The 72089-nt window shown below is 36.8% G+C and overlaps 1 protein-coding gene and 1 long non-coding RNA gene across 2 annotated transcripts in view; both read right to left on the bottom strand.

Moving 5' to 3' along the window:
* The window catches only part of LOC145168868 (uncharacterized), a 2624-nt gene extending 2533 nt beyond the window's left edge, over positions 1–91 (bottom strand). The window contains exon 1 of the long non-coding RNA XR_013742139.1: positions 1–91. This exon is cut by the window's left edge and continues 212 nt beyond it. This is a non-coding gene — a long non-coding RNA (uncharacterized LOC145168868).
* A 39227-nt stretch (positions 92–39318) lies between these two features.
* LOC145105974 (uncharacterized) lies at positions 39319–40083 on the bottom strand. The gene has a single exon (XM_079043033.1). The coding sequence runs from the start codon at positions 40081–40083 to the stop codon at positions 39319–39321; it is 765 nt and encodes a 254-aa protein (XP_078899159.1).
* Positions 40084–72089: the final 32006 nt, after the last annotated feature.

Genomic DNA, 72089 nt, shown 5'->3' on the forward strand with positions numbered 1-72089 from the left:
AATCGACAACCTCCTCCTAAAAGCGGGATTATGTGATACAAATTTTCATTTTCCCGCAAAGTAGGGACGACGAGGCGGTAATGAAAATGTTTTCAAGTTTTACATTTTGGGTTATTTGATAAAGTGTTTTATTTTTCCTATTATATAAAATAAAATGTTTTAGTGGCATTTTAACTTTTTATGTCACTAATAGGCATGGAAAATAGTGTCATAAGATATAAAGTGCCACTATATCTTAAAAGTTATGGTGGCATAAACAAAAGTGGCAATAAGGTAGGTTATAATTGCACAAAAGCAAAATGCCACTAAAACTTTGTGCCACTAAAAGTCATTTTATTTGTAGTGCATGTCTCTGTTTTAAGAATATAAGATATTATCGTCTCACTAATCACCCGTGATAAAATCCATGAAGTGATTCAAGTGAGCGTGGGTTTAATCCAATGCTCAAATTTTAATTCATAAGCACTCATGAACGTTATAGCAAACTTTTGCTATGTCCAATACACTTTAGACAGTCTACAAACCACTTCACGACAGTCTAGCTTCAATACCTACTTCCAAAGTATTTATCGACTGTGGATGGTTTGAATAATCTTATTATTCGGGAAGTCAAAACATGCAAAGTGAAACACAAGAATAATCGAATCCAATATGGCCTCAAACTTGTGAGTATAAATAAAACACATTTTATTTAGTCACCATATTGATTACACATTATTCATTGTATAATGTTTCGGATAATCAACTTATTACTTGAATTATAACAATAGTTGTCACATGCTCTAAACATGCACACTATGTTTACCTATGGTCCTTTCTTTGTGAAATAGATCAATTGAAAATATTTCCAATGATGCTCATTTCAGAATTCCTAATCCTTATCACTAGTGTAAGAATACCAAATTCTTGCCACTATTAGAATATGTTAGATTCTAGCATTTTATGCAACGATCCTTTGGTAATGTCACAGCACCAAAGCTACCAAGACTTTGCCAATGATATTACAAAGTACTCTATTGGAGATTGTTTCAAGGCAATTCCATAGATATGAAGTCTCACATTCAAAGTACATTCCTTTGAACATCCTTCTTGCATAAAAGTTTCTAATCTAGACATAGATTCTTAACGTCCAACTTCCAATATGGAAACATTTCCATATTTTCCATATGACAACTCATTATTAATAGAATCCTATATAATCATAATAATGTCATTATGGTCCATTCTTTACTATACTTCCAACTGCCCACAAGTGACCAATCCTTGGCGAACCTTAGCTTGTCCTTGACAGTTGTTTAATCATTTTTAGTCATATCCGGTTCTGGTCCTTTTTCCCTCTTAATGCCCTAGACATTTGTAAAATTAGAACGGTCGAATATTATAGCATATGCAATCGATCCTATACCCGAAACGTATGGGACAAAATTCATAATGTGTTACATAAAGACGTGATACTTTACCAGTCTCCTGCTATAATATTTATATTTGCCATGTTCTCATAATTTTGATTATGAAGAGGGATGCCGTAATCATAACCAAATTTTGAGAACGCAATTATCCTTTCCATATATAGAATTTCCTTATGTTGAATCTTTTCAACATAACATCCATATATGTCCTTTGACTAAATTTGATTAAAATTTCTCGATTCAAGCTTTTAGATTTGAAATGAAGTATAATATTCTCTCCCTTAATTATAGAAAAACAATTTTTCAACCCCTGCAACTTTGCAAAGTGAAACCTTTTGTTTTCTATAATTAATATTGCTAATTTGCAACAAAAATAATAATCATGCTCCCACTAACATGATGATTATATCCATACCAGCATAACATTTATGCTCCCACTAGCTTTGACACGTATTTAGAAAACAGTTGGACTTCTAGAAATCAATACTTATTGACTTCCAAAGTTCATATTTCTAATACGATAAGATTCGATAAGCCTTTATCTAAGCTTCTCAAACTCATACACCTTTCTTTAGATATCTTATATGTATGTCTAAACCATTTTATAACTTATAGGAATAAGTCTTATATGTTCAAACTAATTGCCAAATCTCACAATTCGAACTATGAAGAGGGATGCCGTAATCATAATCGAATTTGAGAATGCAATTTACACAATCGCTATCTCCTTAAAATCTTCCTAGTGAAAGCGTTTCCTCACAATCATTTTTATGAAGGAGAGAAACCTTATGACACATAGATTTTATGGTGTATGTGCTCCTATCCATGTGAATCTATCATAACCATATTCATAAGACAATGTTTTTGACAAATCCATACTCATATGGACTGAACTAGATCATCCTTAATTTCTTGCCATCAAGGGTCCCACCATTGCTTCCAAGTTTTTTTTGAGCGGATCAACCCTACCTATCAATGTACTTTCCATTGATCAGGGTGCCTTGCCTCTATGCAATCAATTGAGAACTCATATAACTCATATGCATAGTTGACTTAAACTTGAATGGCACAGAAAAAAAAGGGCAACACGATAGGTTACGAACCTCAAGTCGTGTGCTAGTGTCTAATAGGTTTACTCTTGATTAGTTCCTGAACATTTTCAAGATCATTTAGACTCCCACTAACCTCCTGACATATAAGATTCTCTTTTCAAGAAACATTTCTTGGCAAACAAATATTCAAGAGTTAGTGAGGATTCTTATCAAGACAAACACTACACACATTGGTCTTAGTTGGTCTTTGTCTTATCCAAGACATCACAACTTACCAATCTCAAACGTGCAAGAGTAAGAAAAACATTTTTCTACTCCACATATGATGAGTGTGTTAAAACTTCTTAAGATGTGTCACTCAAGTCACAATCTTGGAGTACGACTCTGAGACTTGATTTTGGAACGAAGTATGATTCATCTTTTGATTTAACCATTTCAACAATTTCCGATTCCTCTTCTTATCCATACTAGTGCATTAAGGTGTCCTTAGAGGATCAATAGTGATATGGTTTCATAATCAACAAGATGATCATAAAACATGATACTAAGGTACTCTCCCATCTTTTCAGATTGGAGAAACTTTTACCTTTCTGCCCAATTGATTCTTCTTATTCGTTCTGCCATTCATTGAAACTTTTCAATGATTCATAATTACACTTAATCTTGTAAGCATAACCAAATTTACTAGACATTTAGTAAATCATGATGACTAATCTTATCGTTCTTTGTGGTGGACCTGGCTTAGTGCACAACAATGCGTACTAGATCTCCTAGTCCTTCACTTGACTCATATACTTATGTGAACAAGGAATTAGTCTTAATTTCCCAAATACGAAGGTTCTTATTCATCATACAATAGAAGTTGCATGATTCCAAGTTTTTGTCCAATTGAAACTTGGGCGACGAGAATCATTCCTTAGTTGGTAAATTACCACAAATAACTAAGAATCATATCCATTTCAATATTGCTAACAATAGAAACAAATAAACATCAATTTCCAATAATAACATTGCAAGGATAAACAAATAAGATAAAAATCAAAATCTCATTTATTTATAAACGCGGAAAAAAACTTGTCCTTACAACGCAATTCAAATGAAAACTATGCTTATTACATATTCCTAAGCAATCTATCATAACTGTTGAACAACAGCTCAAAAATCCGATCTTCGAATTATGCGATCGAAATCCATTTCTTCGTGATCAGACTCAGCTCACTCTTCCTTTAAGCTTCCTTTCTTTTCTTTGATCCTACAAAACATCAAAATGTAATCATATCACATCATGTATTAAGAATCTACAAATAGGAACTTAATAGAGTTAGATAGTGGATTTTACCTGAAGCAGAGTCATACATCTTGACTCTCCCATCTCTTAGATCTCTCAGGTAGTCAGGGCAGCTTCGCAACCAATGCCCCTTCTCTTGCAGTAGAAACACACAGATTCTTTGGGAATGGCACAAGGGACTATCTGAGACTTAGCCTTTCTCTTGCGTAGAGAAAACGTTTTTGGACTTCCAATGTTGCCATTGTCCATAGAAGGTTGGGACATTGATTTACCAGACAAATTTTCTTGACCAGTCCGCCAAATCATTTATAATTCAGCAGCAACAAGCAAATAAGTCAAATCAATGAGGGTCACGTCTCGGTCCATCATATAGTACTCTCTAATGAACTCACTATATGAGTCAGGAAGTGATTGAAGAACCAAGTCAACATCCAGCTTCCTAGAGACTTCGACACCCAACATTCCCAATCTTTCAATATGCAACTTCATATCCAAGCCATGAGCACATACAGACTTTCCATCTTCATGTTTGTTTGCCAATAGGGCTTGAGTGACCTTGAACTTTTCAAGTCTTTGAACATGTGGGTCAGGGAGAATTATTGGAGGAGATGGAGGAAGTGAAGCATGATTTCCATTTCCACAATCCAATCGTGGAACATCATCTTCATGTGGAAAACATTTTCCAAAGAATTCAGGAAGACCATAGTTGTTAGATTTTGACATCTACAAAACGGGAGAAATTCAAGTTAGTTGATGAAATCCTCAATATATCACCCAAATGAAATATTGAGTCTAGGATCCAACACAATATTCTACAATTTGGAAGAGGGATGCCGTAATCCAAATCACAAAACATTTGAAGGTAGGTAAATGACGATTTACCAATTTCCACCATGAAAAACGAAAATTAAAAATTAGGTTTTAAATGAATTAAAACTCCTAGATCTTTTGAGATTCATTGAACTTTTCAATGGCATGTTTAATCTCGATTATGCCCTTCATGTTTGTGATTGGGATGCCGAGGATCACAAACAACGTGTGGATAACCATGCAAATATACTTGGTGCCCCCAATGTTACAATCACCTAATCAATGTCCCGGTTAGCCACATACGCTCCATTGATCTATGACAAACATCGAGCCACCCTTTGCCCCCTTCGCTAGACTCAAATTAGTGTGCCGGTTAACCACACACGCTCCACTAACGTCTTGGCAAAGGTACAAAGTGTAATTTCATGGAATAGCATCAATTCCACATTTTTCCTAAAGTAACTAAGATTTGGGAATTTATAAAAGTGTTTAGTTACTTCGTATTTCATTATACTTATAATGGAAGGTTGTGTCCTATCCTACCCGTTCGGCTAACGACCCTCCACTAGTCAAGAGTGTGATGGGTAAGAGTGGATACCCATTCAATCGCCATTTTACAGGCAATTTCCTTAAACACCCCTTAGAGACCAAATTCGTGAATGAGACATACTAACGGTAAGACTGACTCTTTACTTATACATATATAATATGTTAAACTTTTAAATGTTATATAATACAAGGGTGTATTTTACACTTTTAAAATACTAGGTGGTTTAAACTTATTAATAAATTAGACCTTTAATTTGATTAATCTTAAACCATATAATTATGATTTATTAATTATCTCTTTTAATTAAACTCTTAATTTAATTAATAAACCATAAGGGTGTAAATTGAACTTTTCAAAACTTTAGGGTTTTAGAATTTAATATTTCAAAATTAATACTTTTTAATTAAAATTAAATTCCAAAACTTGAGGATAAGTTTTGAAACCTTTCAAAACATCAGAGTTTAACTATTTAAATTTCAACAACTAAAACTTTTAAGTTCAAATTTAAACTATAAAACCTATAGGGTGCAATTTGAAACTTTTACAAATTACTAGGTTAAATATTTGACTAATAATAATCCTATATTATCCATATTTAACCAAATCCATCAATTTTCATGAGGATAACCATTCCAAACTTAAAAAATCGAATTTTGGCAAGAAAAACGAGTTTTGGCAATTATCCTCAACAAAATCTGGCAAGAAAATCGAAAAACTCGGCGCCAGGGCCATGGACTCGTCGACTCCATAATGGAACTCGTCGAGTAGGACCTACTTGTCGAGTCCATTTATGGACTCGGCGAGTCTGCCACTCAGAAACCCAAAAAATCGATTTTCAAGATCTTTGGTGGTTCACTTTTGCATCTATTCACTAGAAAAACGACCTAGGCTCTGATACCACTGTTGGGTTATGAGCATAACATCATTCCTATGGTGTTCATGCAACCCTAATTGCTTTGATCTAGGTTTTTCTAAGTAAACATACAACATTTAATACCAAAGCAATAAACCCTAATTGACTAGCATACAAATCTGAAATTGACATATGATTAGGGTTAGAATTATGACCTTGATTGCTATGTAGCAATAACAATCATAAACCTCCTTGATCTTGACTTCTGAAAGCTTAGTGCCTCAAGTGTTGCACCTCTAATGGAGTCACAAACACCATAAGCAACAAGATGAACAATGAGAGAGGCAGGAGGCACCAAAAACGTCCTAGGGTTTCTCTTAGAAGGTTGGACACGTTTTTGGGAGCCTTAGGGGTCCTTATATAGTTGTGAGGGCTGCTAGGGTTTCAGGTGAAACCTTAATTCTCTGCTTAGGCCTTAAGCAACCCATGGAGTCCCTCTAGAAAGCCCTTGGACGAAAATCATATTGGCTTCCCACAGATTTCGTCCAATTCCCTTTCCATTAGGAATCCATAGCCCAATTTGCAACTATCATATAATTGCAATATCAGTCCCCTTTATTTAATTAATCTCTTTTAGCCACAAAATTAATTCTTGACTAATATTAATTAAACAATATGATTTCTCTTTTAATATATTATTCATATAATACATTAATAAATCATAATTAATCCTCTTTCTCCTTAGTTCATCCTATCAGTTGCTATGGTGAAGGCAACCCAAAAGGACCATGCTCATAATCTGGTCAAGTACATACCAAAATAGTTATGGGCTTAGACACCTAATCCAACAAATATTTCACTACATCTAACCATCTCCTCTGCCGCATATTCAGATTCGACTGATCCATCAAATATTTCAAACTCTTGTGATCGGTGAAAATGGTGCATCGGACCCCATATAAGTAATGCCTCCAAATCTTAAGGGAAAATACCACCGACCCCAATTCCAAGTCATGAGTGGGGTAATTCGCCTCATGAAGCTTCAGCTGCCTCGAGGCGTAAGCAATCACATGTCCCTTCTGCATCGGGACAACTCCCAAACCCGAAATAGAAGCGTCACAATACACCACAAAATCATCCAATCCCTCGGGTAGCGCCATAATCAGGGCCTCACATAATTTCTGTCTCAATGTCTCGAATGCCATTTGCTGATCCGGACTCCACCGAAAGGCCACACTCTTCTTGGTCAAGCGGGTCAAAGGTACTGCAATCTTGGAGAAATCCTGGATAAATCTCCGATAGTACCCCGCCAGACCCAAAAAACTCCGGATCTTGGATGCGTTCTTCGGAACCTCCCAACGCATCACCGCCTCAATCTTGTTCGGATCCACCAAGATACCCTCTTGGTTGATAATGTGCCCCAGAAATTGCACCTCACGCAACCAAAACTTGCATTTGGAGAATTTGGCATTAAGCCTCTCCCTCCTCAGGGTCTCCAACACCTCCCTCAAATGTTGCTCGTGCTGCTCCTTGGTCTTAGAGTAAACCAAGATATCATCAGTGAAAACAATCACAGACCGATCCAGCATCGGCCTACAAACCTGGTTCATGAGATCCATGAACGCTGCTGGGGCATTGGTGAGCCGGAATGGCATCACCACAAACTCGTAATGACCATAACGAGTTCTGAAGGCCGTCTTCGGTATATCCTCATCCCTGATCCTCATCTGATGATACCCCGACCGAAGATCAATCTTGAAAAACCAAGATGCACCCTGAAGCTGATCAAATAAGTCATCGATCCTCGGAAGCGGGTAACGATTCTTCACCATTAGCTTGTTTAACTCCCGATAATCAATACACATCCTGTGCGACCCATCCTTCTTTTTCACGAACAGGATCGGTGCTCTCCACGGGGAACTGCTCGGACGAATAAATCCCCTGTCTAGCAACTCTTACAGCTGCGTAGACAACTCCTGCATCTCAGGCGGAGCTAGTCGATACGGTGCCTTGGCTATCAGAGCCGCACCAGACATCAAATCAATTTGGAACTCAACCTGCCTCTCGGGAGGCACTCCTGGCAACTCATCCGGAAAAATATTGGGGAAATCTCGCACAATAGGTACCCTGCTCAACTCTGCCATGGTCTCCGTTAGGGGTGAGCAAAAACCGCACTAACCATAAAACCGCATAAATCGCAACCGATAAACCGCAACTGCAATAAAAACCGATGGTGAAGTTTTTTGTTTTACAAAAACCGCAAATTTGCGGTGCGGTGCGGTTATTAGTTTTCAAAAACCGCAAAAAAAAAACCGCACCGCACCGCATATATTATATACATTTTTTTATTAAATATTGAAAATAAGACAAGTTTCATGGATGAAAGAAAGATGAAATTCTAGAAGACAAATGTGTTGGTTTTTTTTTTTGTTTAACTTTGAAAAATGGTGAAATTTCACAATTTTAAGATATTTATTGTTAACTACTAGTGATTTCATGTTTTTAAGATATTAGTAGTTTGTGATTTAAGTTAATTGTCTTATACCTTATTCTTTTTATTATTATTACAAGTAATATGTTTGAAATCTAAACTGTGGTTAAAAAGCACCCAAAATAACCGTACCAAATCCATGCGGTTAATAACCGAACACAATACAAAAAAAAAACAAAACAAAACCGCACCGCAAAAAATAACCTCCTAACCGCACCGCAAAAATAACCGCACCAAGCGGTTTTGAAAATGGATTAACCGCATTTGCGGTTAGTGGTGACGATTTGGCCAATAACCGCACCGAACCGCACCACGCTCACCCCTAGTCTCCGCCCTTGAGTCCAAGACATAAGCCAGAAACCCAGAACATCCCTGCTGAAGAAGTCTCCTAGCCCTCGCAGTCGAATAGAGAGTTGGGCCATGCGAGGCTCTCTCACCATGAATAACCAGTTCTCCCCCACTTAGGGTTTGAACTCTCACCAGCTGTCACTCACAATCAATTACGGCCCCATTGGGCCCCAACCAATCCATCCCGATGAGTACTTTCAATCCCCGCAAAGCAATCGGTACCAAATCGATGAGGAAATCTCTCGCCGAACATATTTATAATACTCCTCCGGAATACCCTCGTAGTGCTCACGGTACGGTCATCCGTAATCTCTACCTCGAGAGGGGAATCCAAAGTCCCCGGAGCATCTCAGAACTTCTTGCTGAGTGCAAGAGATACAAAGGATCGGGTAGCGCCCGAATAAAAAAACATAATCCAACAATCCATTGACCAGAAAAGTACCTATAAAAATCATAAAAACTTAAGCATACAATAAAATAAATAAGATCGAGATAAGTCACATACTAGTCACGACGTCCATCACTACTCGGGCCTCCTCTGTGGTCAGCTAAAATGCGCGGCTCTTCACCGCAGGAGCCTTCGTATTGACCGGGAGGCCATCAGTAAGCCTCATAGTGGTGGGCGTAGGCCCCACCACTGCTCCTCTAGACAATCTCGGATAGTCGGCCTTTTTATGACCGATCTGGTTGCAGTGAAAACAAATCAAATCCTTCTTCGGATAATCCCTGCTCAAGTGGCCCGGCTGGCCACAATCATAACGTGTCGAGCCTGCTACCCGAAAGGCTCCACTGTGCGGCTTTCCGCACTTGGCACAGCGACCCCGACCCTGCTGGCCCCTACTGGGAGGATCGGAGGTCTTAGGCTTCTTAGCCTAACCCACTATTTCCTGAACCTGCTCAGGCTTTCGCTTCGTCCGGAGCTCCAACTCAATTTCCCGTTCTCGGGCGTTCTCTACCATGTTATTCATGGTTTTGCACCCTGAAAAGCTCACACACTCACGATATCATCCCTCAACATGGAGTGATACCTCGTCTTCTTCATCTCCTCATTCTCAACGTACTTCGGAACCAACAGTGCCCTCTCTCTGAACTTGGCGGTGATCTCCGTCACAGTCTCTGTCATCTGATGAAGGTCCTGAAACTCCCTCACCAAAAGTGGTACCTCGATGGCCGGTGCAAACTCCCGATCAAACCTCCACACAAACTCCTCCCAAGACATCTCAGCCACAACCGTCGTTCCCACCTCGCGGGTAACCTCCTCCCACCAATCTCACGCCCGATCCCTCAGCATACATGACGCGAACCCCACTTTTGCCACCTCGGGGCAAAAGCTTGTGCGTTGGGCATTCTCCATGTCTGCAACCCAGCGACAAATAGTGATGGGGTCCCTAACCCCAAAGAAATCAGGCGCACCACATGCCTTCAACTCTTGGAATGAGGGAGCTCGAGTCCCAATCTGACCCGCAACAATCTCGACTCGGAAAGACCTGAGCCGCTCCTCCATAATCTCCATGATCCCCTCCTTGACGATACCAAATATCACTGGGGTAGCGTCAAGGATGCCACGAATAACCTCAGCCGCGATAAGCCCGTTCAGAGTCTCATCAATTGGCTCTGCACCAGAGCCTGAACCTGATCTTGATCCCGAACTCGAACCTCCTCGCGTAATCATCACCATCCTCAACTGAAAATAAAACATAAAGAGCAATTGATAAGGGAGTTTGAAGGGATTCCTCCTCACCGGACTCCTTAGAGTCTCCAAGTCTGCCCTTGATTCGGGTACAGGTCATGTGCTTCCAATAGTACAGGCCCAATACTACCTTCCACACCTACCTGTACCTTCCCCAAGTCATGCCTGATACCTCTAATTCACCCAACCACAGATAAACATGACCCACGGAACACATCACAAACTCAGATCCTAGACTATTCTAGGATTTCTCAATCCTCATTGAACAAAAAACCAAAATCAATCATAACAAGTTGCCCTATTCATGCAAGTTATACACAAATAGAATCACATAGACTGTCAAATAAAGCTTCTTCCCTAAACCACAACCAAACAAGGAACAAGAATAAGGCAGAATCCATCATTCTAGGGATACGCAATCCTATACATATACAACTTTGAAAGCATACACTTAGCAAATAACCAATTCAACATCGATTTCCAAGAATATATCTCTAGCATGGCTAATACATTGGGAACACTTACTTGATCTCGACCGATTACACGCTTTGTACTCTCCCCCTTTTACTTTAAGAAAATTGTTTTCAGGAAAAATTTAAATTTTGTTTCTTTTGGAAAAGGGTTTAGCATTTCCTCAATTTGAGTTCTGACACACCTGAGAGTGTGCCTGAATCCCTCAAACCAAGGATCTGATACCAACTTGTAACATCCCAAAAATTCAGATAAAATTTTTCGTTTAATAATTAGAAATTTCAACCATATTTGTTTTTCCAAAATTCCATTACATAAACTCATTTCCAAAAGATCAGAGTATCAAAAATGACAAGTGTGGAAATACTGGAGAGTGCATGCTGCACCATCAAGCCGGGCCCTTGCCCTTAGAACCCGAAGTACCTGAAACACCCAACAAAACTGTAAGCACACACTTAGTGATTTCCCAAAATACACAAAACACATAACCACATAATGCCATGCACACACACACATACACACACACACACACACACATATATATATATATATATATATATATATATATATATATATATATATATATATATATATATAGGTTTTCCATGGACTCCCTCCATGATCTTCGTATGGAATGCCATGGGCTACCCCCATGGTCTTACATGCAAGGGCCATGGGCTCCCCCATGGTATTTACATAAGTCAATACATACCAAATAACAAAACCATTGGATATTAAACTATTGAAATCTCACATCAAGTAATGTGCCGACATTGTGCCTTCGACCCATTGGTATAGTGAGAAGACTCACCTCAGTCTGCTGAAAACAATAGCTGCTCGACTACCAGTCCAAAATATCACAATGAACAATATACAAATAACCCTAATTAGGATTATAACGCAACCTAGTCAAAGAGCCCAAAATCCTAAGTATAAGTCACTCAATGATGGCCCATAAGTATTTCTTTCACTAATGGGCCTAGCATCAAAGTCCAATTCTATATTGGGCCACAAGGCCCAATAGACCCAATCATACCAACATTGGCCAAAATGAGAAATTTACGCCTATATCACCAGCAAGTCCAGGCCCAAAACTATTAGGGCCTAAAGGTTCGAAGTCCGCAGGAGGCCCAAAGCTCTCTGTGAGTGTACGCCTACCGTACCTCTTTAGAATGATATTAAGACAACCATAGGATGCTTTAGAGATAACCTTTGAAGCCTTTGAACCCACTTTATTTTGGGGTGTTGATGAAAATAGAAAAATCAAAGAGTATGATTTTCTCTACAAGTATCCACCATCAAGATTAAGGCACTTGGAATGCTAGTTCCTTCTTGTATAAAGTACTTCTTAAGCTTTTAAGTGCTTAAATAAAATAAGCACTAAAATAGAAGCACTTTAAGCCACCAAAAGACTTGAATAATCTTCAAAAGAATGAGAGCTCCAAGCCCTTTCATGCCCACGGTTTTAAGAGAGAAAAAGAGAAGAAGAAGAAGTGCTAGTTTCCCATACATAAGACACTCTTTATATACTCCATGCAAGGTAAGGGCTTTATATTAAAATACTCTAAAGTATTTATAGCCTTTAGAAGCATAGGAGACAAACCATGGAGGTTGAAAAGCAACCTTCATCTTTGTTTAATATTTTTGGCCATACCTTTAATTATAAGAAAGATTTATCAATTTTTATAAAATCAAAGTTTATAAAATATAAAGTATGTTTTTAGGTAAAAGACAAAAGAATCCAACTAGTCCAAAAGGTTGTGCCCGACTTATTAATTCATACCATATGAGACAATAAGTAGTTATACTCTTTTATAATTATTATTTTCACAAAACAAAAATTATTCCCTAATTAAATACAAGAATTAATATTATTTATTATTAATCATATTAATAATAAATATACAAAATGTGTCAATTTGATAAAGGTGTGACCCTGTAAGATCATATATTATTATCCACATCACTCCATAATTATTCTTGGGCATATAGATTCAACAATCTCCCATTTTCACAAGATTTATTATAGACTAACATAGACAGTAGCTGACGTCTAGCAACGGGCTACTGCCCCTAACAACATATGAAGGGTTCCATCTCATCAACAACTAATTCCAGGAGCTTTACGCTACAATTGTTACTAAAGGTGTGGTATCAATAATTCCTTTTTCTCAGACATCATGTCGAACATGAGATATGGATCACGATCAATCTCATTTAGTGTTCAACTTTGATTAAGGCCTTAGATGTCTAACTCTCAACGAATAACAGGGACAAATCCCATATCGACTACATACGCCCATCAATGTAGTTCATGTCCTACCCAACGATGGCCCTTGTGACTCCTTTTTACGGAACAACGTTAAACCATGTCAAAGCACAACAATCCATACACGTCAAGTCCCAAATATGTATCTCAGTTCTAAGATTACAAAGATACAAACTTGATCAAAATATCACTCATGACTATGATCCATAAAGCGATTTTGATGCGGGTCAGGTCCAATACTTGTTCTCCTAATCAAGTACCTATGAAGTTGGTAACAGCTCTTGCTATTTTCATCTCCATGAAAATCAACCAATCCACTCATATTAGTCTTACCTCATAGATGCTCCCACAACTATTAATGACTATCGGCATTTAGAATAACCTAGTTCTTCAAGGATTTAAACATGCTAAACTAAAACACAACAATTATTTAATGAAAGACTCATATCCTATATATCATTCATTACAATATATGTTGCTTGTATTGTTCCAATATCCAAATACTAAATTTCAACCAAATATATCTACTTATACCAACAAGCTAGCCCTATAGCACCAACTTGACTTTCATGATTTAGCTAATGAAAGAGCTTTGTTAAGTAGATTTGACAAACTCGATTCGTATAAATTTTGCGAATACTAAAATTTTAAGTTATATATATATATATATATATATATATATATATATATATATATATATATATATATATATAAAGAAAAACTATTGAGAATGTATTAGATGCTTAAATATGACTTAGATACCAATACTTGCGTAATTGAATTACTCTTAGTCATAATGAACTATACATTAAGCATCTTTGTATGTGGTTCTCGAAAACCATGATGTACTCTAATTCTGATGTGTAACTGTAATTAAAACTTTCATGGAAACACTATCCATGTAACTTTCTCTTCATTCATAATGAGGACACGCCCGATTGTGACTCAGAGTCGTCTCAATCTATTTGAAAATTTAGCACATGTGCAACAGCTTTAAACATAGCTTTCTTTCAAATACTTTGTAGATTAAGAATATTTCTCTAGTTCTCACAAGTACTTTAGAATGTTCCTATAAGTCACACAATGACTTGTTCTCAGATCATACTGGTATCATTCGACATGCTCTAAGCATACAACTTATTTGGCCTTTATGCGTAATCATGACATATATGATTAATCCAATTGCAGCAACATATGGAATACAATCATGTTATCTAGTTCAAAAACATTTTCACTAGGATTTTGCTCAAATTCATGTCATGTGGTTTTTGACAAGATGATTCTCTCAGAGTCATTTATCTTAAGCTCTTTAAGATCCTTGACAATTAATGCAATTTTACTTAACCCTTTAAGTCGCCATGATCTATTGTAACGCCCATGTTTCTAGTCTAGGCATTAACGATGATGTAATAGTCTAGGTTAACTTTTGTAACTCGTTTTGAAATAATAAAGATGTATTATTTGAGTATTATGTGTTTTGTGCTTAATTGTGTGACTAAAATAAATTAAGGATAGAAATAAGCGTCAAAATGAAATGTTAGATAAACCCGATATTGATACATGAAGGCGTAGTGGTCGTGACGAGGTTTACGAATATATAAATAATGCTGAAATCCGAGTTATAACGAAGAAGTTATGACCTGTTGAAGTTTCGCGACAGAACCGACACGACACCGAATGACGTAAAATATGAATTTAAGATAGAGAGATATTTGGTGAAATGCTTTGATAAATCTTATTTTATCATATTTTGTTTTGGGAACAAATTCAGCAACTCTTTTAATCAAAGGATTACTCTGATTTTATTTAAAAGCATAAATTAAATCGATCTTTTCTGGTCGTGATTTTGGGGATGTCACAGTTGGTATCAGAGCATTAGTTTAAGCGAACTAGGAATTTGTAGGATTTCTAGACTTAAACTTAGAATGCTAAGTGAAGATTGTGGGATGAGTGTCGGTTATATTTTAGACACGAGCACTAGTTTATTTTATGAAAGTTTCCTAAAATGCTTTTATGTGCTAAATGTTATATGTCTGCCATATATGATATTATTTGTTCGGATCTACGGTTTGTGCCAACCGAATCTGGAAACTTTATGTGTTTAGGATTCTAAGCGTATGACAACGGTATTAGAACTAGCATGTAAACGTTTCGGAGTGATAAGGACGATTTAATTATCTATCATGGATGAGGATCTAAATTCACCTTATTCAGTGTATAGATCAACGATGGCAAGAACAAGGAGCGGAGTTGGAAACGCGAACGAAAACAGGAATCAACCACCTGTAATCGACCAAATACCTGTTGTAGCAGCAGCACCTGAGCCGATGACAATGGTTGGTGTATAATTGATGATTCAAACGATGTTGGATCGTCAGATGGAAGAAACTAGACGCCTGCTTCAACAAAATCGTGAAGAACCTTCGATGCCGATTGTTCAGCCCGAATTAAGTGAAGGGCAGTCGGAAGGAGGAAACTTCAGTGGGATTATTGGTCAAGCCAACCCACAGGTGGTTAGACACAACAACCAGAATGGAGGAAATGATGGGCGTGGATGTAAATACAAGGATTTTATGGCATCCAAGCCACCGTGTCTATCTGGAAGCCCGACACTGGTGCAAGTTATGGACTGGATCTCCGAAATGGAGACAATGTTTGAAAGTTGCGAATGCAGCAACAGGTAGAAGACCGCTCTTGCGATCCCTTTGTTAAAATCTGGAGTGTTGAGTTGGTGGAAGCTACTAGCCGATTCGATGCCCAAGGGAGAAGCTAGCAAGATGTCTTGGGAAGACTTTGTGGTGCAATTGAAACTACAATACTGCTCCGAGCAGAACCTTCTGGAAATCAATAATGAGTTTCAGAATTTGAAGAAGGGAAAAATGAGCGTTACTGAATACGCTGCAAGTTTTACAGAAAAGATGAAGCTTATCCCATACCTAGTTCCAACAGAACTCTCAAAGGTCAACAAGTTTGCCCTCGGATTACCAGCGGACTTTGGTCCAATGGTTAAGCAAGCAACCACATTGAAAGTCGCCATCTGGGCTGCTAGTAATGTTGAGACCCAGATTAGGGAGAAGGGTCTGGAGAGGTCAGAGGTTGGTGAGAAGAGGAAGTTCGACGGACCCTCAGGGTCCAGCAAAAAGGGTAAATTCTTGAAGTCTAGTTCGAGAGGAGGTGGAGGAGGCGAAGCGAAATGGTGCGACAAATGCAAGAAGAAGCGTCTTGGGAAATGTGGCGGGGAAGCCACATGCTTCAAATGTGGAAAGTCAGGGCACTATGCCAACGAATGCACCCTTACCAAGAAAGTCTGCTATGGGTGTGGTGAGGAGGGGCACATCTCGAGGGATTGTCCGAAAAAGAAGGAGGCAGCAAAACCCAACATTCCACCAAAGCCGAAGGCGAGAGCCTTTCAGATGACACTGGAAGATGCTAAAGAAGAAGCTGATGTCGCTTCAGGTACTTTTCTCGTAAACGAATTGCCTACCCAAATTTTATTTGATTCAGGAGCCAACTACTCCTTTATTTCACATGAATTTGGTAGAAAACTAGCTTTGCCTGTTGATAGACTAGATAATGCTTTATTAGTCGAAGTTGCTAGTGGCAAGTTTGTACCTGTTAGCCATCGTATGAAAAACATATTAATTGATTTGAATGGGAATAAGTTCCACAAGGAATTATTGCCTATTGAGTTAAATGGTTTCGACATCGTGCTGGGAATGGATTGGCTTAGCGCCAATGATGCCGAAATATTGTGCAGAAAGAAAATAGTAAAAGTAAACCCGCCAGGGAGAGAGTCATTTATGGTGTATGGGGACAAACACAGAGTGAATTATGGGATCATTTCTCTAATGAAAGCCAGAACGTGTTTGGCCAAAGGATGTACATCATATTTGGCATTCGTGATCGATGCTAAGAAGGAGAAAAAGGAGATGCAGAGCATTCCTGTCGTGTGTGATTATCCGGAAGTATTTCCCGAAGATCTTCCCGGATTACCGCCTGATCGACAAGTAGAATTCCGTATTGACTTGTTACCAGGAACGACGCCAATAGCAAAAGCACCTTATCGATTAGCACCAACGGAGATGAAGGAGCTGATGATGCAACTTCAGGAGTTATTGGACAAAGGTTTCATAAGACCTAGTTCATCACCCTAGGGAGCTCCGGTGTTATTCGTGAAAAAGAAAGACGGGAGTATGAGAATGTGCATTGACTACAAAGAGCTGAATAAGGCAACGATAAAGAATAGATATATGTTGCCGAGGATTGATGACATGTTCGATCAGCTTCAAGGTGCGAGCTATTTCTCGAAGATCGATCTTAGGTCAGGATATCATCAGCTGAAGGTGAGAGAGCAAGATATCGAGAAGACTGCATTCAGAACACGATATGGACACTACGAGTTCTTGGTTATGTCGTTTGGACTAACCAATGCTCCCGCAACATTCATGGATTTAATGAACAGGGTTTGTAATCCGTTCCTTGATAAATCTGTGATAGTGTTCATAGATGACATTCTGATTTACTCAAAAAGCCAAGAGGAGCATGGTAGACACTTGCGCGAAGTGTTAGAAGTCTTGAAGAAGGAGAAGTTGTATGCTAAGTTCTCCAAATGTGATTTTTGGATTCGAGAAGTCCAATTCTTGGGTCACGTGGTCAACCAAGAAGGAATAATGGTTGATCTAGCAAAGATTGAAGTTGTGATGAAGTGGGAACAACCAAAAAGTCCCACAGAGATCCGAAGCTTTTTGGGATTAGCTGGATATTACCGAAGGTTTATCCAAGGCTTTTCTTCGATTGCTACTCCATTAACATCTTTGACTCACAAAGGAGCTACTTATGCTTGGAGTGATAAGCACAAAGAAGCATTCGAGTTGCTAAAGAAGAAGCTATGTGAAGCACCGATTCTTTCTCTACCCGATGGAGTTGAAGACTTCGCTGTGTATAGCGATGCGTCTGGTGTTGGGTTGGGTTGTGTTTTGACCCAATGAGAAAAGGTGATAGCATATGCGTCTCGACAGCTGAAAGAGCATGAAAAGAACTACCCCACTCACGATCTGGAGTTGGCTGCGGTAGTTTTTGCTCTGAAAATATGGAGGCATTACCTCTATGGCTCGAAGTGCAAACTTTTCACTGATCATAAGAGTCTCCAATATCTCTTTAATCAGAAAGAATTGAATATGAGGCTACGACGCTGGCTAGAGTTACTTAAGGACTACGATTGTGAGATACTTTACCACCCTGGTAAAGCAAATGTTGTCGCTGATGCTCTCAGTCGGAAAGTCAATCTTGAAAGAAAAAGGCCAAGAGCGTTGAGAATAGAAGTTGTCTCAACCATTGTGGAAAGTATAAAGAAAGCTCAAGAAGAAGCTTCTGAAAAGAATGACCGGAAGGAGGAACGTTTGGGCAAAACGTTAGTGTTTGGTACAAACGATCATGGACTGAAGGTATTCCAAGATCGTATTTGGGTACCTAAGTCAGGAGGAATAAGAGATCTTCTGATGGAAGAAGCTCACAAAACCATGTACTCAATTCATCCTGGAAGCGCTGAAATGTATAGGGACCTGAAACCCTATTACTGGTGGCCGACGATGAAGCTTGATATTGCAAAGTACGTGGTGAAGTGTGCGACATATGCGCGGGTCAACGCACAACATCAGAAACCATACGGGAGTTTAGAACCTTTACCGGTGCTTATGGGTAAATGGGAAGACATTGCTATGGATTTTGTCACTAAACTGCCCAGAACAAAGAATGATCACGACATGATTTGGGTGGTCATTGATCGCTTCACTAAGAGTGCGCAGTTCATAGCAGCCAATGAGAAATGGTCTATGGATAAGCTTGCGAATTCTTACGTGAAGGAAATAGTGAGGCTTCACGGTGTTCCGTTAACGATTGTATCGGATCGTGACAGTCGTTTCACCTCAAGATTTTGGAAAAGTCTACAAGAGGAATTGGGTACCAAGTTGTGTTTAAGTACAGCTTACCATCCACAGACTGATGGTCAGAGCGAACGAACGATACAAACACTTGAAGATATGCTGAGAGCATGTACCCTGGAATTCCAAGGTAACTGGGACGAACACTTACCTTTGGTAGAATTTTCCTACAATAATAGTTTCCACTCGAGCATAAAGATGGCACCTTATCAAGCTTTGTACGGACAGAAGTGTCGTACGCCGTCTTGTTGGCTTGAGGCTGGGGAAAAGCAGTTTATGGGACCGGAGATAGTCCATCAAACTGCTGAAAAGCTGAAAATAATCAGGGAAAGAATGTTAGCAGCTCAGGATCGTCAAAAGAGCTATGCTGACAATAAAAGACGACCGATGACTTTTGAAGTTGGAGATTCGGTTTTGCTTAGAGTCTCGCCGTGGAAGGGACTTATAAGGTTTGGCAAATGGGGAAAGTCAAGTCCAAGGTTTATTGGACCGTTTAAAGTTCATCAGAAGATTGGGAACCAAGCTTACAAGCTCGAATTACCCGAAGAACTGAATGGAATTCATAACACTTTCCATGTGTGTTATTTGAGGAAGTTCACGGGAGAAGTTCCCGACATGATTCCAATATCGGAATTAAGGATTGATGAAAACAAGAGGTTAATTGAAGAACCTGAGGCAATCGTTGACCGAAAGACTAAGAAGTTGCGACGCAAGATGGTCGAATTAGTGCTTGTCCGTTGGAAACATACGAATAGGTCAAATCTCACCTGGGAAACAGAGAGTGACATGATGAGTCGCTATCCACATTTGTTTGTTGATGTGTGATTCTGGGGACGAAATCATCCTAAGGTGGAGAGAATTGTAACGCCCGTGTTTCTAGGCTAGGAATTAACGATGATGTAATAGTCTAGGTTAACCTTTGTAACTCGTTTTGAAATAATAAAGATGTATTATTTGAGTATTATGTGTTTTGTGCTTAATTGTGTGACTAAAATGAATTAAGGATAGAAATAAGCGTCAAAATGAAATGTTAGATAAACCCGATATTGATACATGAAGGCGTAGTGGTCGTGACGAGGTTTACGAATATATAAATAATGCTGAAATCCGAGTTATAACGAAGAAGTTATGACCTGTTGAAGTTTCGCGACAGAACCGACGCGACGCTGAATGACGTAAAATATGAATTTAAGATAGAGCGATATTTAGCCTTAGTGATCTAAACGAAAGTCGTAGAATAAGTTAAACCGAGAGCGTGCATAAGAAGAACGTCTAAATCTGACTTCGTATGAGGAAGTTATGATTTTTCGAAGTTTTGACTTAGCGGTATGCAGCCCAAAGTTCGAATATGAGATCGAGTGATTTCTAGCTAAAACGATCTAAACAAGAATCGAAGATCTCGTTGATAGTAGTCCAACGGTGAAAAGACAGAGGAAAACGGACGTCAGATGAAGAAGATATGATTTTCTAACGGAGTTTTCCTGTCTCGGCCTACTAAAAATAATATAATAAAAATAAATTCAAAATTAGCCAATGGAGTCTAAACGAGAGTTGTAGAGAATGATCTCACCTACGCGTGGATATAAAGAACGTCGAAAACGAAGCTCGTATGCAAAAGATATGAATTTCTGAATTTCGGAACACAAAATTCGAGGCTGTGTCAGAGCTCACGAGGTGAGCACAGTGCTCACGACGTGAGCACAGACTGGACACCCTCCAGAGCAAGTGGATGAATGACGAACGTAGTGACCTACTGTTCTCACGATGTGAGCACTTAAATCTCACGATGTGAGTGCAGAAATGGCCCTATAAATAGAAGTTGAAGGCCAGCCGAGTTTTGTTGCTCAATTCCTTTCCTCCCTCCCGTATTACATTGTTTTACGTGCAATTTATACCCCCGAAGCCCCGGTATCATTCCCGAGACCCGAAGCAAGTCCCGAAGCCCTGAGGACCCCGAGTAGTAAAGTTTCCGAGCCGAAACTCTGCCCGCGAGAAGCCCAGTTTTCAAGAAAGCATCCCGGTTTCACCGAAGAATACTACTCTTAGAGCCGTAGTGCTGTCCGATCATCTTCTGATCAAGTGAGTGTATATTCGTTTCTTCCAACACATAGATATGAAGTATTCTTTATAAAATACGTGCTATGTGTTTATATATTATTTGTTTATTTGAACTAGTTGTTGAATGGATGTTTTGTACAGGTTTTAAGCTGTATATAAATGTATATATTTTATCTACTAATATGTTGGGTAGAACATGGGTAGACAGTTGGTGTGTGATGAAATAAAATGATGAGAGGCCTCGATGTTTTTGTTGATCTAGTCATCTAGCAGAGTATGGATGACGACCACGAACTCTTTCTAGACAGTCCAGTGGAACGCTAGCAGGCTCATAACTTGTAGGTGTTGCGAATGATGTGTTCACCGGTGTACTCTATCCCCCTCATGGTTTCCTTTAGGACATCTATTGTCAAGGAAACCCCTTTGTAGTAATGTCCACCCCGATGAAAAATCCTAGATTAGGTCCCTTGTGATAGTTGTTGTTTTAGGGACGTAAAGTGAGGATAACGGGAATGGGTAATCAGATTATTATTGGTTGGTGAAATTAAATATAATTATTTATTGTGGGTTGAAAACCCTATATGCTCACCAGGCTCCCAAGCCTGACCCACTCAGTTTTATTTGCATTACAGGTAGTGGCGTGAGGGCATAAGATGGATGAATCATCAAGTCATTTTGTTTATAGGCCTGTAGTTGTATATAACTGTTGTAAGGCTTATAATGTGTCGTTTATGCTTTTGTGTCTGTATCGGAACATGACATCCCGAGTTTTGTTATATAATTAAAATACATTTCTTGATGAAATGCTTTGATACATCTTATTTGATCATATTTTGTTTTGGGAACAAATTCAACAACTCTTTTAATCAAAGGATTACTCTGATTTTATTTAAAAGCATAAATTAAATCGGTATTTTCTGGCCGTGATTTTGGGGATGTCACATCTATCTATATAGATATTTATTCCAAGAGTTAGTATGTCAACTACATACAAGGCTAGGAATGTTACTGTGCTCCCACTAGCTTTGTAGAAAAACACAAGAGTCATCTTGATTTATAATCAAATCATACTATGTAATTATCTTATAATATATAAGATTCTTACTTTGAGATGTTAGCTTAAATCTAAGAAGATTTTTATTCATGTATGTTTTCTCCCTTGAAAACTCACCTACTCTTTATAGTCAAATAACACTATGTAATAAATACAATTAGTCTAACTAATTTATTACAACAAATCAACAAATGAAAAAAATACATATTTATCTATTACATCTTATGAATAAATAAATATCAACCAAGCACAACACAAATGTCCAAATGGCTTGTTTATACACAATAACATATCAAATATTATAAAAAACAACTCTTTTTTTTCTAAGGCAACTTTTATATAACCAAAATGCATGAAAAATGGTTATATATAAAAATAGACAATTTTAACCAAGAAGTTGCCAAAGAAGACAAATATGGATTTTTCTTAAACAAAAGAAATTCATGCTTGTTTTCCAAAAACCAAAGATTATCAAACATAAAAAATCATTCTAACATATAAAAGATGGTTCTGATACCATTGATGGGTTTTGATACAAAAATATAAGCTCGATTTTCATAAAATCGACAACGGAAGCTTTAAAAATAACAATATTATTTTCGAGTTTATAACAAAACCAAACCATCTAGGATCCATTTATAGAGGTTAGAATGATATTAAAACAACCATAGGATGTTTTAGAGATAATCTTTGAAGCCTTTGAACCCACTTGGTTTTGGGGTGTTGATAAAGATAGAAAAATCAAAGAGTATGATTTTCTCTACAAGTATCCACCATCAAGATTAAGGCACTTGGAATGATAGTTCCTTCTTGTATAAAGTACTTCTTAAGCCTTTAAGTGTTTAACTAAAATAAGAACTAAAAGAGAAGCACTTTAAGCCACCAAAAGACTTGAATAATCTTCAAAAGTTTGAGAGCTCCAAGCCCTTTCATGCCCACGGTTTTAAGAGAGAAAAAGAGAAAAAGAAGAAGTGCTAGTTTCTCATGCATAAGGCACTCTTTATATACTCCATGCAAGGTAAGGGCTTTACATAAAAATACTCTAAAATATATATAGCCTTTAGAAGCATGGGAGACAAAGCATGGAGGTTGAAAAGCAACCTCCATCTTTGTTTAATATTTTTGGCCATACCTTTAATTATAAGAAAGATTCTTCAATTTTTATAAACTCAAAGTTTATAAAATATAATCTTTGTTTTTAGGTAAAAGACAAAAGAATCCAAGTAGTCTAAAATGTTGTGCATGACTTATTAATTCATACCATATGAAATAATAACTAGCTAAACTCTTTTATAATTATTATTTTCACAAAACAATAATTATTCCCTAATTAAATACAAGAATTGATATTATTTATTAATAATCATATTAATAATAAATATACAAAATGTGCCAACTTGATAAAGGAGTGACCCTATAGGATCATATATTATCAGCAATATCACTCCATAATGATTCTTGGGCATATAGATTCAACACCTAAGGCATAAAGTCATACCATATATACTCCCAACAACCCATTCTATCTCATTAAGACCTTTCCAAGGGTATTAACTCATGCATGGAGCCATAGAAGTCATCAAGTTCACATTTTTTATGCTATAATCAAGCCAAAGAACCTCAGATCTAACCTCCCTAATCTCTGGAGTTGTCCATCATGCATATATCTTAATAAACTAGCTCAATTTATATAAAAGGTATTTTTATATAAAATAAGTTATTTATATATGACTATATATATATATATATATATATATATATATATATATATATATATGTTGGGAATTCTTTATAAAAATGATTGATTTTTATAAAGATAACATATATGTATATATAAACTAGCCATGAGACAACTTTTGTCTTCTTTTCGACATGCATTTTTCGAAAAATGGGAGGAGACAAGGCATGCGTGCCTTGTTTATTTTTTTGTCATGCTTGGGACAAAGTTGTCTCTCTTTTTACTTTATGGTCTCCTTTCACTTTTTGGCCATTATATAAGAGAGAGCATGGAAGGGTTTTGAACACACTTCTTGCAAGTCTTCTTCTTCTTCCTCTTCTTAGAGCCAAGTCCAAGAGCTCCATGCTCTCTAGAGGATTGCCAAATTTCGGAATATGAAGGCTCTTCTTCTTCTCCATTCTCTTGCATTTTGATGCTAGACAAAGCCCCTTTGTTGCTTCACATTTGAGCATATATTTGGTATATATTTCAAAGGCTTATGAACAACAAATTACAAGTGAATACTAGCCTGTTTTGATGGTTCTACTCTTGCTTGGTGGATACTTGTAGAGAACTCTTGCTTTAGAGTTTCGTGTCGCACTTCATCAACTTCCAACCTCCCATGAGGATCAAAGTCTTCAAAGGTTGTTATGCTTTCCCTTCTATGGTTGTTTTAATCTTTCTGACTCTTGCAAAGTGATCCTTTATGGGTAAAATAGTTTTAGTTTTATTCAACATTTTTAAAGCTTCCGTTGTAATTTTTACCGGTTGTGAAACCGGATTTCTAAATAAAAACCCAACAATTGGTATCAGAGCCATTTTTGCAAGATTAGTTAGATTAATTGTTTAGTTGATGAAATCTTTGTTTTTGGAAAACATGGATGGTTTTCTCTTTGCAAGAAAAATCCATACATATTTTCTATTATAACTTTAAAATGTTTATAATTGTTATTTTTTGACCAAAAGTTTACATGCATCTTTTTGGTCATAAAAGTTGTCTTATAAAAACAAAGAGTTGTTTTATATAATTTTGAGTATATATAAATATGTATGATGTGCATAAACTAGCCATGAACCTTTGTGTTGTTGAATGTGTTGATTTATTTAAAATGGTCGTAATTGTTTATTTATTCATATGGTATGTAATAATTAAATAGATAGTTTTCTTTTATTAATTTTTGTAAGTTATAGATTAGTTTTAGAAATCGTTTATTTTTATAAAAATGTAACAAGAATGAAGATGGTGGCCATTTTGAATATCAAAAGTTTATAAATTTGATTTTATAAAAGTTTCTCAAACTTTATAAAATTATTTTTATAAACTTGCTACAAGGTGTTGAAGCAAGTGGGAGCACATGAAGACTTTACAAGATAAAGGTCCCTCTCCCACTTGAAGACTTTACAAGATAAAGGTCCCTTATGTCCTTTTAGGAATGAACTTGATAATTTTGTGATGGCTCACAAAATTATTACTAGGTAATGGCTGGTTTATGCACATATGTTATAACTGTTATGCATGCTTGTGTTGTTTTATGTTTATGTTATTATTATTATGTTATGGTTGATAAATTAGTTTTTCAAATGCAAAATAATATTTGAACATAAATAAACATCACAAGGAGTTTGGTTTTAATGAAATTTACCTTTTAACATAAGATGCTAAAAATAGTTTTACAATAAAACAACATTTATCGTTAAAACTAGTAACTGGTAAAATTTCGGGATGAGATTTATAAACTTATCAAACTCCAAACCTTATTTTATAAAAAATAAGTTTTATTAAAAGGTTTACAAATGTTCTAAAGCGCTCAAGCATCGACTTAATACTAGTTATTTAAATTTGATCGCGTCAGTTTTATAAAACCGGGTTTTATAAAAGGAACATTGTTAAAATGTAATTTTTCATAAAATAAGATTTTTAAAAGGGTATACCATGGTTTATTGAATGCATGCAATAACCATGATATGACATGTTTTTTAAACTAGAACTATAAAAAAAACATCAAGGACCCCTTACAAAGCTCAAATCTATGCAATCATTTTTAAAGAACACTCGCACATCTCTTGTATGCACTGGTGGGATAAAGGATACCTAACTGCTTGGTGTTATCTTTTGATGGCCGGGGTGTTTACGCATTTTCTATAACCAAGTTATAGGCCGATTACACAAGTTTTCAAATTGGATGATTTGATTGGAAATATCTTATGATAAAGGATACCTAAGCAAGAGAGTTCTGAGGCATAGATGAGATCAAACATGTCTAATTAAATTTGTTAATATTGATCCCATAAATCTAGGAATTATATGGTAATATATAATTGATAATCGAAATCTACCAGGTTGAATTCGGATGAATGGGATAAAGGATACCTAACCATTTATTTGTTTTGCAACTTGGATCCTAGACTTTGATAAGTAATGTTTTTAGAAACTAAAAGGGTATTAATTATTAAATATTAAATATTGAAAATACTAAATGAATTTTGTTAAATTTTTGTAGATATATAATCCACTCTCATAACCATGAATTGTCATTTCTCTTTAAACGACTTAACGAAACAATAACATTCAATAGATACAACTTCAATGAATGGGTTCATGTCTTAAGAGACAATCTCGTGAGAGATGTGAAATTGTATACACTTAAAGGACCTATTCCTAAACAAATTGCTTTGAGCAATAAACCTGAATATGATACCTAGTAAATGCATCACAGTGATACTCAAGATGCTTCTAACATCAAGCTAGGAATAGTCATTCATGACTTCTAGGAAGTCTTGGATAATTTAAACATATATCTGATGATATAACAGGTTAAGCAATATTCCAATAAATATAGTGATATTTTGTTGGAATAGTGCAAGGCTAAAAGAGTCACCTTGTGTGATATAAAAGGCCCATGTTTTATGGAATAAACACCTTTAAACCCAAGAAATCTAATAAGGCCCACATAAATGGATCTTTTTTCTTTTGTGAAGAAACTAGACACTAGTAGAGGAACTGCTCCTCTTATCTAGAGAGAAAGTCTGAAAGAGACTAGTACTTCAGGTATCTACTGGATAAAACTCATACTTTTCGTGTAACATTCAAGTACTTGGTACTTAAATGTTAATCTAGTATTAGTAACTTGATTGAAAATATTTATAGAAGAGTAACTAGCTTAGCACAAGCAAGTTGGAACTACACACTCGAAGTTTAGTTTATTATTTATGCTTAGAACATAAATTACTTGTAATATAAAACAATGTTTGTTTTGGAACAATGTATGTTTTAAATTTAACATGTCTAAATATTTATGTCTCAGTTATTTTTTTAAATGTTTGATTATTTACTAGATCCGTTTTCATAACGATAATACGTTCTGGAATGGTTGACTTTTATTTCTGAGACTAGATCTCTTAATAGAATTACATTGTAAATAGCAACATTTTATAAATAAAATTAAGTTCTATATGCAAGCACTTTTGAATTAAACTTGTTTTAAATCAAACTTATCTATGACATTGTTATCTTTATTGTATAAATGAAATCCACATATTTCAACTTCAAGAAAGGGATCTTTGAAGGCAAATAATGTAGTTTATTTGACATATGTGAATCTTATTTATATATAAAAGATTCCTAATAATATTTTCACTAAAGTGTAGAGAAAATAGTTATTAAGGAACTAAACACTTTGGTGTATGACTTCCTTTCTAATGAATGTCTATGATTGAGAACAAGATACAACCCAATAGTACCATCTAAAGCCTTCGTGATGATAAAAGGGTGAACTAAACTTTACTTGATATAGTTTACATTCTAATCGGTAGAAATGTCCTCCTTTTAACTTTTTTGGGATTATACTTCAATCACTATTAATTGTATCTAGAATACAAACACCAACTAATTACATAATTGTAGAATATTCTAAAAGGGCATTTAGATTATTATATACAAACCCACCAAGAATAAGTTCCTTTATTCCTATGAGAGATGAGTTAGCAGAAATCAAGCTTCTAATAACAAAGCAAGTGGGAGGCACATGGAACTTGAAGCAGCTCAAGAGCCACAACCTGATGTAACAATTGTTGGCACTAGTTTCAACAAGGAATTATTGAACATGAATAATAGATATTCATAAACACAAATTGTTCACAATAATGGTATAAATCATTTATGACTTGAGAAATGTGGAATCTCCCATTGATGAGTTCTTGATGGTTTCTAGTTAAACCATTAACTACCAAAATGCTATATCAGATCTTGAATCTGACAAATGACTTAGAGTCATGAACATTGAGATGTAATCCATGTTTAATAATCAAGTATGGGTTTGATTAATCTTTCTCTCTATAGCAAGGGTAGAAGGAGTAAGAGATTCTTCTAGGAAGAATATATACATGGATATATATATATATATATACATTTGGTAATACTTGTTATATAAGGATTTTCTCATACTCATGTCATTGACTATGGTCCTTATCATACTCATGACATTGACTATGATCAAACCTTTTCACAAGTAGCTATGATTAGATCAACAAGGATATTATTTACTATAACTTCATATTCTTAATATGAGATATAGAAAAGAGATTTCAAGAAAGGCCGTTTTTCTTAATAGACATCTACTAGAAGATATCTATATAGCTTAGCCTGGAGGTTTTTCTTAATCGATGTCATCCTAACCAAATGTGTAAGGATTAAGATCCACTTGTGGATATAAAGCAAATATCTCAAGGTTGGAATAGTAATTTTCATATAAAGATACAAGGTATGCTTTTATATCAAAATGAAAAGGAACGTGCGTGTGTTTACTAAGAACTAGTGGGAGGATAGTGATATTCCTAATATTGTATGAAAGAGACACACTTAATCATTTGAAATAACATTCCGACTATGCAAGGTGGTTTTCACCTTGACTCGGGAAGTATTTCCAAAATGAAAGACTTAGGAATGAAAAGATACATTCTTGGAATGTAAAATCTATAAGAGATAGATAAAGATGAATGTTAAAGGTTTTAAAATTATTTTTGCATGAAATGACAATATCTTGAAAGAGGTCAAGATACAAGATTCCTTTGGAAAATTCTTGACACTGTCACATGACACCATTTTTTATTGTCTCAAATGGACCTAGCACATAGGTTGAGCTAGATGAAATGATTTATATTCTATTTTCTTGGCAAATGAATCCATCATTTATGTCATATCATGAGATACAAAATTGAATACATGGTTAAGTCACTAGATGACTGTGAGAACATTCTAAGAGTACTTAAGAAGAGCTAAGAGAATGCATATGAGATAAGTGGTTTAGAACAAAATCTTAATGTAAAGAGCTACATATGATTTTGATTTCTAAATAAATATAGATAATTATGAATTATAATTGGATTATGACTTCATTATGGAATGAAGAGCAAGTTTAGTTGGAATGAAATCCAAGCAAAAAAATAGCACAATCTACTAAATAAGAATACACTACTTTTCAGAAGTTGAAATCAAATATAATTGGATGAACTAGATCATTGAAAAACTAGGTTGAATCCTTCCATTCATGGATAACCTAGAAATCTTTTGTGAGTAATAGAGTGTACTTAATCAAGCTAAGAAGCTCTATGTCACATAAGAGCACCAATTATATTCTCCGAAATATTTAAATATACTTAAGGTAATGTCAAATATGGAGATGATTGTATTCGCAGAATTCACAAAAATTAAATTTAGTCGAACCCATTAATAAAGTCTTTCCTTTTAAGTTAAGTATGAGTGGTCACACTTCAGCCATAAGACTTTTATTATTCTAATAATGGGATTTTGATTTGAATTTAGTATTTGGATATTGGAACATAGTAACAACAACAATTACATAAAGTTTTAATATACTGGGATATGATCATTACATTAATACTTGTTGTGTTCTATATTAACATGTTTAATCCCTGAATAATCTTATTATTCTAAAGGTTCATAGTCGGTCATGATTGTGGGAACATTTATGAAGTAAAACTAATATGAAATGGATTGGTTGACTCTCACTAGATGAAAGTAGACAAGTGGTTGTAACCAAGTTTCATAGGTAATTGTCAGAGAACTAGTACTAAACGGACTTGCATCAAGATCATCTCATAGATCGCAGTTATGATTGATACTTGATTAAAAGGTACTATCTTTGTATCGTTAACACCTAAGATACATAGTGGGACTTAAGTGTAAGGAGTGTTATGCATTGATATGACCAAATGTTGTTCCTTAGCCGGGCAGTTATAAAAGTCATATTCGGGTATGGTGTGAACTATGCAAGAGGCTTATGTAGTCAAGATGGGATTTGTTCCTCTTATGTGTTAAGAGTTAGACATCTAACGTGCGTTACCCAAAGTTGAATTACAAATGAGATTGATTGCGATCCAAGGCTCATGTTCAACAAGATGTCTATAACAAAGGGATAATTGATAAACTTACCTTAATACATCAATTGAAGCTTAGAGCTTTTGGTAATTGGATGTTGATGAATGGCATTCTTCGTCATATATTATTGGGGGCAGTGAAATGTTGCTAGACGTTCAGCACTGTCTATATCAATCTATGATGAGGCTTGTGCAAGTGAGAGACTGAAAGATCTAGTATGCCAAAGAGTCATTATAGAATGATATTGCTAATAATATATGATCCTATAGGGTCACACCATATAACAAGTTACCGTCAATTGATTATTTATTAGTGTAAATTGATTATTAATAAATATATATCAACACTTGTATTTAATTGGAAAATTATTATTTCATGGAAATAATATTTTATTTATTATTTGTGGAAATAATATTTATTGGATAAATAACAAATATCATAAAGTATGATTATTTATAAGTTATATTTATATATCTTAATAAACTAGTTCAATTTATATAAAAGATAGTTTTATATAAAATAAGATATTTATATATTCATATTTATATCTTAATAAGCTAGTTACAATTTATATAAAAGGTAGTTTTATATAAAATAAGATATTTATATATGACTAGTTATATATATATATATATATATATATATATATATATATATATATATATATGTTAGAAATTCTTTATAAAAATGATTGATTTTTATAAAGATAACATATATGTATATATAAACTAGCCATGAGACAACTTTTGTCTTTTTTTGGACATGCCTTTTTCGAAAAATGGGAGGAGACAAGGCATGCGTGCCTTGTTTATTTTTTTGTCATGCTTGGGACAAAGTTGTCTCTCTTTTTACTTTATGGTCTCCTTTCACTTTTTGGCCATTATATAAGAGAGAGCATGGAAGGGTTTTGAACACACTTCTTGCAAGTCTTCTTCTTCTTCCTCTTCTTAGAGCCAAGTCCAAGAGCTCCATGCTCTCTAGAGGATTGCCAAATTTCGGAATATGAAGGCTCTTCTTCTTCTCCATTCTCTTGCATTTTGATGCTAGACAAAGCCCCTTTGTTGCTTCACATTTGAGCATATATTTGGTATATATTTCAAAGGCTTATGAAAAAAAAATTACAAGTGAATACTAGCATGTTTTGATGGTTCTACTCTTGCTTGGTGGATACTTGTAAAGAACTCTTGCTTTAGAGTTTCGTTCCAAACTTCATCAACTTCCAACCTCCCATGAGGATCAAAGTCTTCAAAGGTTGTTATGCTTTCCATTCTATGGTTGTTTTAATCTTTCTAACTCTTGCAAAGTGATCCTTGGTGGGTAAAATTGTTTTAATTTTATTCAACATTTTTAAAGCTTCCGTTGTCTTTTTTACCGGTTGTGAAACCGGATTTCTGAATAAAAACCCAACAGCCCAAACTCCCAAGAAAGGATTTATGCACTCAAAAGTGGACTTCTAGAAACCATAACTCAACAAGCAAAAAGGATAAGTAAGGTGAAAGCTTTTTATCTCCACAAGCTTCCCAAGCTGCTCCAAATGTAAGATCCAAAAGTTTTTCCCACGTTTAAAGCTTGCTTCTACTTCCTTCACTTTGCTAGCACACCAAAAAGGAGGTATTTGAGGCACTTCCAAGCTCAATAGTTGGTCACAAAGGATTTAGGGTTTTAGGGACGTTTGAAAGTAATGGAGGCTGGTTAGGGTAAGGTCCAAATGGCTTTAGAATGTTTAAATATGGTACTTGCCCCAAAATTTAGGGTTTTGGTCACCATATGTACGCCCAACGTACGTAGGGACCCTTCATGCAAAAAAATTTCATTCCAAGGGGAAAAAGAGTAATTACCCGAACTCCGATCGTTACAATTTATTTATATATTGATATATCCAGCGTACCAAAAGGTCATGCTGAATTTTCAGTAGAAATTATAGATTTTTTGTAGACTTTTGACCTAAAGGACTTTGATTGTTTTGAGTTCCAATCTGAAGATGTCTTGACTATCTTCCAAATGTCCCGATCTAGGGTCTAAATAAGTGGGATGTTAGATGCCACCTCTAATCTTATATAAGATATATGTTTAAATGTTTTTTTATGGAAAGACTGTAATATATATAGACATTTATAAATCTGTGTCGCTATCAATATAAGATACATTAATATATATATATATATATATATATATATATATATATATATATATATATATATATATATATATATATATGAGGAATTTAGAATTTTTTTAACTTCTTTGATTTTATTGTTTGAGCTAGTTAACACTATTTGAAACAAAAACCTTTGTCAGTGAGATGTGTTGGAATTGAAACATGAACTTCCTATATGAAATTGGAAATTCTACAAAGAGAAGAAAAATGACATTTTGCAAAACAACAATATTTTACTAGGTATTGGCGAATTTATTTGTTGAAAATAACTTTTTTCAACTAATTATGTTGGCAAAATTAATGAAATTCGTAAAATATTCATCATATTTTATTTGTTAGGTTGGAGGGTGTGGCCGCGGTTTGTGCCACCTCAGCCGCGCACACCGCTCCCAGACTGCGGTTTTGGCCGCATTACGGCTGGAGAATACCGCGAATCGTGATTGGTTGTTGAGTGTTTTGACCGTTGAACGGTCTTTGCAATAAATTTTAATTTTTTTTTCCTTTTTGCCTTTCTTTCCTATATATATATATATATATATATATATATATATATATATATATATACAAACACTTCATTTTTTTTACACAATACAAACCTTTCTCTCTCAAATTTAAATTTTTTTTACCAATCTCTCTAAAACACTTTAGGTTTATTTTAATGTCATGTTTTTTTTTTTTTTTTTTTTTTTTTTTTTTTTTTTGTAATGCAATGTAATGGTTTTTGAATTTTCAATGTAATGTTTTTTTTAATTTTCAAGTAAGTAAAAATTATGCTTTTTATTAAAAAATAAGTTTTAATTAAAATAGCTAAAAAACAATAAAAAAAGAAAATAAAAATGTGGCACCACTCTCTTGGTGTGGCAAGAAACCACACTTGAGTGGTAAAAATGTCGTGGCGCTTATGTGGCAGTGGAGGGAGTGCGGTTTCGTTGACACCATTCCTTTCAGCCTTAGAAATAGACTTATGAAATTACATAACTTTGAAAAATCATTTTTTTTCAAATTACATGATAACTTTGAGATATAAAAAACAAATATTATTTTGTAATACGTATTACCATGGGCGGGTCCAATTATCTGCAAAGGTAGTACATGCTATTTTTAAAATTTTTCGACGTACTGTAAAATTTATGAAAAATTTACGTGTAATTTTTCCGACGTGATATATCAAAAATCATAAATTTATGAAAAATTTACGTGTAATTTTTCCGATGTAATATATCAAAAATCATATATGCACCCTCATATTTTGTTAGAGATATGATTCTTTGTGATTAGTCCTACGAAAGCCACAAAACAAAATGAAAACAAACGAATTGTCGTGATATTTGTGGAGTATACTAATGTAGAACATTTGCGATTTTATTTTTGTGTGATAGAACGTCTGACCAATGAAGGCTAGAAATGTGTAGGCATTTATGGGTCCAGTGGCACTCTAAAGCCGCCAAGATACATGATACTAAGGTCAACGAGAATGGGTCAAATGATGCACAGGTTCCGCCAATTAGTCAATTACTCAACTAGTGGTATTAATTAGGCAATTAGTTATATCTCTCCCATAAATAAACTCATTGTTCATTTATTTTACAAAAAAGAAATTTGGATATTCTGGTAAGAATATTATAAAATTATATATTCGACGCACTATCTATCAAGTAACACAAAGATTTCATTTACCAACCAAGTAACATATGCTTATACATTCATGTTATCATCTCGTAACCATATATTCCCGCAAGACGTAACATTATTTGGAAGTTGATGGAGTTCCATTTATGAAGAATATGTAAACGATACATCATCGTAAATTTTGTGTTAACAGAAATGTATAATAACAAAAAATAAACAATATGTTATATTCAAAGTATTGTAAAATATACTCGTATTACATTAGGTAACACACACGGATTGAAGTTGAGTATATAGTAATAACCGTGTTTATGGATTAATTTTTGTATGAATTGTTTTTGTGAGTTGTTTACAATGTTTTGAAAACTAGACCGGAGATTGAACCGGTTGGCTTGTCAGTTCGATGGTTCAATCAGTTTGATCGGTCCAAAAAAACGGATGACATCATTATTATATTATAATTAAATGTAAAATTATAATTAATAAAATCATATGCTTATTTACAAGAATTTCCTGTCTAGCCTTTGAAATTTGAACACCCACTCATTACTCATATATGTAATTAATAAACTTAGAAACTTCTAAATGGAAGTCCCACAAAGGGCCGGCCCAATACAGTCCAGTAGTTATGCCCAGTAGCAGTACATATATATCATTTTGGAGTTCGAAATTTTACGAGCTAATTTTTGTAGTTCTGATTCCTGAAAGTTTGGGGTTCTTATTTTTAATCTAAGTATTTTTCTGGATGAATTATGTTTAATTTGATTTCTTATTTTCAGCCATACAGGAGGTATAATTTCCAGCCATTCAATCCTCCAGGAGGTATAATTTTCAGCCATTCAGTGACTTGGGAGGTTATAATGTTCAATAAAATTTCTTATTTCCAGCCACCTGATCTCTCTTCTGGTTCAACCATTCATGTTCGGCTATTCATGTTCATCCATTATGTTCTATGTTTAGCCATTTGGGAGGTTGTAATGTTTAATCTAGTTTCTGGTTCAGAGGTAAAGAGTAAACAACATTAAATACACTAATATGTAAAGAGGCAAACAACATTGAATATAGTTGAACATCATTGTATGAATGCAATTTACGGTTTTCGTGAGAAATTTCGTTGTTGAATTTGTAATGATGTTTCAAAAAGAGTAAACACCAAAATGGTCCATGTAGTGTATATATAGACATGGCCTTGGTTATGCGAGTCTGCTATTATTTATGTTTTGAGAAAAATATTTTTTTTAATGTTATGGTATATTTCAGTTCAGTTAGGGATAATTTGATTTCATTTTGTCTTTAACAAAGAAATTTCTATGTTCACCATTTAGTAATTACAATTTTCTATCGTATTTTTTGGGTTCACCGTGAATGTCTTAAATTTCATATGTTTGAGGAATCATTATGTTCACTGTTTAACTTCATAATTAATTGCAGCAAGAATTTTATTGGAGAATGATTTCCCTTGAATAATTTCATTAATCAATTGAATACTATATACATAAAGTAATGGGCTTATACGTACATACAAAAAGGCTAATATAATGGGCTAAATACAAGATACATAATATATATTAATACCGCCCCCCCCCCCCCCCTCCCCCCCACAGTTCGAGCGGTAGGAACACTCCGAAGGCTCAAACTGTTTCTAAAATCATTGAAGAGGGACGAAGGAAGCCCTTTGGTGAAGATATCGGCATACTGAAGTGCGGAAGGGACGTGAAGGACACAGACTTGACCAGTGGCGACTTTGTCTCGAACGAAGTGAATGTCTATTTCAATATGTTTTGTCATTTGATGTTGAACCGGATTTGTGGAGAGATAGACCGTATTCACATTATCGTAATATACAATAGTAGCTTTGGGTATGGGGGTGTATAACTCAGGAAGGAGTTTCCGCAACCAGCAAGTTTCGGCAACTGCATTTGCAACACCGTGGTACTCAGCTTCGACACTTGATCTCGAGACCGTGGGTTGACGTTTAGAGGACCATGAGACCAGGCTGTCGCCTAGAAAAACACAATAACCACTGGTAGATCGGCGAGTAGATGGGCAACCGCCCCGGTCGGCATCTGAGTAGGCAATAAGACCAGTAGTTGCGGTGCGATGAAGCTGGAGGCCAAGATCTAATGTACTGCGAATATAACGTAGAATGCGTTTTAATGCATGAAAATGGGGTTTACGCGGGTCGTGCATGCATAAGCAGATCTGATGTACAACAAAGGAAATATCTGGTCGGGTGAAGGTTAAATATTGTAAGCCTCCAGCAAGGCTGCGATAAAGAGTGGGATCAGCAACGGGTGGTCCTGTATCATTGAGCTTGGACTGAGTGTCTGCAGGAGTGCGACATGGATTACAATTAAGCATATTTGCTTGGTCTAGGACTTCAAGAGCATATTTACGTTGAGAGAGAAACAATCCTTCTTTGTTAGAAATTGCTGAGATGCCCAAAAAATATGAGATAACTCCAAGATCGGTCATGGCGAACTCCGCAGCCAGGAGTTTGATAAGATGCTGAAGAATAGATGTGGTCGATGCTGTGAGAATAATATCATCAACGTATAACAACAAGTAAGCAGTGGCACTCCCGGATCTGAAGAAAAATAGAGACGAATCACATTTGCTGTGTATAAATCCATGCTTCTTGAGAAATGTAGCAAACCAATTGAACCATGCCCGTGGGGCCTGCTTTAAACCATAAAAAGACCGTTTAAGATGACATACATGATTCGAGAACTTGGGGTCATGAAATCCGGGCGGTTGGTGCATATACACAGTTTCATTGAGATGTCTGTGTAAAAAAACATTTTTAACATCAAGCTGGTGAACTGGCCAGTCACGGGATGTGGCGAGACTAAGAACCGTACGTATGGTAGCCGGTTTAACAATTGGACTAAATGTTTCATCACAGTCAATCCCCGGCCGTTGACTTTTACCGTTTGCAAGAAGTCGTGCCTTATATCGTTCCAATGAGCCATCTGCTTTATATTTCTCTTTAAACAACCACATAGACCGAACAATATTAACATCTTTTGGTCTAGGAACAAGTACCCATGTTTCATTAGTAAGAAGTGAATTAAATTCGGTTTTCATGGCATTGGTCCAGTTGGGGTCTTTAAGAGCATGGAGGTGGAATCTTGGTAATGGAGATTCGGCTGTGGTATGAAGGTTAAGTTTGGAGATGGGTTTGAAAATACCCCGTTGAGCACGGGTAACCATAGGATGTGTATTAACGGAAATAGGAGGGGAGTTTGACGGGTTGTTTTGAGTGGATGGGTTGGAGGTGGGGGATGAGGAGTGAGGCGATAAGGGGCTAGTTATGGTTGTTTTAGGAGGGTGGGGGCTGTTTGGAGAGGTGGCAGTATGGAGAGGGCTGTTTTGAGGAGTTGCGGTTAGAGGGGGGAGTGGTATTGGTGATTTTCGGTGGGGTGGCTGGTGTGTTGATGGTGGTTAGGTGATGATGGTGGGCTGATTGGAGGTTCCGTTGGTGGGTTAATGGCAGCGGAAAAAGTATTAGGTGAGGGGTGGTCGTCAAGGAACGAGTAAGAAGGTGGGTTTTCGGTGGTCATAGATTGGAAAGGGAAGGAGGTTTCATCGAAAGTCACATCTCTGGAGATAATTTTTTTTCGAGTGTGAAGGTCCAGACATCGGAACCCACGATGTTGTGATGGGTATCCAAGAAATACACATGGCATGGATCGAGGTTCAAGTTTGTGAGAAGTGGGTATTAAAGGGTAGTAGAGGCATCCGAAGATGCGGAGATGAGAGTAGGATGGATTTTTTTGAAAAAGTTTGGTGAATGGGATCTCGTTGTTAATGGTTGTGGAAGGGGTGATATTTAGAAGATGACATGCCATGTGTAGGGCCTCAACCCAATATGTTATTGGTATATGTGCGTGAAAGAGAAGGGTACGTATGGCATTATTAATTGATCAAATCATGCGTTCTGGCCGACCATTCTGTGAGATGTGCGGGGACATGAGAAACAGAATTTATGCCGTTTTGGTCAAAGAGGGGGTGAAATTGGTGATTATCAAATTCACCACCATGGTCACACTGAAAAGATTGGATTTCTTGTTTGAATTGAGTCTTAACATATGCCCGAAAGTGGAGAAATTTGCTATAGACATCAGATTTCTTACGAAACGGGTATACCCATAAGAAATGAAAAAATTGTCAAGAAAAAGGATGTAATATTTGATGCCACTAGTGCTAACAATGGATGAAGTCCATAAATCAAATGCACAATTTCAAACAACTCAGTGACATGATTATTAGGTGAAACAAAAGGTAAACGAGAGTGCTTGCCAAGGCGACAAGCATTACAGGAAAATGGAACATTGTTTTTATTACATGAAATGAAATGACTAGAAATTAAAGATTGAAGAACACGGGGACCGGGATGTCCCAAACGTTGATGCCATAGAGATGCTTGATTAGTGAGTAAGGTGACTACTGAAGAGGTGACTGGGTAGAGGACGCTGGTACTATCGCATCTAAGAAGGATCTGCTTGGTCGGGAAATCCTTCACAGAAAAACCATATGGATCAAATTCAATGGCAGCAAGATTATCAGTAGTAAATTTGCGCACAAAAATAAGGTTTTTGATAATATCGGGTGTTACAAGGACATTGTTCAAATGTAACGGGTGATTGATTGAGTGGATAACTTTATGTCATGTTTGGGTAACGGGAATAGTGGAACCATTGCCAACAAAAACCGAATTGTGTGTAAGTGAAGATAGAATACCTGCATTAGACGAGATGAGATGTCAGCCCCGTATCCATATACTAGTTTGCATCTTCCGGTTCAGTGAGTGTTATTGTGTTGTATGCAGTAGGGAGATCAGTTGGTTGATCAGGTGGCATAGGAGGAAACCAATGCCAAAGAGGAGGAAATGAGGACTGATCAGTAGTAGTAGCGTGAAATGCTCCCTGGGAAGTAGAGGAACCTGGTTGGGCTGATGGGTGTCGTCCAAGAATCCCGGTTGCAGGTGGTTGTCGGCGGTGTTGTTGTGGTTGAGGAGCCAAATGAGGGCGTGGAACAGCCCATGGTGGAGGGGCAGGCTAGCCATACGCCGCCCAATGATAGTAGTATGGATTCCACGGAGCAGGAGGAGGGTAGCAACCAGTGGCATGTACCTACGACGAGGAAGACGGCGCTGATCGACGGTTGGAGGAGTCAATGTTGCGCCGATTGGAGGAGGATCTGTTGTGCTGAGACCGCCTGTTGTCGGGCTTGTTGCTGTTGGCGACGAGAACTGTAGGATAGGATCCATGATCATAATGAGGTGAGGGTGTCAGGGTGTGGTTCCTGTTGACATGGAACTCTTCAGAAACAAGAGTTGAGCGTGCTTCAAGGAATGAAAGTGGGGGATCTTTGTGACAGATGAGCATGGAAACACTTTCAAACTTCGGGTTTAAACCGTTGAGCAGGTATGAAACTAGTGTCTTTTCAGGGACTGGTGCATCAATGTTGTCTAGGAGATCAGAAATAACTTTGATTTTCTGGCAGTATTCGGGTATAGAGCGGTCGCCTTGGACTAGAGTACACAACTCATTGTTCAATTCAATTGCTTTCAAGTGTTTATTGTCTCTAAAAAGGGCTTCAATGGCTTCCCAGATAGAGTTGGCTGTTGATTTTGGTTTGAGGATCATGGTGAGTAATGACTGTGTCATTGTGCCATAGAGCCAGAACTTGACAAGATTGTTAAGGTTGTCCCAATCGGTGTCTGTTGCGTCTATGGGTTTGTTTGTGCTGTCAAAAAAACCATGGACACCATAGGCACGACAATGAGTGAGAAAGAGCTCCTGCCACGCATCGTAGTTTAATTCATTTAGATAAAGAATAAGAGGAACATAGGACTTGATATTGATGCAAGTGAAGGGCTTATTTTTATCAACCATGTCTGATAGAGAAGAAGAACAAAATAGAGATAGAGAAGAAGGAGAAGACTAACAGGATCGAGAAGGAGAAGGTAGGGCCGGCTGGTGTATGGGTACCAAGGTTAGAAAGTCTCTGATACCATATTGGAGAATGATTTCCCTTGAATAATTTCATTAATCAATTGAATACTATATACATAAAGTAATGGGCTTATACGTACATACAAAAAGGCTAATCTAATGGGCTAAATACAAGATACATAATATACATTAATAGATTTCATTAAGAAGAGAGGATTCGATTGAGGCGGGGAGATTGCTTTAAAAGAAGATGTATGTATTTCTTATGAGTTTGTGTTGAATTGGAGATGAGTTTATAATTATATTATGTAATTGTAGTATATCTTAATATAGGTTGTCGTGTTAGATGCGTATGGTAGCATTTTAGTAAATGCTACTTGTTATTGTTTTTTGTATTAACATATGTATTTTAAATAAAATTCTAGATGTTTTACTGTAACAATTAATGACATTACATGATATATATGTGCATTTTCGTGGTTGGAATGTACATATACGACTTCATCAAGGTTTTACGATACAATCATAGGGTATCCTTAAACACTTTTGCCCAGGGCATCAAATACCTTTGGACCGGCCCTGCCCATATCTCGTGAATAAGAATGCCCATATCTTGGGAATAAGAAAGAAGGGAGAGAGCTTCTTTTATAAATTGGTGCTCCCTTGTACATTCTCTCATGTTAAAATAAAATACGCTACTTGTTCAACACGATTTACTACAAGTCTAGTTTTATTTTAGTCAAAATATTTTTTGGAAAGTCGGATTTGGGATTGATCATCTTTTTGTCACTTTTTTATGATAAAATCGGTTTTTTAGAGGTTGAATCGGTTCGGTTTAACCTGGTTTTTATTGAACCAACCGGTTTTTACTAGTTCACAAATAAATGGTTTTTTGACTTCAAAAAATCGGTAACCAGAGACCGGTTCCCGGTTGAAAAGGCCGGTCCGATTTTCAAAACCATGGTTGTTTATGAATTGTGATAGAATTATTATGTAAATCACACTAGTTTGCTATGTTGTACGTATGATTTCCATCGTATTTGCATTTAAATTTTTTGTTCGATGCAGTGACATAATTCGTAAATTGAGTTTGGTGATGGATAACATATAAAGCGTGTATCAAATTTCCTATGGATCTTGGGGTATGTATACTTAGGATATGTTTTGCTTTCATCACATTATTGTGTGTTATAAATGTATATAATCACACAAGTCCATGAAACCTATCGACTAAGTTTGAATTTATATACGTGTAAACACTACAAAAATATATGGATTTCGAGCAAGTATAAATGCATCACTAACTTGTCTTATCAACGACTTTGCAACGAAAATTATTTGGGTAGCAGAGGCTTTGATAATGTCTCTTCATTTCCTTGCCTGGAAGGTGGATTTTTTTCCTCTATTTCTTCTCAAATTAAATTATTTTGAGGTCTGAATTCAAATTGTATAAGCTTTAATCATATCTCTTCACCTCCTTTTTTGCAAGGTAGCTTTTCTCCTCTATTTCATCTCAAATTCAATTCTACGGTTTTTTTTGTTCAACATCAAATTCTATTTTCACGAACTCTTTGTGAGTTTTTTTATGTTCTAGTAGCAATTAAGTATTGAATCAAGCTTTGGATATGCTTCTAGTAACATTCTTTTCATTTTAGAGCTTGATTCAACATTTGATGGATCTTGGGATTCGCAAACCCTAGATCCTTGATGACATCCAAATCCATTACTTAATTGATACTTTGAGTTGAAATAGATCATCATGAGGTTGTTATCTAATCAATGTACGGTTTATTTCCATCTCTACTGATGGGATTGGGTGATATGAGCCATAATCTCAATATATGAGTGGTAAAAGTGCCTTAATGACTTGTACATTCGCTTTTAGATTCGTTAGTAGAATCAGATTTATTAAATCCAAGTTAATTTATTGAAGTACTTGGTTCTTAAGTTAGGGTTTGATGTGATTCCATGGTTCCTAATAAACTTTGATGTGAATTACTTATTCCAATGGGGAACTACCATTGGAATATGTTGAAATGCTTTTGAAACAAATCTATTTTCAAAAATCATGGAAGTAACTTGGAAATTGACTAAAATGATATAAACCTAAAAGTATTTTAAAGAATTTTAAGTGTTTGCAAAGGTTTCCTAACAATTCACAACTTCATTGGAAGTGCTTGGAATCTTATTGATTAAAATGGAATCATAACATGCGATTGAAATTTAGTAATTAAATGATTATTAAGATGATTCAAAGCTTAATAAGTGGATTAGAAAAACATATTTAGTGATCATTAAGTCATAAAGATGATGGTTGGTAATGTGGAAAGCCATTAACAGTTTGTGAATGTCACACCCCCAAACCAAGGATGGCGGAAACGTCTGGGAGTGGAGAACTTCATGTATAGTATCACAACAACGAGTATAATAGTGCTCAAAGTAAATACAACCATCATAAATATAATTTAAAATGTTACATCATAGTATATGTTTACATGTTTCAAAATCAATTACATTATGATGACAAAATGAACTGTTTGACGATTAAACGTCCCATCCTCAAAATGCTGTTGGTTTCCTGTATCACTGATTTCCTGAGAATACAAGTAGTTTTGAAAAGTGTCAACAATTAAGTTGGTGAGTTCATAAGAGTTTTGTTTGAGGAAGAAACCGTTTTCCTTGTAAAAGCGACAGAGTATGTTTCCAGAAAATCCAATATTTTCTTTATTAAGTGTGAAATGAATGCTCCTATGTTATGCGGTAATGTACCCTAGAAAGACCCATAGATTCCTTCTATAATCACTCAGCGTATATAAGTTATATAAAATTTAAATTAAATAAACCGTTGAATATAATGGGTCTGCCCTAGGTCCACAACCAAACAAGGAACATGAGATAGGGCGGGCCCACCAATTCTAAGTCGATTTCAATTCAATTTTATATAACTCTAACATGTACACGTAGCGATTATAGCTGAAAACTAACAATTCTAAAAGATATGTAGTTTTAATACCCTAAAACTATTTTTGTGTAAACCCGGTACTTTGTATTCGTACCCCGTTTATATGAAAACCCGGTACTTTGTAATGTACCCTTTTTGTATAAACCCGGTACTTTGTAATGTACCCCTTTTATATGAAACCCGGTACTTTGTGATGTACCCCTTTTTGTATAAACCCGGTACTTTGTAATGTACCCCTTTTATATGAAACCCAGTACTTTGTAATGTATCCCTTTTTGTATAAACCCGATACTTTGTAATGTACCCATTTTTGTATAAACCTGGTACTTTGTAATGTACCCCCTTTTATATGAAAACCTTTTGTAATGAGTTCGTAATGTAAATGAAACGTAAACTATACCTATTATGGTTTATCATAATGTTTTAAATGTATATGCAACCTAACTATACCTATTATAGTTTAGCATATTTGTTTGTGGTGTATAAGAACCCTTTTCTAGGTAAGTCGAATGTGTAGCAAAAATATAAGTATGTTTATCCTGCCTTGTTTTGTACTATTGGTAATGATGGAGGGTTCTTACAATTCAGTGAGTATTTTCTGTTATATAATTATACCACAACAAGAAACACATGTAAAATATGAAATCCTCAAAGATTAACACTTTGCTCAACATGTTACAAAGTGTGATGAAAGTTATAAGCTGTTATCTAGTTTTTGACCTTTCTACACTGTTTTAGAAAAATCATAGAAAAATCATACGAAGCCGAAAACTGAATCCGTAAATTTTGAGAGTTCACAAAATGTGTCTAGTTTATTCATAATTTTTATTATGATTTTTAGAAGTCTTTAACTTGTGTTAAAATGTTCATATTCACAGACTGGTCCGAATTCGTTTTTGAAATGATAAGCAGTTTTGTAAAAATCACCATAAATCGTAAATCGTATGGAGATGTGCAAGTAGTCATTTTAAAGGTATGCACCTGAAATATTTGCATATGAAACAGTTTTGAAAGATATTAAGTTTAAGATAGTCAAAACAGTCCGTGAATAAGACTCAACTTTTCTGATGAAAGCTGTTGTTTGAGTTTAGTTAAGTTTTTGGTGTTTTAACATGTATTCCCCCCTTAAAACTTTAAGAAAACATGAAAATGTAGGGGTATGAACTCACCTTGAGTAATTTCAGAAGATGGATGATGAAGAAAAGAAGTGTTCAACTCAAGAACACTTAGAAGATGCTTGATGATTCGAAGATCTAACAACAAATATGACGATATTTGTGTAAGGAACCCGTAATTTGAGTGAAGAAGTGTAAGGAAATCAAGTGTGGGAAGAGATTTACTTACCAAGGTGTGTGAAGAGCTCAAGATCAGCCTTGAATCTCGAATTCTTGGTGAGAGGAAGTGAGAGAGAATGTGTTTGTTCTTCTTTGAGAAAGTGTGAATAAGGTGGAAGGAGAGAGGAGATTTTCAGCTTTTGAGTATTGAATCTTGCTGGAGAGGGGTGGTGAAAGGACAATGATTGACTAGGTATGAGTGAATAGTGACTGGGAATAGTCAAGGAGTGGGTATGGGAGGTAACTTCTGTCTTTGCCTAAAGGATAAGTCAACACTCCACCTAAATATCTCACCAAATAGATTTTATTCTTAGGCAAGGATTTCCCCCAAAAATATGATTAAAAATGAATATTTAGGGTCTCTTATATTAAATTACGAGTTTTGGTGAAAATCCCGCGTTAAAATCACGAAAAACGGGCTTAAAACAAAGATTGGGTCAAAAACTGGGAAGGAAATAGGAAAATCTGAAATTGGGGCCGAAGTTGCGAAGGTTCGGTCTTAGGAGCATAGAACCGAAGGTAGGGTTCGGTTGTGTATTGGAACCGAGAGATCTCGCAGGCGACTCATCAGAAGGGACCGAAGGTGAATTTTGTCAGAAGCGAAGGTGAAGTTCGGTCCAGGAGGCTTCTTAGGGTTTCGATTCCTAAGAGGGTTCGGCTCCTTAAGAGGGTTCGGTTCCTTAAGAGGGTTCGGCTCCTTAAGAGGGTTCGGCTCCTTAAAGCTGTTTTTTGCGTAAACTTCCGTTTTCGAGCGGTTTTCGACTAAAATACAGGTCGGGATGCCCCGAGCGATTATAAGAAGTTGAGAGAGATTTTAAGAGAGATTTGGGAGAGATTTCATACACTTGGAGAGATTTCGCATACAGAGAGAGATTTGGGAGAGATTTCACATACTTGGAGAGATTTCTCATACAGAGATAGATTTGGGAGAGATTTCACATACTTGGAGAGATTTCTCATACAGAGAGAGATTTGGGAGAGATTTCACACACTTGGAGAGATTTCTCATACAGAGAGAGATTTGGGAGAGATTTCATATTCTTGGAGAGATTTCTCATACAGAGAGAGATTTGGGAGAGATTTCACATACTTGGAGAGATTTCACACGCTTGGAGAGATTTCTCATACAGAGAGAGATTTGGGAGAGATCTCGTTTGCGACCTTTTTGAGTGTTTGGCTTCGTAACGTAAGGTTTGTACATCCCATTAAGTCTCGTTATGATTGTTATATGCCCCCGAGGGTTAAGGAATAATGTTTTATCGAGTAGTTTCATTAATTGCCCTGATTAGGGTTTAGAATTTCCGAACACGTGAAAACTCTAAGTGATACTTTGTATTAAGATTTGCGAGTTGTACAATAAGAAGCATAACGGAAACCCTAATATACAAGGGTTAGATAAGTTGACCGGTTTGACTTGTTGACTTTAGTTGACTTTGACTTGACCAAAAATTGACGGTTGTCACAGTGAAGTATGGTTGGTGTTTGATAGTCACATAAGCTTTACGATAGCTCTTGTGGCATTTAAATGTCTTAAGCATTAGTTCATAGAGTATATAGGACTTAAATGATATAAAATAATAATTAAACTTATTTAGGTTGTTTAGAATCACTAGTAAAGTTTCGTAACCATATGAACAAAGTATAATGATGAAATGGGTAAAATAGGGATACTTTTGACTTTTTTTGCACCTGCAACATGATTCAAACAAGCTTAAGTCCAATATCCACTTCTTTGAGCCTGGGCAAGACCTAGAGCATAATCATGTCACCAACATTTTTTTACTCATAAACTTTTCACACATATTCGAAATCACGCATGATTTTCACCTATGTTCATGTTTTAACATAAGGGAGGTTTTGAAACTATAAAATTACACATTTGGAATTCAGAGCTTAATAAGTTACTTAATGTGGAACATAATAGGATTTTGACAAACTTATTAATACTCATAGGTGAAACTTGAATTCTCAAACTGTTAGGAAGTAAAGAGGATAACTAGCAAAACTATAAGCACACAAGACACAATATTTACGTGGTTCGGTCAAGGTGACCTACGTCTACGGGCATGAAGGGAGTATTCTTTTATTTCATAGCTCTCAAACAGAGGTTACAAGTACAATTACACAGAGATTCGCCTGTCACTCTAGAATTCAGTATACAAGACACAAAATGACCTAGCATGCATCCCTATTTATACTTGAGGGATCAAACCTAAAACCCTAATGGGCCAAGCCCATTGGCCCATAGCCCCATGAAAGGTATCAACCAATCACAATCCGCCATGCAACATATTTTTCAAAATTCATCCATGTCATACAAACCATGAGCATCAGAAACACACATGATGGAGCACCTTGTGCCATAGTGGAGCATCATGATGTACAAGTGGCGCATCATGAACACTAATGGCCCATCATCCATCATAGTGGCACAACATGGTGTAATCCTTGAGAAATACCAACTTCTGAGCATCCTTGAACGATCTTGAGCGTCATAGAGGAATTCATAGCATACTTGGCTCATCAAGGACCAAGATGGTCCATCTTGCGCCATGATGGCACAACAGGAACATGGATGGCGCTAGTGGAATCAAGTGTGGCACAAGACCTTCTAAGTTGGAGCAAGATCACCACCATGGCGCAACAGGAACATGCATGGTGCAACAAGGCCATGCTTGGCATAACAAGATACTCCATGGTGCAACAGGAGTACCCCATAGCGCAAGAGGGAGTACCTTGGCGCAACAACATCCTTCTTGGCCTAACTCTGCAACAGATGGCGCAACAAGGTCCCCTTGTTGCTCCATATCACTCCCAAGTGCTCCAAACCCCCTTCTGTATGATCCGATACTTTGGAACTTGATCTATTCCTTTGTCATGCGATCCATTCCTTTCTCAGATGATCAGTTCCTTTGTCACATGCTCCATGAACCCCAAGTGCTCCATTTAGTTCCAAGTGCTCCAAATGCTCCATGAACATGATCTAAATGCTCCATGAACATGATCCAAATGCTCGAGTCACATTTAACAATATCCACCTTGACCTAAGCATCCTATGAACTCCACCTTAAACAAGAACTTCTTCTCCCTTCCTGTAATTCGTCCCCGAAGGGACCTACCTCATGTGAATATCAACCAAATCCAAGAAAAGCATAAACTTCTCATTGGGAAACGACCATGTCAACATATCTAATGGGTTGACCTTGGTATCAATATTTAGTATTGAAAACTTGTCTCATTCCAAAATATCCCGAAAGAAATTCAGCTTGACATCAATGTGCTTTGTATTCTCGTGATACATGGGGTTCTTAACAAGACTCAAAGCAATTTGACTGTCACAATACAAGACAGGCTTCTCCACATTCATACCAAGACTCTGAATAAGCCCTGGCAACCATATCTCCTCCTTTATTCCTTCCTTCATGGACATGTACTCAGATTCAGTTGTAGAAAAAGCAACGATATCTTGTAACGTTGACTTCCAACTGATGGTACATCCGAACAAAGTGAATATGTAGCACGTCCGTGACATGTGCTTCAACAAATAACCATCATAATCAGAGTCAGAACATCCCAACAAGTCACTCTTTGTATTAGCTCCATACACCAAGAAAACATCAGTTGTTCCCTTTAAGTATCGCAAGATCCACTTTACAACTTCCCAATGAGTCTTCCTTGGGTTACTGATAAACCTGCTAACCACACCAACTGCATGAGACAAATCAGGTCTGGTACAGACCATAGCATATATGAGATTTCCAATAGCACTTGATTATGGAACACTACTCATTTACTTCGTTTCTTCATTAGTAGTGGGTATAGTATTTGGACCAAGATTAAAGTGAGCCGCCAAAGGAGTTCCAACTGGATTGGACTGATCTCAATTGAAGGATTACAAAACTTTCTCAATGTACTTCTGTTGAGAAATACATAACCGCCCTAATTTTCTATCTCTTTGTATCTCCATTCCAAGTATCTTCTTTGCTGCTCCCAAATCCTTCATTTCGAACTCATTCTTCGGGGTCGCCTTCAAGTCATTTTTTCCAGCCACATCCTTGGCTACGATGAGTGTATCATCAAAATATAACAACATATATATGTAAGAATATGGTGACAATTCCTTTGAGTAAACACAACTGTCAAAATGGTTCCGAGTGTAACCATTCAAGATCATGAATGAATCAAATCTCTTGTACCATTGTCTTGGAGACTGCTTCAAACCATACATGGATTTCTTTAGTAAACATACATGATCCTTCTTAGAATCAAGGAACCCTTATGGCTGGTACATACAAATCTTCTCTTCTAAGTTCCCATGAAGAAATGCAGTTTTCACATCAAGCTGTTCAAGCTCCATATCCAATGCACTCACCACGGCCAAAAGATCCCGATTTGTTTTGTGCTTCACGACCGGTGAGAACAGCTCATGATAATCAATTCCTTCCTTCTGAGAAAACCATTTCGCCACCAACCTTGCCTTGAACCTAGCTGGTTCAACTCTTGGTATCCCTTCCTTCTTCTTAAAGATCCATTTGCATCCCACTGGCTTTGCTCCCTTTGGTAATGGAACAAGATCCCATGTTTCATTCTTCTCTAAAGATTTCATTTCTTCATATGGCCATTAACCAGTCATTTGCTTCTTTACTCGCCACAACCTCTTGATACGATTGAGGTTCCTCAGTGTCAATGTATTCTCTAGTTGCTAAAGCAAAAGCAATGGAGTCAAGTTCACCTGAATTCACACATCCCACATATCTATCAGGTTGTCGAATGACCCTATTTGATCTTCTCTTTTCTATAGATTCATACACATCATCCTTCCCAACATCAGCACCACTGGACAAAGATCTCATGGGTTTCTCTGTGGTTTCATCTTGTCCAGACTGTTCATTGCCACCTTGCTCTTTGTCACTTATAACAACTCTATCTGGAGTTTGAGTTGCAAACTCCACCTTCTGGCTAGCACCCTGATCTTTATTCCCTGCTTGACTTGTTTTAACCTCCTCCCTAGTTACCCATGGCAGATTCATCAAAGGTCACATCTATGATCATGATAAATTTAGGAGTTCTTCCTTCTTCTATACACCACGGTCGATAACCTTTTACTCCTATCGCATATCCTAAAAATATGAACTTCATTGTCCTTGGCTCAAGTTTACCATCATTCACATGAGCATATGCGGGGAATCGAAATACACATAAACCAGAATAGTCAGAGGGTTTCCCGGACCCTACCTCTTGAGGAGTATTTAAGTCTATTGCAGTTGATGGTGATCTGTTCACCAGATAACAAGCAGTGTTAACTGCTTCCACCTAGAATTGCTTAGATAAGTTAGCAAATATTCGCATGCACCTTGCACGCTGCATGAGAGTTTGGTTCATCTGTTCTGCCACTCCACTTTTTTGTGGTGTGTGTTGTACAGTGCGGTTCCTCACTATACCTTCTGCCTTGCAGAAATTGTCAAATGGAGCATTGCAGAACTCCAACCCATTGTCAGTGCTCAGAGTCTTGACCTGTTTTCCAGTCCTTTTCTCAACCATGGTCTTCCACTCCTTGAACTTCCCAAACATCTCATCTTTGGTCTTCATAAAGAACAACCAAACCTTCCTTGAATAGTCATTAATGAAAGTTACAAAGTATGAGCATCCTATTTGAGACTTCACTGGAACAGGACCCCACAGATTTGAGTGAGCATACTCCAAGATTTCATTGCTTTTGTGTTGACAGATACTGAACTTCACTTTGCGATGCTTTCCCTTAACACAAGATTTATAAAACTTTATCTTTCCGGTAGCCTCTCAACCAAGAAGTTCTTGTTTATTTAGAACTGACATGCCCTTCTCACTCATGTACCCCCAACCTTCGATGCCAAAATTTCGTCTTGTCATCACCTTCATTTAAGGATTGGGAGATAGCCACCATTCCCATAACCGTATTTCCTTCTAGGATATAGATCCCTCCATGATTCATATTCCCTTTCATTATACCCAGAGAACCTTTGGTCACTTTGACCCAGGTACCTTCACCAGCGTACCTCATCTCATTCTTAGCCAATTTTCCAAGAAAAATTATATTCTTTCGAAGCTCTAGAACGTACCAGAAATCTAACTTCCTGACCATGCAATCATGCATCTTAATCTGCATCGTGCCACTACCTTTGATACTGCTCACCCAATCATCACCCAACTTGAATGTGCCATCCCACTCTTTGAAGGAGTCGAACTAGTCACGATTATACGTCATGTGATAGGATGCTCCAGAATCTAAGACCCAAGTATCAGTAGAACTTGATGTACTCACAGTAAGTACATCACCATCGACCTCTTCATCAGAACTTTCCTGAACCACAACATTAGTGTTATTGCTGCTTGATTCACTCTTACACTTCCCATTCTTCAGTTGTGGACAATTTTGCTTGAAGTTCTCCTTCTCCTTACAGTTATAACACTTGTCATTTGATGAACCTTTAGACTTCGATTTAGAATGTGATCTCCCTCTGTTTCCGTATTCCTCTCTTTTGTCCTTCCTGTCCCTACAAACAAACCGGAAATGGACACCTCATCTCCAACTGAAACTTTTCTTTTCAGTTCCTTGGACATCAGATATTCCTTCACATCATTCCCAGTGATCGTTGTCCTACCATAAAGCATGGAATCAACGAAATTCTCATATGAGTTTGGAAGAGTACATAAGAGAATGAGCGCCTGATCTTCATCTTCAATATTCACATCAACTCCTTGTAGATCCAAGATGATGTAATTGAAGTTATCTAGATGATCCTTCACTTGGGTGCTTTCCGACATCCTAAGAGTGTACAAACGTTGCTTCTCGTATAGCCAATTCGTCAGAGAATTATTCTGAAACTTGTCACACAATTTCGACCACAGTCCAAAAGCAGTTGTTTGATCCAAGACCTCCCTCAATACTTCATCTGTCAAGATCAATAGAATGGCACTATGTGCCTTCGTCAGAATGTCCACCTTCTTTTCATCCGCCATGTCCTTTGGCAGTTTTGCTTCTCCTTCCAGTGCCGCTGCACATCCTTGTTGAACTAGAAGAGCCTTCATCTTCTCCTTCCATAATGTGAAGTCATTTGAACCATTGGATTTCTCCAAATCAAACTTGTGAGTAGACATCTTCAATCACAAGAATACAAACCGTAGCTCTATTACCACTTGTTAGGAAGTAAAACGGATAACTAGCAAAACTATAAGCACACAAGAAACATTATTTACGTGGTCCGGTCAAGGTGACCTACGTCCACGGGCAGGGGGGAGTATTCTTTTATTTTAGAGCTCTCAAACAAAGGCTACAAGTACAATTACACATAGATTCTCCTATCACTATAGAATTCAAGATACAAGACATAAAATGACCTAGCATGCATCCCTATTTATACTTGAGGGATCAGACCTAAAACCCTAATGGGCCAAGCCCTTTGGCCCATAGGCCCATGAAAGGTGTCAACCAATCAAAATCCGCCATGCAACATCTTCTTGAACATTCGTGGATGTCTTACAACCCATGAGCATTAACAACGCACATGATGGAGCACCTTGTGCCATAGTGCAACATCATGATGTACAAGTGGTGCATCATGAGCACTAATGGCCTAACATCCATCATGGTGGCAGAACATGGTGTGATCCTTGAACAATACAAACTTTTGAGCATCCTTGAATGATCTTGAGCATCATAAAGGACTTCATAACATACTTGGCTCATCAAGGATCAAGTGTTGCGCCATGATGGCATAACAAAAACATGGATGACACAAGCGACATCAAGTGTTGCACAATAACTTCTACGTCAGAGCAAGATCACCACCATGACGCAATGGGAACATGCGTGGCGCAACAACATATTCCATGGCGCAACAAGAGTACCCCATGGCGCAAGAGGGATTCCCCATGGCACAAGAGGGAGTACTTTGGCTCAAGAAGGAGTGCCCTTGGTGCAACAACATCCATCTTAGCCCAACTCTTCAACATATGGCACAACAAGGTCCCAATCTTGCTCCATATCGCTCCTTAGTTCTCCAAACCTCTTCCAGGTGCTCCACACCCCCTTCTGTATGATCCGTTCCTTTGGCACTTGATCTGTTCCTTTGTTAGACGATCCATTCCTTTCTCAGATGATCTGTTCCTTGTCACATGCTCCATGAACCCCAAGTGCTCCATTTAGTTCCAAGTGCTCCAAATGCTCCATCAACATGATCTAAATGCTCCATGAACATTATCCAAATGCTCAAGTCCCATTTAACACAAACCATTCTTGATTAGGAAGGGAGGAATTAAAAACTTCTTCATCCCTTTGAAGGTTAAAATATGGAGTGTTAGATTAATGTGAGTTTATCAAGAGTAGAAATCTCTCTCTCTCTCTCTCTCTATATATATATATATATATATATATATATATATATATATATATATATCCATCTATCTATCCACCTCAATATATATATATATATATATATATATATATATATATATATATATATATTTGTTTTATTATTTTGATCTACAACGTTTCTATATTTTATATACCTACTATATGTATTATTTGTGGATTGCATGAAAGTTAATTTTGGAAGGATGTATTAATTATTTCAAATGTTGATAAGATGAAAATGCTTATTTCTAGAAAGACGTTTGATTATTTGAAAAGTTAATAAGTTGGAAACTTTTCTTTTGGTTAGCTGTTTTGATGATTTGGAAAGTTGATAAGTTGAATTTTTTTATATGTATACATGAATTCATTTATGTTGGGAGTTTGTGGGTGCAACACATGATATTCATATGAGATATGACATTTACATTTAGTGGCAAGTCTAGAACGTAAGACCACATGGTTCACTATTAAATAAAACCGATAGAAAATGAAAAAAATCAATAAATAGTAGTTGCAAGTCTGGACCGGGTCGAGTCGTATAAGGAAAAAAAGAAATTAAAGTTATTACAATTGTATCCGACTAGGTCTTATATATTGATATATTTTAACAATTATATCATTAGTAATATTTTTTTAAACATTTTTTTTCAATATATGACACCAAACTATAAATTAAAAATTGATCATCTATTTTTCTTATACTGCACTGTCTTAACAACGGTTAAACATTCTTATAATTTCATAACACAAATGATCATCAATTGTGGTGTGGTGCACTAGATAGTGATTGACGATTGTAATTTAGGAAGCGGTAATTGAAACTTGAAGGAAACAACTCTTGCGATTGAATACTGATTCACGATTATTATTATTATTATTTATTTTTTTAGTTTAAATTATATTGCGTAATTCATATTTGATTATACCTTAAAAAAGTTGGGTTTTAAAATATGGAATATGGGCAACACATTTTTATTTTACCAAAAATATTTGGATAGTTCACTATAAATATTTAAGGTGGGTCACAAATTTAATTCTATATATCTTTATTTATATATAAAAAAATAGGTGGGTCAAGTGACCCACCTTCATTACATATAGTCTCGTCAATGTTTACATTGAGTGTGTTTAGATTTCTAAATAATCTTCATTTTGGACAGTATGGCTAGCTACCCATTGTGTTTTACTCATATTATGGTTCACAATTTACCTAATACTTCAGTTGAGTGGGCTTAGGGTATGTTTGTATAGAATATTGTCCTTCTTACATAATTCCCTAATGTGTATGATTTGAATATGTTCCTTCATACACTAGCCCTAATAATCATAATATATGAGTTTGGCCTTTATGAGATGACATGAGTTTGGCCTTCATAAAATATGTTTATGTTTTGAATACGTTCCTTCATACACAAGGGGTTGTGATTAAGGAAGTTCCTGATGTTTTTGATGTAGAAAAGAACAATCATAAAATTGTTGGTGTCTTGGAGAGATTTCAGAAGTATAGAGCTTTGACTGTTGATGAGCCTTCTACTACAACTTTCACACCATTATGAACAGTTGAGACAGAAAGAGATAGTGAAGAAACAAAAGAAAATACAGTAAAAAGGATGTTGGTACATTTCACAATTCACCACGAAAGGATACCAATGTCGAATCGAATTCCGAGGAGATAAGTATTCTTGGTTTTACTGGGAACACATCTGATGTGGATTCAAACATCGATTTTGATGAACCTATTATCACTTCAATCCCTGAGAAGAATCAAGTCACGCCACCTGAAGTTAATATTTCCGAGTCCAACATGGAGGAGGGTATTACTTCAAACATCATTAAGAACATATCCAGTACGAACTTAAATGTTAATATGGGTGAAGGGATTTTGATATCCACTCTCGATACTTCAGCCGTTATACCACCTTCATCATCACCACTTACTTCCACAATCATTTCTACTTCTGTTCCTGTGGTTTCTCTAACATTTCAACAAGTTATGCAAGAGCCTATTACAGATTTGTTTTCATCCCAATCAGCTGAATCAAAGGTTACTGTTAATGAAGATGAAGATGAAGATGATGTCATGGTTGGGTTTGCAGAATTGGAGTTTAATCCAGAAGAAGATGATGTTCCTGATAATGTTATCATATATGGTAAACAGTTCAACATTCTCAATTCTAAGTTGAATTTGATTCTTCAATTTTTAAATGATAGTGCTGGAAAGTATGTTGTTAATAGGGTCGAGGTTGAGTACCTATTAAAGTCTCAAGAGTCGAGGACTAAGACTTTGATTGATTATGTTCATAAGAGAATTAACGAATGGTTAGCTCTTTATTCTCACACTTTCAATGCTGAAATTGAGAAGTTACAAGATGTTGCTCGTTAGCGACATGAGCTTTCTGAGAAGCTTGTGAACTCTTCAAAGCAGTCTATCGGGTTCAAGCTTAATGAACTTCGTACTATGCTTTCTCAAGAGATAAAAAAACTTGATAAGTTTTGTGAAAAGGTTAAAGTTAATGTTGAGACTTTGATTGGATCCACTTACACATTGATTGAAGATATTTGGGCCTTTAATAAAGATTATTTTAAAGGTATAACAGAGAAAAATGAAGGGGATAGTCAAGTGTTCATGAAAATTGAGAATTCACTTACTGGCTTTCATGAGCGATTATCAAAATTTGATGTTCCTTGATCGAATTCGATTTCTACAGATCAGATTACTTCCATGGTTTCTTCTATTGAATCATGCTTTAAGTATGAATTGGCATCTGTACTAGATCTAGTCCTTTGACTTCCAACTAATGCTCCACGTTCTGTGAATGTTTCGCAAGGGGTAGAAAAGGGGGTTGGTTCATCGAAGGTGAATGTTGAAGATAAAGGAAAAGTTGTGGGGAAATTAATTTATACTCAAATCTAAACCTTGATTCCAAAAAAACCAGTGGTGACAACATTGAAAACAACAAAAACTACTCCAAATGTCAATGTCGACTTATCCAAATTACAAAAGAAAGGCATAAGTATTGGAGAAGGAGGTTCGATTTCTACTGTGGTTAATAATACTTAAACTGTCGATCCCAAAAACAAAAGGAAGGGTGTTCAAGTCGAGCCCTCAGCTAAAGAAAAGAAGATACATGAGCTTGAAATGGAAATATTTAGGCAGTTGGACAATATCATGAGGCAAAGGAAAGATGATCCACCTGGTCTCAACAAGGTTGATCAAAATAAAGTATGGAATCACGAGTTAATTGAAAGCACAACATTTAGTGAAGACAACGACTTTATGGTCAAAACAAGGAAGAGTTATGCAACTGAGAATACAGAGGTTAATCAACTGGACTTTCCAGTTAATTGCTCATTGTTCAAAATGCGATTCCATGTAGTGCTCGGAAAGAATTATGAGGAAGTGTGGTCGTTAGTGAAAATAGACAAATTCATATCGATTACTCCTGATACGTTATTTCAGAGAATTTTGCAGAATTTTCGGTACAAGGTGGTTCGTGCAAAAAATGTTCCATTTTAATTCACGATTGCATATTTTCCACTCATGAATGTGAATGATTTGGTTACGACTGCATTTTTGAAGGGTGATCTAAGCAAGACACAGATTACAGATAAAGCAACATACATTTGACGATATGGGAATCTCAAGACTTTTCTGGATGCATATTTTGCTCATTTGGCACTTACTGATATCGATCTCTCTACTCACTTCAACCGAAGATCAAAAGTTCCTAGGGCTTTATCAAATGGAACGATAAGCATAAAGGACTACAAAGATGGAGAGATTTTCCCTTATCCATTTGGAGTTGTATTCATTGGTAAAGGAAAGAAAAAAATAAGAAAAAGTTTTTATTTCGTACCGATAATGTTGAAAGATACTCAAATTCACATCTTTCTTGCATCCTATTTCGCATCAACAATTGTCAGAGAAACGAGAATAAAGACAAAGCATAGATTAGGAAGATCATCCTTTGGTATATGGAGATTCGGAAGGTTTTGCTACAGACTATCAATATACTACCCAAAGTTTGAATATTCAAAAGTTTATCACAAATGTGGAGAATTTTGAGTCATGTTTTGTTGTGATATGTCGAATAGGTAGCTATCTTGTTATCAAGTAGTCTATAAATAGCGAGTGGTCTCATGTACTCGTTATGTAATCTATTTACTAGGCATTTTATGTAACGCCCGCAGATTCGGGCTAGTCAATTTAGAGACAATGAGCTTCAAAAATGAATTTTTGATAGAAGATTATTTATAGTAAATAATATTAACCACGTTATAGTATATGTCACAAGGGTTTCGTACATATAAAGAACGCTGAAATCTGAGTTATAACGGAGAAGTTATGACCCGTCGAAGTTTTATGGCTAAACCGGCACGGCACCGCGTAACGTAAAAAGTGAATTTTTGATAAGCTACTTTTTATCCTTAGAGATCTAAAACAAAGTCGTATTATACGTTAAACCGAGAATATACATAAAAAGAACGTCCAAATGTGACTTCGTATGAGGAAGTTATGATTTTTCTAAGATTTCGCATAACAGTACACAACTCAGAAATCAAATTTTAGATCGATCGATTTTTAGCCGACAAAACCTAAATGAGAATTGAAGATCTCATTAATAAGAGCTCAACCATATAAAGACAAACGAAAACGGATTTTGGATGACAAAGTTATGAGTTTTTAACGGACTTTACCTGTCTAAGCCTGTTAAAATATAACTTTAAAAATACAGTCAAAATTAGCTAACGGAGTCTAAACGAAAGTTGTAGATCCCATCGATACCTATGCGTGGATATAAATAACGTCAAAAACGGAGCCCTTATGCGAAAGTTAAGGATTTTATAAGATAATTAGTTTTTGGAGTAATCTCCGAGTGACACGTGGCACAATCCTGACCGTTGCTTCTTCCCCACGCCTTGCCATCAGATGATGACACCTTGCACCCCAACACGACGTGTTGGGCTCAGTAACACAACATATTGATCCATTTTATGCCTATAAATAGAGGCACATATCATCCCATTTCTTCACACATTTCCCCTTTTTTCTCTCTCAATACTCCCAAACTCTCCCCCCATTCCCTATCACTTACCAAGTGCTAGAGGCGACTCCCGGAGTGCCGGAAATCTCTGACAAGAAGAGCTTTCGGCTCATAAGTTCTACCCCCGCAGAGTCCGGCTCCTATCCAAACCCCTTTGTAAGTGAGTTATGCTTATCCTACTTTAAGTATAGCTTATGTTTAAGTTCATTATCGTTATTATGAACCTATAAACTGTTGGGTTTTAGGTACTATAACACTCCTATGGTGCACATACAACCCTAATAGCTTTGGATCTAAGTTTTCTCTAATTATACATGCAACAAAATTTATCCAAAATATGAATCCTCTAACTAGCATACAATTGATATTTGAATCATAAAAACTAGTTAGAATATTACCTGTTGTAGTAGCTTATGGAATTTGGCCTTATAAGAGCTTAGCACCCCAAGTGTTGTGGCTCAAACAAATCACAAACACCATGAAAAAGTGGAGAATAATGAGAGAGGTTATGGAGCACACAAAATCTTCCATCTCTTAGAATAATCCACCCTTGGTCCGATTTTTGGCTTTAGTGGGTTACATATATAGTGTAGAATTCCAAGAGTTATATGTAACCCTAATTCTTACACTTACGCTTATGATCCAAAACTTATTTGGACTAATAATATATGGACTTTCACATAAGCTTAGCCCATTACAAATCAATCATGGATCATTAGCCAAAACAATATGTCTCACTGATTTACATAATCAGTCCCCGTTAATTTAATTAGTCTCTTTTGATCACTAAATTAATTCAAAATTAATTCTTGATCAATACTAATTAAATAATATGATTTCTCAATTAATATATTATACTTATAATATATTAATAAATCACAAATAACCTCTTACTCAAATATCCATCCTATCAAATTGTTCTAATGAAGGCAACCCGAAATGGACCATGCTACTGTCGGGTCAAGTACATACCAATTATAGTTATCGGCTTAGACACCTAATCCAACAGTCTCCCACTTGGATAAGTCTAATAACTATTATTGCATGTACGACTCCAAAATCCGATTAGCAATCATAGCTCTTAAAAGCCGCTGTCGAACTCTGACGTGTCCATTAGATAAGGGATCATATATTCCTCCATTCTAGATATCGTATGAACTGAGACATGAATTATAATCATTCTCTATGTTCACGTGTTGTTTCCCGATTTCCGATTTATGACGACTGACTAATTGAACAAATCAAATCAGTCCAAGCTTGGCAAGCGCTTAGGGTTGTCATCACTAAATCATCGAAGGACCCACATATATCGCTTTTATCCCCTTAGGGAAAAATGAACGGATAAACTTCGACTCATATGCTTGCTCTATTTACTCATCAAATCACACACAATGATAAGTTTTATAACACCAAGTTACTGGTGCGTTTACCATCATCAATGTGCAACCGACTTGTAAACTGCAATTATGTCTCCATTTCAAGAATATAAGATATTATCGTCTCACTAATCACTCGTGATAAAATCCATGAAGTGATTAGATGAGCGTGAGTTTAATCCAATACTCAAATCTTATTTGAAGTGCACTTATGAATGTTGTATCAACCTTTTGCTATGTCTAACACCTTAGACAATCTTACAAAACCCATTCATGACAGTCTACCTTCATAACTTACTTCCAAAGTATGATCGATTGTGGAAAGTTTGAATAATGTTATTATTCGGGAAGTCAAAACATACGAAGTGAAACACAAGAATAATCGAATCCAATATGGTCTCAAAACTTTTGAGTATAAATAAAGCACCTTTTATTTAATCACCATATTGATTACACATTATTCATTGTATAATGTTTTGATTAATCAACTTAATACTTGAATTAAAACAATAGTTATCCCATGCTCCAAGCATGCACACTATGTTTACCTATGGTCCTTTCTTTTTGAAATAGATCAATTGAAAAACATTTCAATGATGCTCATTTCACAATTCCAAATCCTTATTACTTAGTGTAAGAATACCTAATTCTTGCCACTATAAGAATGTGTTAGATTCTAAACTATCATGCAATGATCCTTTTGTAATGTCAAGGTACCAAAGTCACAGAGACTTTGCCAACGATATTACAAAACTTTCCACTGGAGATTGATAACAAAACAATTCCAAGGAAGCGAAGTCTCAAATTCAAAGTACATTCCTTCGAACATCCTTCTTGCATAAAAGTTTCTAACCTACACATAGATTCTTAATATCCAACTCCCATTATGAAAACATTTCCATATTTGCCATATGACAATGCATTATTAATAGAATTATGTCTATTCATAATAATGTCAATATGGTCCATCCATTACTCTACTTCCAACTGTCCTTAAGCAACCAATCCATAGCAAACCTTAGATTGTCCTTGACAGTTGTCACAACTAGGAATTCTAATGCTTTTGTAAACATTAACAATGATAACATTTGTGACTAAAAATTGAAAGTATGCATGATGTTTATTTAATAACACCAAAATTCCATCAATCACCCTATGCAAACACTTCAAATAGTCAACAAAAGATTGGAAACCCTAAAAATCCCGGTTTAAGTCCATTATGGACTAGGATTTCCTTATTGGGCCTAATGGACCAATAAGTTTCCAATTTGACTAGTTTGGGCTTAGAACCCTTAATTGGGCTCTAATTCAACCCACCTTCATGAGATTTGACATTTTGGGCCATATTGGGCGTAAAATGGAAATAAACTACTCCAATAAGCCTTATTGGGCCATAACTAGCCTACTTAACTTTGTTGGGCCATAACTAATCTAATTAGCCCTAATGGGCCACAAACATAATCTTTTATGCTAATTGGGCCGTGAACAACCCTAAGGGCCCAATGGGCCGAAAACTTCTTTATGGACCTCAAAATTTCGAACCAAGATAAGAAGTGGGCAAAATTAACCTATTTCCTTCCTCCTAGCCCAAGATATCGGCCCAAGTATAAAAAAAAAGTATTATGGGGAGTGTTGACTTTGGGAGGTGTCACCTCCATATTACACACCATATCTCCATGCATGGACCAACATGCATCCATAAGAGTCACTTCACTTCTTCCTCTCCCCTCTCTCTTCTTATCTTCGGCCGAGGCTACCCACACACACATCACCATTTCAATTTACTTCCAACTCTCTCAAGAACATCTTCATCCTTCCTCCAAATTTTCGAGAATCATAAGGGCTTCAAGAAGAATTTCATCCAAAAATCACTTCAAGCTACATACTAGTGGTAAGATCTTGTAAACATGTTTTCCTTATACACTTAATTACCCTTCTTACAACCTTAAATTCTTGATCATACTCCATAGAACTCTTCAAATTCGAGGTCTCTTTAAGGAGCTTGTTAGGGCCAAAAACAACACCATCTTCTTCCATTTTTTCTTCAAAACCGTGAGCAACAAAGCAAGGTGAGTTCATACCCCCTTGTTTTCGGTTTTTACTTGTTTTTGGAGGAGAATACAAGTACTAGGTGTTGATCTATGTGTGTATGCTTGTTATATGTGATTTCTTTGGTTTATGTTGTGAAAATATGATATGATTTGCTAAATCTTGAAATCTATGGCTAAAGTGTGAAGAATACATAAAAAACGTACATAATAAACAACTTACTTCAAAGATCTAAGGATATTTAGGTTCAAGAAGTGAAAACAAAGTCAAAATCCTTATAAGTGTCATTTTTGCAAAAATAATAAAAGTTTGGGCAGAATATGATATTTTCGGTTTTATAAGGACAAAATGGTATTACTTACATAGAAATCTAACTTTTATGAAAATAATACTTGTCTTGGGGTCAAAACATAAATTTTAGCTTAATGGGCTTTAAATTTGGGCCTCACGGATTTTAGGCCCAAAGTGGTGAAAAATGAAGTATTTGAGGGGCTGAAATGGAAAAGTTGACAAACTATGAGTTTAAAACGTGAATAAAACTGTTTTAAGGGCTGAAAATGACTTTGACGTAAAAATTGGACTAAAAATGCAAAGTTTTCGACTTTGGGGTCAAAATTGTAAAACTTACGGAAATTAAGCCAAAAATGTAGACTTTTTTCAACTAAGGGCTGGAAATGGCAAATACAATAGTTTTGGGCTGAATTTATTATTTCAAATAAAGTATGGGTCTAAAACGTCAAGAAAAACGGTTTAAGGACCAAGAATGTCAATTTTCATAAAAGGGGACTAAAAGTGCCATTTTTATAGATAAAGGGGCTGAAATGGTCAAACTAAATGTTTTGGGCCAATTAGACGAATACTAAATTATTAGGTTAAAAATATTAAGTTTATAACGCATGGTTTTATATATATATATATATATATATATATATATATATATATATATATATATATATATATATATATATATATATATATACGTATAACCAAAGCTTCGTTATAAATCAAACGTGAAAGTATTTTAACACTTCGAATAAACATTTCACTTACAACAAATAGCTACATTACGAACTTAAGATCAATAAATTATAAATGATTCAATGGTTGGGCTCAAATATCTTCTATTCGTGCTATTGGGCCTTATTGGCCCAATATCATGATTATTGGGCCCAATATAATCACACATGTTTATTGGGCTTCCGGTGACCCAATTACATACCCACTGGGCCTTTATCAGCTTTAACATGGTATTGGGCCTTAATGGTCCATTTGCATTGCTAATAAAACCCTAAACATTCATAATATGCTTAATGGGCTATAACGTGTCCGTAGCATACTCGACAGCCTGTAATAACATCCAAAGTTAGTGGGCCTCCGTAGTCCTCTTCTTCTCGTCCGTTAGGCTTACCTTTATTCAAGTAAACATAAATCGAGTTGTAAAACAATGTTATTCAATTTCTTTTGGATTTAGTGAGAAATAACGGGTGACACCAATAAGTGTCGGTCGTAGTCTGTAGTTATAATCAAAGTCTCCTGGAGGGAGAGCGAGAGTTTGTGTATAGATCTATACGGGGGTGACTCCCCCACACCTAAGCTGTTCGCTACAGTTAGACTTGGCCAGTCTAGGGTGACAAAATCTTAATTCAAGACCGGCATTCGATAAAATGCCAAGACAGACGAATTAGTCATTATTATGCATGGTTATAACGACTCACATAGAGATCCATTACCATCTAAGTAATCATTGGGAAATCATGTTCATATGCTGTGACAATACAATAATACAAAACCATCATACTATTTATATCGGAAGACATTGGGTTTTCCGGGGGAACAACATTATTCACTTTTACTTACAACAACTATAATACAAGAACTATTATGAAAAACATTTCACTTTTACATGAATTGAAATCATTCACACGTATACTTATAAATCATCACACCTTTTTCGTAAACAATTTCTGTTTCGGAAAATATCGGATTCTCTGGGTTTTACAAATAATACAAAACATTTTCATATCAAACCTGCTTATGAACTCACCAACATTATATATGTTGACCATTTTCAAAATAACTTGTGTTCTCAGGTAACTGTTAGAATGAAGAATTATCAAGTGTGTGTCTGAATGTCTTTTGTGTGATGTCATTTGATAAACAATTTATGTTTGGGATTATGTAATGTAAACAATGTACTTGATGTGAACAATGACGGTTGTAATGTATTAATGCATGGTGATGTTTATGTTATGTTTCATGTATATTCATTGTGATGATATTTCAATTTAAGTCATACGAGCCCTCGGACGTTTCCGCCGTCTGGTTCGGGGGTGTGACAGGTTTGTATTAGAGCTCTGTTTATTGTGAACTGGCATCTCTAACCACACATTGATATACAACTATAAACCCAAAGAGGGACTAAATAACTCTGAACAAAACAAATAAAATATAATAATAAACACTCCTACTTGTGCGACTTAGAAAAGTAAACATAATAACAATTCGAATAAGAGAATTGGAAAATCCTGACATCTCGGTTAAGCCAGGACTGTTCACAGTTGTATTAGGGATGAATATAGCATGATCTACTACATTTCCTTTAGAATACAACTATCACATGCCCTGGGGCGATCGCGATGGTCAATAAACCTAAGGCATACCCTTTTGTTAACCAAGAGGAGAACATCAACCCAATTTCTATAACAACTAAAATATCTTAGGAATAATAATAGTTTATTTATATACCCTCCTTACGTGTTCCTCATCACAGTCACCATGGAAGAGGCATCAAGGCATTCAGTTTCACCAGGCCTTGGTGGCCCACGGAATGATTCAAGACGACCCCGAGGAAGGACAAGGGGCAACACACGACATTGGGCCCGACGAGTACACGGATACGGACTACGAGTTTGAGGGGACCGATGATGACATAGAGGAGGAAAGAGACACAGACGAAGCCTCCGTCAAACCACCTACCGACGAGACACATCAGGACCACCCTGACCCACCAGGAAATCCCGTGGGAGAGGATCGTTCTCCGGAGGAAGAGGCTGCCGCACTATGGCAGCAACTATTTGCCATGGAGGCACAAGCAGTGCAGACTGAACTGGAAAGGGATGAGGTCATCGGGGAGATGATCGAGATGGCCCAGATGTTGGCACAACATTTCGGAATATGATTTCTCTACCACCGTTGGGCGCCTCCTAGTGTGTTTAGAATCAGTAGACCCCCTACTAGTGCTATGTTCTCTTATGCTTGCCATGTTATGTACTACCGACTCCATGTTTAAGCAATTACACTACTCATAGAGTCGTTATGCTGCCGAACTTTGTACCCTTATGTATGGTCTTTCGAGCAAAATTTTCATGTATCAAAGTATGGATATTATTAGTGGAAAATATTGTGTGTTTTATCGTGATGTTGTTATCTGCTATGTGTTTTATATTCTTATTGTTTGGTGTAAATATATGGAATCAATTAGATGCACAATCGATTCATGGAATTCCCAACTTAAATACAATACGTACTCAACATCTTTCTGTTCCATAGCAACAAGATGCCGCAAAGACCAAACCGTGGAAACAATCAACCACCGACACCACCAGAAATCAACTCAGTTGCATTTCAAGCAGCTGTATCAGCTGCAATCACAGCAGCACTGGCGCAGATCCACAATGGGAACAATGGTGGAGGCAACGGGTAGGGGGCCGGAAGTTCAAACAATGGGATAAATAAAGGACCTACCAAGACATGCTCTTACAAAGATTTCACCAACGCCAAGCCACAAACCTTTAATGGCACAGGGGGAATGATAACCTTGAAAAGATGGATTGAAAAGGTGGAATCGGTGTTCGAGATATGCGGATGCCCGAATGAAGTCAAGGTGAAGTTTGCAGCATGTACATTTGTTGATCAAGCTCTCACCTGATGGAATGGACATGTGGAGGATATGACTCTTTCGGTGGCTAATGCCATGCCATGGACGGAATTGAAGGAAATGCTAATGGCTGAATACTGCCCGCGTAGCGAGGTTCAGAAAATGGAGCAAGAGTTATGGATTCTCACTGTCCGAAACTCCGACATCGATGCCTACATATCAAGGTTTAGTGAACTGTCTCTGTTGTGCCCTGGCATGATTACTTCGTAAGGGAAGAAAATCGAACGATTCATCTGGGGATTAATTCCCCCAATTCAAGGAAACGTGATAGCCGCAAATCCTGAAACCTTTGACAGTGCCAAGAGGTTGGCAAAAAAGTTGTACGACCACAACAACAAGAAGGGCGAGAAAGCAGAGGAAACTGAAAGCAAGAAGGAGAGTGATAACAAGAAAGGAAAGAATAACAAGAGGAAGGGACGACAAGGCTCAGAGTTGTCGAAGAAACAACAAACAGTAATAGTTCATGCTGCAACCACCCAAGTTCCCTCCACACCACATGCTCCAGCCTCATCCACCCCAAGTGCCCCTAAGCAGTATTCCAGAAATCTCCCAAAGTGCAACTAGTGCAATCTCCATCACAATGGCGAATGCAGGGAGATGCATTGTACCAATTGCAACCGAAAGGGTCACACGGCAAAATACTGTAGGACCTATCCTCCCCAGAACCAGCCACAAGGAAACAACAACTACAACCGCAACAACAACAACAACACCAACAACAACCACGACAACAACGTTGGGGCTAGCCACACCTGTTATGGATGTGGAAGGACTGGGCATTTCCGTCGAAACTGCCCCAATGTCAACAACCAAGGGAATGGAGGAGCAGGGAGAGTGCTGACCATAGGTCAAGGAGAAGCGGTTCAGGATCCCGTTGTTGTCACTGGTACGTTTCTCCTTAACAACACATATGCATGCATCCTGTTTGATACCGGGGCAGAGCGGAGTTTTGTGAGTAATAAATTCAAACATTTGCTAAAACAACAACCCCAGAAGCTCAATGAAACCTTTACGGTGAAAATGGCTAATGCGAAAACAGAATCAACTGGGGAAATCTACGTAGGATGTACCCTAACCTTAAATCAGCACGCATTTCAAATAAACTTGATGCCTGTAACTATTAGGAGTTTTGATGTGATTATCGGCATGGATTGGTTGAGGCCCCATCATGCCGAAATTATGTGTTGCGAGAAGGCCGTTCGCCTTCATCTCCCTAACTACGAAACCCTAATTATATACGGAGACAAACCCGGTACGAACCTTCGTCTTATCTCGTGTATTAAGGCATAGAAGTGTCTACAAAAGAAGGACTTGGCATTTATGGCTCACATCGTGGATAAATCCAAGGAAGAGATCAATATTCGAGACATCCCAGTGGCTTGCGATTTCCCTGACATCTTTCCTGAAGATCTTCCGGGGATACCCCCAGAAAGACAAGTCGAGTTCCGAATCGACCTTGTGCCGGGAGCTACACCCATCGCCAAATCGCCCTATAGGTTGGCTCCTGCGGAAATGCAAGAACTGTCAAGCCAACTTAGCGAACTCTTGAGCAAAGGATTCATCCGACCTAGCTTCTCACCCTGGGGAGCTCCGGTCCTTTTTGTTAAGAAGAAGGACAAATCCTTTAGGATGTGTATTGATTATAGAGAACTGAATAAGCTCACTATCAAAAATCGCTACCCACTTCCACGAATCGACGATCTATTCGACCAGCTTCAAGGAGCAAATTACTTCTCTAAGATAGATTTGCGATCCGGCTACCACCAACTCAAGGTCCGGGAAGAGGATATCCCCAAGACCGCTTTCCGAACTCGCTATGGACATTATGAATTTGTTGTAATGCCCTTCGGTCTAACGAATGCCCCTGCCACATTTATGGACCTGATGAATCGAGTTTGCCGACCGTTACTCGATAACTTTGTCATCGTTTTCATCGACGATATTCTGGTCTATTCTCGAAGCGAAGAGGAACATAGTCGACATCTCCGACAAATATTGGAAACCCTGCAAGCCGAAAAGTTATACGCAAAACTCTCTAAGTGTGAGTTCTGGCTCCATAGCGTAAACTTTTTAGGTCATGATGTCAGCCAAGAAGGGATACATGTGGACCCTTCTAAGATCAAAGCCATTGAAGGATGGGCAGTCCCAATGACACCCACATAAATTCGCCAATTTTTGGGTCTCGCTGGCTATTACAGAAGATTCATTCAGAACTTCTCCAGAACAGCCAAGCCACTTACCATGCTTACACAAAAGGGCATACCATTTGAATGGACAAAAAAGCAGGAGGTTGCCTTCCGAACTCTGAAACGAGCTCTCTGTAGTGCACCAGTACTATCATTACCAGAGGGAACTGAGGACTTCGTAGTTTACTGCGATGCTTCGAATCAGGGTTTAGGCTGTGTACTCATGTAGCGTGGGAAGGTGATAGCATATGCATCCCGACAACTAAAGACACATAAGGTGAATTATACCACCCGTAATCTCGAATTGGGGCTGTGGTCTTTGCTTTGAGGATTTGGAGGCACTACCTTTATGGTACAAAGTGCACCATTTTCACTTACCACAAGAGTCTCCAACACATTCTAAATCAAAAGGAGTTAAACATGAGGCAACGAAGATGGGTTGAGCTGCTAAACGATTATGAGTGCGAAATCAAGTACCACCGAGGCAAGGCTAACGTGGTAGCTGATGCCTTGAGTCGGAAGGAATACTCAAATCGTCGTGTGAAAACTCTTTCAATAACCATTCAATTCCATCTGTCCTCGCAAATCAAAGAAGCCCATTTTGATGCCATGAAGACAGAAAACAGAACAAGCGAAGCGTTACGTGGAAGGGAAAAGAACTTCGAAGTCAAGGAGAATGGATCATATTATTTCATGAACAGAATTTGGGTTCCTAAACTTGGGGGATTCAGAGAGGTAGTCATGAATGAGGCCCATAAGACACGATACTCCATCCATCCGGGTTCAAATAAAATGTACCTGGATATCAAGCAACATTATTGGTGGCCGAACATGAAGGCAGAAATTGCCACTTACATTAGCAAGTGCCTCACTTGCGCTAAAGTGAAGGTAGAATATCAGAAGCCCTCGGGACTATTACACCAGCCAGTAACACCCGAGTGGAAATGGGAAAGGATTACCATGGACTTTGTGACCAAATTACCCAAGACAACTGATGGATTGGATGCCATATGGGTAATAGTTGTTAGGTTGACAAAATCCGCTCATTTCCTGCCAATAAAGGAATCATACAAGATGGAACGATTGACGAGAATCTACATCGAGGAAATTGTGAGACTCCATGGAGTACCAATATCTATCATCTCAGATCGAGATAGTAGATTCACTTAACGCTTTTGGCAATCACTTCAGAAAGCTATGGGAACACAACTCGACATGAGCACTTCTTACCACCCACAAACGGATGGTCAAAGTGAGCGAACCATTCAAACGCTTGAAGATATGCTTCGAGCATGTGTGATAGACTTCGGAAGGTCGTGGGATACCCACTTACCATTAATTGAGTTTTCGTACAACACCAGTTATCACACAAGCATCAAAGTTGCTCCTATTGAAGCATTATATGGGCATAAATGTAGATCACCGTTGTGTTGGGCTGAGGTAGGTGACACTCAGATAGCAAGAGGACAGACACCAAACAATGCATTAATAGGACCAGAAATCATACGTGAAACGACAGAGAAGATAGTTCAAATCAGAGCTCGACTTCAAGCATCACGAGACCGACAGAAGAGTTATGCTGATAAACGGCGAAAGCCCTTGGAATTTCAAGTCGGGGATCGGGAGTTGTTAAAGGTCTCTCCCTGGAAAGGGGTGATTCGTTTCGGGAAACGGGGAAAACTAAACCCACGGTACATTGGGCCATTCAAAATTCTTTCCCGAATCGGTCCAGTGGCCTATAGGCTGCAGCTACCTGGTGAGCTCAGCAGTGTACACCCCGTGATCCATGTTTCCAATTTGAAGAAGTGCTTATCCGACGAAACTCTTGTCATCCCATTGGAAGAAATCGAAATCAACGAGAATCTCCTGTTCATCGAGGAACCAGTTGAAATCATGGACAGGGAAGTGAAGCGTACTAAGCAAAGTCGCATTGCGATTGTGAAAGTTTGGTGGAACGCAAAACGTGGACCGGAATTCACATGGGAACGCGAAGACCAGATGAAGCAAAAGTACCCTCACCTATTCTCGCATTCTCAAATCTAGCTTCGAAAAGAATTTCGGGACGAAATTCCCTCTAACGGGGGGATGATGTCACAACTAGGAATTCTAATTCTTTTGTAAACATTAAAAATGATAACATTTGTGTCTAAAACTTGAAAGTATGCATGATGTTTATTAAATAACACCAAAATTCCATCAATCACCCTATGCAAACACTTCAAATAGTCAACAAAAGATTGGAAACCCTAAAAATCCTGGTTTAAGTCCATTATGGATTAGGATTTCCTTATTGGGCCTAATTGACCATTAAGTTTCCAATTTGGCTAGTTTGGGCTTAGAACCCTTAATTGGGCTCTAATTCAACCCACCTTCATGAGATTTGACATTTTGGGCCATATTGGGCCTAAAATGGAAATAAACTACTCCAATAAGCCTTATTGGGCCATAACTAGCCTACTTAACTTTGTTGGGCCATAACTAATCTAATTAGCCCTAATGGGCCACAAACCTAATCTTTTATGCTAATTGGGCCGTGAACCACCCTAAGGGCCCAATGGGCCGAAAACTTCTTTATGGACCTCAAAATTTCGAACCAAGATAAGAAGTGGGCCAAATTAATCTATTTCCTTCCTCCTAGCCCAAGATATCGGCCCAAGTATAAAAAAAAGAAAAAAAAAAGAAAAGTATTATGGGGAGGGTTGACTTTGGGAGGTGCCACCTCCATATTACACACTATATCTCCATGCATGGACCAACATGCATCCATAAGAGTCACTTCACTTCTTCCTCTCCCCTCCATATTACACACCATATCTCCACACACACATCACCATTTCAATTTACTTCAAACTCTCTCAAGAACATCTTCATCCTTCCTCCAAATTTTCGAGAATCATAAGGGCTTCAAGAAGAATTTCATCCAAAAATCACTTCAAGCTACATACTAGTGGTAAGATCTTGCAAACATGTTTTCCTTATACACTTAATTACTCTTCTTACAACCTTAAATTCTTGATCATACTCCATAGAACTCTTCAAATTCGAGGTCTCTTCAAGGAGCTTGTTAGGGCCAAAAACAACACCATCTTCTTCCATTTTTTCTTCAAAACCGTGAGCAACAAAGCAAGGTGAGTTCATACCCCCTTCTTTTCGGTTTTTACTTGTTTTTGGGGGAGAATACAAGTACTAGGTGTTGATCTATGTGTGTATGCTTGTTATATGTGATTTCTTTGGTTTATGTTGTGAAAATATGATATGATTTGCTAAATCATGAAATCTATGGCTAAAGTGTGAAGAATACATAAACAACGTACATAATAAACAACTTACTTCAAAGATCTAAGGATCTTTAGGTTGAAGAAGTGAAAACAAAGTCAAAATCCTTATAAGTGTCATTTTTGCAAAAATAATAAAAGTTTGGGTAAAATATGATATTTTCGGTTTTATAAGGACAAACTGGTATTATTTACGTAGAAATCTAACTTTTATGAAAATAACACTTGTCTAGAGGTCAAAAACATAAATTTTAATTTAATGGGCTTTAAATTTGGGCCTCATGGATTTTGGGCCCAAAGTGGTGAAAAATGAAGTATTTGAGGGGCTGAAATGGAAAAGTTGACAAACTATGAGTTTAAAACGTGAATAAAACTGTTTTAAGGGCTGAAAATGACTTTGATGTAAAAATTGGACTAAAAACGCAAAGTTTTCGACTTTGGGGTCAAAATTGTAAAACTTACGGAAATTGAGCCAAAAATGTAACCTTTTTTCAACTAAGGCCTGGAAATGGCAAATACAATAGTTTTGGGCTGAATTTATTATTTCAAATAAAGTATTGGTCTAAAACGTCAAGAAAAACGGTTTAAGGACCAAGAATGTCAATTTTCATAAAAGGGGACTAAAAGTGCCATTTTTATAGATAAAGGGGCTGAAATGGTCAAACTAAATGTTTTGGGCCAATTAGACGAATACTAAATTATTAGGTTAAAAATATTAAGTTTATAACGCATGGTTATATATATATATATATATATATATATATATATATATATATATATATATATATATATATATATATATATACGTATAACCAAAGCTTCGTTATAAATCAAACGTCAAAGTATTTTAACACTTTGAATAAACATTTCACTTACAACAAATAGCTACATTACGAACTTAAGATCAATAAATTATAAATGATTCAATGGTTGGGCTCAAATATCTTCTATTCGTGCTATTGGGCCTTATTGGCCCAATATCATGATTATTGGGCCCAATATAATCACACATGTTTATTGGGCTTCCGGTGACCCAATTACATATCCAGTGGGCATTTATCAGCTTTAACATGCTATTGGGCCTTAATGGTCCATTTGCATTGCTAATAAAACCCTAAACATTCATAATATGCTTAATGGGCTATAACGTGTCCGTAGCATACTCGACAGCCTGTAATAACATACAAAGTTTGCGGGCCTCCGTAGTCCTCTTCTTTTCGTCTGTTAGGCTTACCTTTATTCAAGTAAACATAAATCGAGTTGTAAAACAATGTTATTCAATTTCTTTTGGATTTAGTGAGAAATAACGGGTGACACCAATAAGTGTCGGTCGTAGTCTGTAGTTATAATCAAAGTCTCCTGGAGGGAGAGCGAGAGTTTATGTATAGAT

Source organism: Lactuca virosa, chromosome 4 (assembly GCF_052849685.1).
Source record: "Lactuca virosa cultivar CGN04683 chromosome 4, Lactuca_virosa_CGN04683_v6, whole genome shotgun sequence".
Lineage (NCBI taxonomy): Eukaryota > Viridiplantae > Streptophyta > Magnoliopsida > Asterales > Asteraceae > Lactuca > Lactuca virosa.

Bases quoted from the DNA above. Each gene is read 5' to 3' on its own strand.
- LOC145105974 (XM_079043033.1), bottom strand. From the start codon at position 40,083: ATGGTTGATAAAAATAAGCCCTTCACTTGCATCAATATCAAGTCCTAT.